At 34.2% G+C, this 70203-nt stretch overlaps 9 protein-coding genes, 1 long non-coding RNA gene and 2 other non-coding genes across 12 annotated transcripts in view; 7 read left to right on the top strand and 5 right to left on the bottom strand.

Annotated features, from left to right (window-relative positions):
* LOC112024447 (protein CHROMATIN REMODELING 25) overlaps positions 1-6296 on the bottom strand; it is a 12037-nt gene extending 5741 nt beyond the window's left edge. Inside the window, exons 1-13 of the mRNA XM_065764369.1 lie at positions 5992-6296; positions 5182-5559; positions 4826-4912; positions 4471-4711; positions 4280-4405; positions 4112-4168; positions 3942-4028; positions 3072-3167; positions 2791-2841; positions 802-876; positions 605-697; positions 208-299; positions 1-94 (exon numbers count right to left, since the gene is read on the bottom strand). The exon at positions 1-94 is cut by the window's left edge and continues 39 nt beyond it. Of these exons, the coding sequence (XP_065620441.1) occupies positions 1-94; positions 208-299; positions 605-697; positions 802-876; positions 2791-2841; positions 3072-3167; positions 3942-4028; positions 4112-4168; positions 4280-4405; positions 4471-4711; positions 4826-4912; positions 5182-5559; positions 5992-6182 (1668 nt within the window). The 5' untranslated portion in view covers positions 6183-6296. The remainder of the gene's footprint in view (positions 95-207; positions 300-604; positions 698-801; positions 877-2790; positions 2842-3071; positions 3168-3941; positions 4029-4111; positions 4169-4279; positions 4406-4470; positions 4712-4825; positions 4913-5181; positions 5560-5991) is intronic.
* Positions 6297-6351: 55 nt separating this feature from the next.
* On the top strand, positions 6352-6432 carry TRNAL-AAG (transfer RNA leucine (anticodon AAG)). The gene has a single exon. It is a non-coding gene; the product is annotated as a tRNA-Leu (tRNA).
* A 4-nt stretch (positions 6433-6436) lies between these two features.
* TRNAR-ACG (transfer RNA arginine (anticodon ACG)) lies at positions 6437-6509 on the top strand. Its single transcript has one exon. It is a non-coding gene; the product is annotated as a tRNA-Arg (tRNA).
* Positions 6510-8835: 2326 nt separating this feature from the next.
* Positions 8836-11208, top strand: LOC112024457 (cell number regulator 1). Its single transcript, XM_024057094.2, has 4 exons — positions 8836-9257; positions 9358-9429; positions 9531-9740; positions 10693-11208. The coding sequence occupies exons 1-4, from the start codon at positions 9062-9064 to the stop codon at positions 10767-10769; spliced, it is 555 nt and encodes a 184-aa protein (XP_023912862.1). The 5' UTR covers positions 8836-9061; the 3' UTR covers positions 10770-11208.
* Positions 11209-20362: 9154 nt separating this feature from the next.
* LOC112024415 (calmodulin-like protein 30) lies at positions 20363-21151 on the bottom strand. The gene has a single exon (XM_024057051.2). It carries the CDS (start codon positions 21043-21045, stop codon positions 20488-20490), a length of 558 nt encoding a protein of 185 aa, XP_023912819.2. The 5' UTR covers positions 21046-21151; the 3' UTR covers positions 20363-20487.
* An 871-nt stretch (positions 21152-22022) lies between these two features.
* Positions 22023-29104, bottom strand: LOC112024441 (protein disulfide-isomerase SCO2). Its single transcript, XM_024057078.2, has 3 exons — positions 28417-29104; positions 27073-27199; positions 22023-22311 (listed from the first exon to the last, which is right to left on the bottom strand). Exons 1-3 carry the CDS (start codon positions 28798-28800, stop codon positions 22238-22240), a joined length of 585 nt encoding a protein of 194 aa, XP_023912846.1. The 5' UTR covers positions 28801-29104; the 3' UTR covers positions 22023-22237.
* A 5269-nt stretch (positions 29105-34373) lies between these two features.
* Positions 34374-41391, bottom strand: LOC112024433 (receptor-like protein kinase At3g21340). Its single transcript, XM_024057067.2, has 9 exons — positions 41228-41391; positions 37632-38178; positions 36264-36727; positions 35857-35995; positions 35428-35499; positions 35264-35332; positions 35022-35093; positions 34836-34907; positions 34374-34661 (listed from the first exon to the last, which is right to left on the bottom strand). The coding sequence occupies exons 1-9, from the start codon at positions 41310-41312 to the stop codon at positions 34649-34651; spliced, it is 1533 nt and encodes a 510-aa protein (XP_023912835.1). The 5' UTR covers positions 41313-41391; the 3' UTR covers positions 34374-34648.
* LOC112024432 (uncharacterized) lies at positions 40347-40939 on the top strand. The gene is made up of 3 exons (XM_065764384.1): positions 40347-40457; positions 40588-40710; positions 40803-40939. Exons 1-3 carry the CDS (start codon positions 40362-40364, stop codon positions 40932-40934), a joined length of 351 nt encoding a protein of 116 aa, XP_065620456.1. The 5' UTR covers positions 40347-40361; the 3' UTR covers positions 40935-40939.
* A 66-nt stretch (positions 41392-41457) lies between the features above and the next one.
* Positions 41458-42577, top strand: LOC136061399 (uncharacterized). The gene is made up of 5 exons (XM_065764358.1): positions 41458-41568; positions 41699-41821; positions 41914-41997; positions 42097-42183; positions 42279-42577. The coding sequence occupies exons 1-5, from the start codon at positions 41473-41475 to the stop codon at positions 42363-42365; spliced, it is 477 nt and encodes a 158-aa protein (XP_065620430.1). The 5' UTR covers positions 41458-41472; the 3' UTR covers positions 42366-42577.
* A 2008-nt stretch (positions 42578-44585) lies between these two features.
* Positions 44586-46591, bottom strand: LOC112024431 (protein CYPRO4). Its single transcript, XM_024057065.2, has one exon. The coding sequence runs from the start codon at positions 46416-46418 to the stop codon at positions 44601-44603; it is 1818 nt and encodes a 605-aa protein (XP_023912833.2). The 5' UTR covers positions 46419-46591; the 3' UTR covers positions 44586-44600.
* A 6693-nt stretch (positions 46592-53284) lies between these two features.
* LOC136063666 (uncharacterized) lies at positions 53285-54419 on the top strand. The gene is made up of 2 exons (XR_010625287.1): positions 53285-53634; positions 54014-54419. It is a non-coding gene; the product is annotated as an uncharacterized LOC136063666 (long non-coding RNA).
* Positions 54420-56394: 1975 nt separating this feature from the next.
* LOC136063671 (pentatricopeptide repeat-containing protein At3g09060-like) lies at positions 56395-59667 on the top strand. The gene is given in 4 exon segments (XM_065764376.1): positions 56395-56590; positions 56593-58888; positions 59002-59124; positions 59493-59667. Coding segments are annotated over 2 exon segments (2097 nt in total). The 5' UTR covers positions 56395-56484; the 3' UTR covers positions 58584-58888; positions 59002-59124; positions 59493-59667.
* The last annotated feature ends 10536 nt before the right edge of the window (positions 59668-70203 follow it).

Here is a 70203-nt window from a genome sequence, read left to right as displayed (position 1 = left end):
CCTCTGACGTAGATGACCCAGTAGCCGGGCTAAGACATGCATTTTCCCAGACAGCTCAACCCAAGCCCCTTCACCACCAGTCCATGATCCAGATCTAACAAAATAAGGAACAAGAAAACTATGAGACTATTAACTTTTTTTGATAAGAAACTAAGACTAACTGTTGAGAACAAAGTATAAAATGTATAAATAACCAAGAATGCTTACCTTCCAGAGAACATCTCTGGTGGGAAAAGGTGAATACAATCCTCAAAACCTGAAGTTCCTGGACTTCCACTTTTTATGGTGTCATAAATCAGCTACAAGATAGCACATCTTCCATGAGAATGAAATTGGTACTGATACTTAAAACAAACATAAACTATGAAAGAATGAAAAAGGTAACAAAACTAGATAATGTCTATTTACCAAAAGCCTATGACCTAAGATGTCAAACCTAATTTTAACCTTCTTAAGACGTGGATTTGCCTCTTGTATTCCAAAATGAAAAGGTCTGTTTGTCGATATAATTTAAAATTTCCAGAAAACATAAAGAATATATTATTAGCAAATGCAATCATCTCAGCCAAATTATTATTTACCCCAGATCCCAGATAGCTCATACCTTTGGATGATTGCACAACTTCTTAAGAGCTGTTATATAAGCCAAAATCTTTGACTTTGACTGCTTCATCTCTTCAGTAATTGCCCGTTTAACCTGTGTTTAGGAGCAATGTAATAACAACCATGTCAGACACAAAATCCTGCTATTATCCACTAATTACTTAGATGCACAGTAGCTGAAGAAGAGTGAGAACCTACATTTTTGGAATGTATAAAATGGTTGTATAGGTCTGATTGGAGAGGAGTTAACTTGCAACAAACAACTTCAACTATCTGCAAATCGGAAAGAATCAGAAGCCACAGATTTTAAATTCCACAATATTTAGATTGTTACAGAAAAGGACAAAGAGGGTAATTATGTAGAAAAGGTTACTCTAACAAACCTTTAAAATGATCAAGAAAATTTGCATATATTGTCTCAGAAAATAATTTTGACTGCTTATGCTAGGTAAGGTACAACTAAAGCATTTATCCATAAAGTTTCTTATAATTGAACTATTGGAGTATGAAGTTCTGGGCTGTACACACAAAGGGACATAAGTAAACAAATAAAAATTTGATCATAGAGGCCAAACTAACTTCTAGACATACAAGAATATAATCCACTTAGGGTATGTTCGGAACTCCAGCTACCCTTCCCCTCTCCTCTCCTCTCCTCTTTTCTCCTCCAATTGCCCTTTCTCCAAACACAGGGTCAAACTCAAAAACATCAACATTAACCAAACTTTGCAGTCACTATGAAACACAATGTATGAATAAACATATAACAATTTTTGGTTAACAATTTCTAGCCCCAAACTGTGAATTAATTAATCTACCATGCCAAACTGTATAATCAATATGCTCTAGTGTGCCATTCACAAGGATTTCATTTCCATTGAATGTAAGTCTAGTATACCAACTTGAAGATTCATGCTACAGGGTTCACATTCAAGGACAGTTCCCATTACAATAGAGTATTATGCGTTTAAATCAGACTTGATTCTATGAATATGCTTCATAGTTTACCATTCTAGTGAAGAATAAAAAGTAGTTCTATATTTACCAAACTAAACTGGAACTTATCTGTTAGTGAATGCATTGATGATGCCGCTCAGTGAACAAAAAATTCAATTAGACTAAGACAAACAACCAAAAAGAAAGACAATTTCATGCACATTGTGTTTAGCTGGACTCGCCCAACAATGCTCTTGATAAGTTGATCTCAGATCTAGAAGAATGTCCTACAATATGAAGAAAAAATGACTGCCCTATAGTCATAAAAGACATCTTTTATGATTTAAAGCATTCAATAGGCAGATCAATAAGCTGATCAGATTGGATATTACTTTACATGCCTATTAAATCAGCTGACGAAAACGATAGTACTTCAACCCAAGGGACTATTTGAGTAACTCCGTTTGTATTTGTGCTTAGTATCATATATTTTGCCATATATTTTGCTTGCAATCAGTCCCAAGCCCGGAAAAAGGAGGGATGCGGAAGGTCAACGGCCAATGTAAAATTTAGTCCCTCTATTATGAATGGATCCACTACAAATACACGTTGAGGTGTTCCCTACTAGCGGCCTGCTACATTGAAAGAATGACTAATAAAGTAGCCAATGCCAAAATTTTGGGATTAAGACCTGGTTGTTGACTTCCAGGACAAAACAATCTAGGCATTATCACATCTACAAGCTTCATATTGAATATTGTAAGAGGTTAGGAAACCCCTGTTGAAATCCCACAACTCTGGATGGAGAGACTGCTATTTCAAAATTTATTTTTGGAGGCGAAATCTTGGAATGCAAAGCATTTTTTTTTATCATGTACTCATCAGGTACAGTGCACACCAATAAAATCTTGAATAAAGGAAAAAAGAGAGAAAACTACAAGCAGCTGCCTGCTACTCTTCTTGAAGTGAACTCTACTCCCCCTCACTCCACCCATATACTAAAAAAAAACCCAGAATAACAATAAAATTAAATTCTTCATAACAAAATATCAAGATTCATGGCAGAAAATGCCCTTGATAACAACTAGAAAGTTCCAGTTTATTGAAAGCTTGTATATTACACAATCAAATAAACAGATAAATTTTTATTAAGCAAAATGATGTCATCTTCAAGAAAATAAAAGCGACTACCAAAAACAGGGGGAAAAAGAATAAGAGAAATTTGGCATAAAGATGAAGCAAGTGCCTTACCTTTGGTGGCAAGTGATTTGATAACAGTGCATTAGTCCTTCGCAATATAAACTGCAAAGAAATAGTGGTTATTTAGTTAAGAAAATAACACAACAAATGTATCTTGATTGAATACCTTTATTAGCTATCCACCAGTTCCATAGAATTATATGCTTTTAGTATCAAGCACAAACTTCATCTTCGATGACAAGAGTAGTGATGAAAGATGCTGACACAACTCTCACCCATATTAAGTGATAAAGCCTACTTCTATAATTTACATGTCAAATAGAACAGATTACCTGATTAACTTTTGCACTTAGTTCTGCAGAGCGCTCAGCACCTAGCTTCTTCTCTTCTTCAGTGGCAGTAGGTTCTCTTCCACAAATAATAGGTGCCTTCATGGTACATGTGTCACAGTTTTAAAACAGAATGAACATGCACTGTAAAGATGAGAGAGAGAGAGAGAACGATAACACTTGAGAGTACAGCATTAGCATGTGAAGAGTAACATCGAAGTTAACTGCCAAGTTGTCTTGTTCTTAGCTTCATAATGGCAATGAGCAATACCAAGTTCAAGAACAGATAGTTTTAGCAACCACTTAGACATCCCCAATCCCCATATAGACGCCATTTCATAGATCTTTCGATTATTGAGCCCATCCCGAGATGAACATGTTCCCCAATAAAAAGGAGGATAATAATGGAGAGAAACAAATAAAAAACAACCTAATCAAGTTAAAAAACTGACAACTCGATTCAACAATGTAATTCCATCCTCAACAGCTTAATTAATATATGATAGTAAAGAAATTGATCACCTCATAGTAATGGTAAAAATATGCAACATCACCCAGTATTCCAGGATTAGTGATACATGTGTCACAGTTTTAAAACAGAATGAGCATGCACTGAAAAGGTTTAGCATTTGAAGAGTAAGCACCATTGTTAGCTGCCAAGTTGTTAGTGAGGAGCAAGACCAGTTTCAAGTGCAGATAGTTTTAGCAATCACTCAGGCTTCCCCAATCCCCATACCCCAATAAAAAGGAGGATAATAAAAAAAAATAAAAAATAAAAACCTCACCAAGTTGAAAAACCAATTACTCAATTCAACAATGTGATTTCATCCTCAACAGTTATAAATAATATATAAGAGTAAAGTAATCAATCACCTCATAGTACCGGCGAAAATATGCAACATCACCCAGTATTCCAGGATTCGTAAAGTTAACCATTGCAAAGAACTCTTCCAGGTCATTCTGCAGGAATATGTATTGGGAAACAATTACGATACAGAATTGAGTATTAATCATAATAAGTTACAAAACAAAGTGCCTCTTACCTGCATTGGTGTTCCAGACAACAATATACGGCGGTTGCACGAGAGAGTAGCCAATGCCTGATACAAAGAAATTTTTATTGATAATTTTTAAAATAATTAAAAAAATTGGCACGTAGAGGGAAAAAAAAAAAAACAATATAAGGAAACATATAAATTCATAACATATACCCGATTTGTTAATGTCTGATCATTTTTCAGCCTGTGAGCCTCATCACATATGAGAAGGTCACAGGATTCACTATGGTTAAATTTTGAAGAATGCATCCGGAATGTCTCGTATGAAACAATCAGCACCTGTTGAAGTTATTGTTAAATAAGTGCATCTTTTAAACAATTCAAGAGTAGTTACACAAATTTACCTGTATGGAGCTGTGTGGACTTATAAACCTGTCAATTCCAGAGATAACATCATCTCTGGTGCTTTCACAGAGAGCAATAAGCTGAACTCTATCTCCAACCCACTTATCAATTTCAGCCTCCCAATTGCTTACGAGACTGGTAGGAGTGACAATGATGGCCTTTTTAACCATTGGCTTCCCATCAAATCCTTGACGAAGAAGAGTATACAGTAATGTAATTGACTGCAACGTCTTTCCCAAACTGCAAAGATCAATTATAACCTTCTGAAGATTAGAGAAAGAAAAATGATGATAAAATGAAAGGAAAACAGGCTGAGTAAATAGATAAAAAGCAATCAGACAGAGAGATATTTACCCCATATCATCAGCCAGAATGCATCCAAATATATTTGCTGCACTACATAACCCCGACACACATTCAAACATAAACTGAACCCCTTCTCTGCATAGGAGTAAAAGAACTTTATCTCATCAATACAAGAAACACAACCAATTGAAAACTAATCCAAATTACTGAAACTTTGGGGACTTTTAACATTCAAATTGCAATAGATAAAAGGTTACAATCATAATACATGCTCAACATCATCAGTTACAAATATATATACATATAGATTTTCAAATATGTAGCCCAGAGGAAAAGGGCTCTCCATATAAAAACCCTAACACAGCATACATAAAATTTTCGGTTTTAATATCATGAGCAATTACCTTTGATGGGGCCGAAGGAAACGAACAAGCAAAGGGTCAACTACTATTGGCACCAAATTAGCAGCCCCATTCTCGGATTCTTCAGGTTGCCACAACACCAAAGGCTCAATCCCAGGTGGCAGAGTCACAGTCTCCTCGACTACATCCTTCTCAGCAGTACTTGTTACATTCACTCTATTGGTAATTGCAACCAATGCTGGCCTTGAAGAGCCCCACGGCACAAATCTTTTGCGAGCCCAGAGACGACGAGCAAGTGTATTTTGATCATCATAGCCATTAGAACATGGCGGCTTAAAGGGTTTTCGACAAACTGCTGCTGCTCCTGTCACTGAAAGGACTCGTGGAAGCAGCGGCTGTCTTTTCACCACTAGGTCACCTCTGTGATACAATTGTAACTTAATGTCAAATTTTACTTCCAACACTTTTTCTCCGAATTAGATAAAATACAATTATAAATTATTCATCAACATCCACCACTAGACCCACAAACCCTAGAATCTAAATGATAATCAAAAAGCTTCAATACACAAAAATTAAACGTATATTGTGAATTTGTGATAGTAAATTAACTAAATGCCCAAATTGATTGCAGCAAACTAAACCCTAGAGACAGTAACACAAGCATATAGCTTAGCCCAACTATACATACATTCCAAAAATCCAAATCTGTAAATTGAAATGCTAAAATTGTAATGGCTATATGAATTGCAAAACCCTAGGTTGAAATGGAAGAGGCACAAAGTTTATAGATGAATTAATTGAATCTTGGAGCTGAAATGCTTTTGATTAACGAAATCAGATTGTACGGACCTCAAGAGAGCATCGACGTTCTTCGATTTCCGATCTTGATCGGACGGTACAGAACGGGTCACACATGGTTCGTCTTCGTCTTCGTTGTTAGAGTCTAAATCGACTTCTTCTTCTTCTTCTTCAAGATCTGCGGTGTATTCCTCGCTAGAATCAGAAGCTGAGAGGAATTCGACTTCGTCTTCGTTTTCCATGGAAAATCAAATCCTCTCCTCGTTTCTCTGAGAGTTTTCACAGAAAGAGAGAGAGAGAGAGAGAGATTTGAAAATTTAAATCGAATTTGGCGGTAAAAGGTACGCGAGTTGGCGAGGAATTGAGGTCGAGAAAGAATTAATAAAATTTTGGAAAGATGTAGAAGCAAAAGTTGAGATGGCCGAGTTGGTCTAAGGCGCCAGATTAAGGTTCTGGTCCGAAAGGGCGTGGGTTCAAATCCCACTCTCAACAAAATGACTCCGTGGCCCAATGGATAAGGCGCTGGTCTACGGAACCAGAGATTCTGGGTTCGATCCCCAGCGGAGTCGTTTCCTTTTTTTCCTTCTTTTTTTTGGTGGGTCCCTTTGTAAAAACTTGGTCTTTTTTTCTTTGGTTGGGCCCCAACTTAGGTTTTTTTTTCTTCTTTGGTGGGCCCTTTTGTAAAACTGAACTTTTTTTTTTGGTGGGCTAATCCCTTTGTAAAACTCAGTTTTATTTATGTTTGGGCCCTTTTGTAAAAACTTAGGTTTTTTTTTTCTTTGGTGGGCCCGTTTGTAAAACTGAGGTTTTTTTTTTGTGGGCTAATCCCTTTGTAAAACACTACTACTTAGTTTGATTTGTGTTTGAATTTATCAACTTTTGAGTCCACAAACCAAAAGAATAATGCTATGCCGGTAACTAATTGCAGTTCGGCAGAGTTACCTGTCTCCCAAATATATGGTAAGGCTATAATTATAATGGACTTGTAGTTTGAGTTTTCAATACTCAAAATAGTTTTATGCTCAAATTTTGCTAATCCCATTAAGATTGACCATGATTTGCATTCAAGTCAAGTCAGTAATCAAAATGGACATGCTCCACTTACTAATTCTGTTTTGGTCAATTTACCTCAATTGGATAAAATTGGACTGCTTTTCCAATTTATAAAAGGAATTTCACCAAATTTGACTCCACAAAATAACTACTATCACCATTGACTACTGAGTACTGACATAAGTTTCGTGAAACTAGCAAGCAACTGCATGAGTCAGCTCCTTACGTATAGTAATGGCATGTTTGGATGTTTAAAAAAGGAGGGGGAGTAGAGTAGAGGGAGGGAGAGTAATACAATTACCTTATTTGGAAGTTTTTTAAAGGATGAGGGGGAGGGGTTTGGAGGAGTTTGGAGGGGTTTGGACTCCCTCTAACCCCCCAATTTTAATTCCCCCAAATTGGAGAGATTTGGAGGGGGAGTAGAGTACATAAACTATTGACTAAGTAAATTACCTAATTTACCCTTATTATATTAACAAAATTACACAAGGGGAAGGGCTAATTAATCCCTTCCCCCTTATTAATTTTAAAAACATCCAAATAAGGTGGAGGTGAATCATTCTCCTCTACTCTCCTTCTCACTACTCCCATTCCCTCTACTCCCCTCTACTCTCCTTCCTCTCTAAACTTCCAAACAAGCCATAAGATTATGATAATCATATACAAATTGAACTTTTGATAATGATTAGCTCACTAATAATTAGACTAACTTACCAGCTCTCTACTTGTAAGTATTAAGCAACTCAAGAATAATATAAAAAAATAAAAATTTCACCATATCAGCCTTTCTTGACCTTTGGTCTTGACCCCATAAATAAACAAAGACCACGATATCAAAATTCCAACCTGTTATGTTTTGCTGGTTGTAGGGAGCTGGAAGCTTCATCTACCTTGAAACAATAAGAAAGGTCAGTGGACTCACCAGCTCTCCACATGTTAGTATCAAGCTAAAAAATAAAATAAAAACATAAAAATGAGTGACACTATTATATATCAGCCTCTCTTGTACCTTAATTTTTGTCTTAAACTATATAAATAATTAAAAAAATACTGTTTTTGTTAACATCCCAACCTGCTAAATTTTGTTAATGATGCAGTGGAGCTGCAAATGCCTTGAAAGTTGAAACAGTAAGCAATATTGCGCTGGCTGTAGGACCATCTGGCTTAGCCCAAAGTTCAAGAAGTTAAAGTTAAAGAAAGATATTATGAGTTCTCTGAGCTCACACACGAGGGAGAGCCTTAAAATATTACTTTAGTGATCAAATTTGCATTTTCCTAATAGTTTAAGCTTTTGGGATAGCTGGTACTTTATCCGATTATTATTGGCAAAGCGCAGTGTATTTAGTATGAGGACTCCTACCATTGCAGTATCCAGTGATTTAAAGGGAAACTGTAGCAGTTAAATGAATAAATAAATTCCTTGTGTGTAAAAATCACGTATATTTTTACTTAACGCCATATGTTTGTCAGCTATCATCATGTCCGCTAAAACCAGTATCACTGATTGTGGATGAAATAATGTTTATTGTTTTCGATACTGCATCATGCAACCTAACGATTTATTTTACCATGTTTAAAAATAGACTAAAGGTGAAATATTAAATAACCAAGTCACAAGTCAATGCTAAATATTTAAGTTGGTCTTCTTGTCATTGTTATCTGCATCAGGAATGCCCAAGGAACTTGCATTTAATACAAAATCCTACACGAATCATCTCTTAATATTTAATAATAAAGAAGTGGAAATGCGACTTTGTGCAACTTCTTAGAATTTACAGGGAGAAGGAATGCTGCATTTTTATTTTCATATTTGGTATTTCAAAACTGGAGAGTAACTCCACAGATACTAGATAGATATAGAGGATTACTATTTAAGGATTTTATTTTATTTTATTTTATTTTTTTTTCACTTGGTCAAATTTGTGCATTTTTATTTTCATATTTGGTATTTCCACTAATTGAATGACAATTCTGCCAATATATATTAGGCCTCATACCTTATTATTCATGACAGAAGCACAAGGCTAAGCTTAGTTGCCACAACTGCCTTTGTTCAGTTACACAGAAAATGTATCCTGCAGTACATGATTATGAGACATATGCCAGTGAACATGGTCCAGGTCCTGTCCTGGCTTCAGGAATTCCAACTACAAGTCCCACACAACCGTATGCTCCTCCATATGTATCCCCCGGCATGAGTGCTCGTGTTGTTGCAGGGAAGTGGTCTACTGGTCTTTGCTATTGTTGTGATAATCCTGGAAATTGTAAAGACCTGAAAACTCATCTAGCTTCATCACTAATTTCTAGGCATAAGAATCAACCCATGTTTTTTTTTATTAACTGCTTTCAATTTTATGTTTTAAGGTTTTATTACTTGCTTCTGCCCTTGTGTCACATTTGGACAGATTGCTGAGGTAGTATCCAGAGGATCTTCAAGTAAGCCTAGGAATAACAACTTGCTAATTCTCAATTTCATGAATATGGAATGATGGTTATAGGTTACTTATATTTGTTATATTGCTTGCTGGTGTTTTTAGATTGTGCTGAAAGTGGCATACTGTATGGGCTTCTGGGTCTTACTGGTTTTGCATGCTTGTACTCGTGCTCTTATCGTTCAAAATTGAGGGCCCAATACGACCTGGAAGAGGCACCTTGTGTAGACTGCTTAGTGCACTTCTTCTGTGCTACTTGTGCTCTGTGTCAAGAATACAGAGAGCTCAAGAGTCGTGGGTTTGATATGGGGATAGGTAATCGCTTCTTAGTTATCAAATCCATATACCATTGTTTTTAAAATCTCTATGAATACTCTTGCTCTTTCTTCTTCATGTTAAGCAACTTAAAACCTCACTTCAAATTAAAATCTCATGATATTTGTAGTAAACTATACTTCCGATTTCCTAGTTATTTGGAATTGGTGAAGGAAAACCAGTGGTTTCACTTTGAAGATAGTACTTTTTGTCTAGTGGTTATGCCTGTATTTGCTGCAGTCTGGCCTCTTAAAATTCATTTTCCTTAGTTCTGTTTTAATATTGACATTAAGTAGCAAAGGCATGAAGAAATTGCATCCAAACATAGTTATATTGTTATTGCAGTAGTGTGTAATGAACCTGATTAGCATGGTACACTATGCACCATTATGATACCACATGCTTTGTCCCAGTCAATGTTCTTCAAAATTGTAAGTCTTTAAACCATCAACTGGTACCTTAATAATCTGACCATTACATGAGCTAGTAGTCCTCCAGCCAACAGATTAGTTGGGTGCATATTATATTTTAGCCTCGTAAATGGTATCTTCAGTTAAGGACAAATCATATCCCACTAATGAAACATATAACATCCACAACTGTGTATTTGTTTATGACAACTTGCTTCTCACCATGAAAAAAAAAATCCAATTTCTGCATAATAATACAATGACTTAGTCAATTACAAGCATGATTTCTGAGATCATGATACCCATAGCCAACCATATGTCATAATTGATGATGCAGACCAAAACAAATACCGTTTTCAAATATAATACTCTATTCAAAAGATTGTGATTGGAAAAGATATAAGGCGTCATATAGGAACTCATTGATACTTGTTAATTTTATGATTTCTTGATTTGACTTGCTACTTTCTTAAATTTAATCCACTTCTTAATTTATTTAGCTGGGATTTTATTTGATTTCATGTGGCTGGTTCTTGATGAAGGCTGGGAAGCCAACTTGGATAGACAACGGCGTGGAATTACAGTAGCTCCAATAGTGGCACCAGGCATGAGAAGGTGAAAGGAAAGGCTAAGGCCCCTGCTGCTGATTCCTGCTACTTGCTTCTTGGCTTATGCAACTCCTTTTTAGTATTACATATATGCTATATGTTGTGTGCAGTGTTTGCCTTTGTTATTCTCGTCTGAAAGGAAAGAAAAAAAAGGAATTTGTAACACAAATGTAGTAGGTGTAATCAATTAATTTTTCTTTATGGTGTGCTCATAGAATTCATAAGTTTTTTTTCAGGTTCACTCGAAGTATACCTGTCATGTATGTTATAGAGGAAGTCTTTCTTCAATAGATTAGACGATACAAATTAAACAATTGAGGTGTGGCTTGTGTCTGAACTCTTTAGTTTGTACCCTCAATGCAATGGTGCCAGGCTGCCAGCACACTATGAATTTTGCAAGTAAATTGAAGCAGGCCTCATGGTAGTGTCTCCAATAGCTCATTTCGGTTGCAATGCCTAGCAAGAAAATAAATAAAAAGTGACCATTCACTTACTTGACATTCCTCCCAGAGCCTTGCACAGTTCAATCCTCGCCAAATAGTCCTTTAAATGCTTTGTGATCGCTAACTATGGTCCATAATTGCTTGACTGGGGGGAGAGAGGGAACAAAAGAAAAAGAAAAATTATGCTTCTTGTGCTTGAAGAATTAGGGTCTACTTTTTATGTAGTATGCTCACATGATGCACATGCTTATTAAAAGTCATTAAAAAAATAGTATCATTAAAATTACATACTAAACAAAGGATCCACATAACGAATGTCTGCCTGAATGCAGTGATTAAGGTTGAGTTTTTTATTGTAATTGATTAGCTTTTTAGATTCAGTCACACACAATTAAAGAAGTATTTATATATTTGTTCTTATTATTTTCCAATGCAGTGGCATCCAATAAATTCCTCCTTATTAGAAGCGCAATGGCACTTGTTAACAAAAGCCCTAAATAAATAGTAAATGAATCACCTTAAATTGTTTGGCTAAAGTACATAAAGTGAAATCACAATTTAACCAAAATTAAATGATAAATTATAATATAAAAAAAGTTAATAACAAATAATAAAACTCGCTTACTCTGAAACATTTTATAATGTTTTAATCATAATAATATTTTAAACTTCCTGAAACTTTGGTAATAGAATCATATATAGAGTAATATAATAGTACAAGTGAATATGCATTTGATGCTCTAATCTTTTTTAAATAAATAAATTATACACAAATATTAAGAAAAATAGGTATGCATTGTATATGTGCTACCCATAAATCATTGATAGTAAAAAAAAAAAAGTATAGAACATGGATATGTTGTGGGTTTTTCAGTCAAGGTCCTCAAGGACACTAATTCAAATGAGTTTGAGAGTCCATCTCAAAACTTGACATTAGTCTAAGAGTGCGACCAACATCCACCGATGTGTTTTTTAACCTATAAAAGGAAAACCAACCCAAATCCCAAATTATAGAAAAATTATGCACAACAAGATTATCAAAACTGATATTGATGTAGTCATGTAGCGCAAATAACCATCCAACATGAGTCATGAACATCACTTCCTCGTTCCTCCCATTCCCAACTTTCCTTCGATTTTAATATTTTATCATTTTTTTTTTTTTTCAAAAATGCTTTTATTTTTATTTCTTTGGTTTTGGGTATTAGTGCTATGTGGGTATTATTTATATTTCGAAGTACAATTCTAGAATTTAAACATGATAGCACAACATTAATTACACCAGCACCCACTATATGCCAAAACTTTTGAAAAATGAAAGCAGTCATACCATCAGGGCCTGGAGCTTTTGAAGGATACATCTGAAATAAGGCAAATCGAACCTCTTTTGGATGAAAATCTCTCACAAGCCAATCATTCATCTCCTCCATAACTACTCTAGGAATATGGGCTACCACTTCTTCAATGGCATTCAAATTTAAAGATTGGAAGATAGCTGAGAAATGTTGAATTATCACCCTTTCTATATCGCTTTGTTGCTCTATCACCGTACCATCCATCTCCTTTAGCGAGACAATTAAGTTTTTTTTCCTCCTTACAGACGCCTTTGCATGAAAAAATTTTGTATTACGATCACCTTCACGCAACCAGCTGATACGGCATCTTTGTTTCCAATAAATTTCTTCTTTCTCAACTATAATATTAATTTCATGCGTAAGAGCTTCACATTCCGCCCACGATGAATCCCTGTTGTTCTACTCTAGCACTTGCAGCCTATTTCACTTTTCCTCAATCTTTTTGCCTAAGGAACACAGTGAATTTTTACTCCAGGCTAACAACTGCTTCCTACATTCTTTTATTTTGTTGCGCACTTAGAACATAGGACTTCCATTGAAGGAAACAGACCAAGCATTTGCAATTGTGTACTTGCAGCCTTCATCTTTCACCCATGCTTCCTCAAAACAAAATTGTTTTTTATACATCCCAATTTGAAATTGCGATTGCCTTCTTAATCACACCCGAATGGCCATGTGATCAGAATTTGCAAAGCTTAAATGATGAACTTCAAAGTGAGGAAAAATGATCATACCATTCTTGGTTAGCTACCCCACGGTTGAGTCTAACATATACCTGATCCTGTTCATCTCTCCGATTGCACCATGTGAAGCGAGTACCTTTAAAGCCCATGTCCCTTAATCTGCAATAGTCTATCACTTCTCAAAAATTTGCCATTTGCCACTCACTTCTTGGTTCCCCTCCTTGTTTTTCATTCATTGAAAGTATCTCATTGAAGTCTCTTATCCATATCCATGGCAATGTGACGTGCTGATGAAGTAGGCGCATCAAATTCCATGCCTCAATACGCTTCAAATTTTCAGGGTGCCCATAGATACTTGTCAATCTCCATGAAACCCCATCCTTCTCTGTCACAATAACATCTGTATGGCTTTTTGACAAGGTTTTCAATTCACATCCCATTCTAAATCCCATAACAAAGCCAAACCTCCACCCATTCCAGTTCTATCTACACACACTACATTATCTATTTTTAATTCATCTCTCACTTCTTCTATGCCTTTCTTTTTAAGTTTAGTCTCCATCAGAAATACAGTTCTAGGACGTTGAACTTTAATGAGCTTAGAAAGCTCTCCAACAACACTTGTCCCCGAGTCCATGGCAATTAAGGCTTAATATACTCATAGTTCAGCTACCTTAATCACCTTACTTCATATATTCAATAATCCAACACAAAACTCATAAATCTGTGACCTTTTAAAAGACAAATTTACTTGTAACCAAGATAAAGTGCTGTTGAGATAATATGGAAGCTCTCCACTTTGCAAAGACCCAACTACCGTCTTTCATTGCTAAGAACGATTAGCCCCTTCACTCCAAGATATGGGTTGGTCCACGAAGCTAAGAACTCACACAATTGTTGACAAGCCTTTAGAACTACAATGAAGTTGATCAAGGCCTTGGGATTTTGAGGCGACGACCTCTTTCGACGATGCGAAATCCACTAGCTAGGCAAGGGAAACCCATACAGGGAAGGCTGGAAGCCCACAAACTGGGTGAGGAAAGCCCACAACCTGGGCAGCTGAAGGTCTCACTAAGGAGACAAGAGGGCCCACGAAGGGACAATGATGTCTAGCGACGGAGCAAGCTCGCGAGGAAGCTAGAGAAAGCTCAAGTGCAAGATAGCAGACAGTGCCAATCGTGTGCCGAGAGGTAAAGGTGGTTTAGTTTCTTCTTAGTAATATTCTTTATTATTACAATATGTGTTACTTCTGATAATTTCTTTTTTCTTTTTTTTTCTTTTTTAAAAAATTTAGTGGTGTTATATTTGTGTTGATTTGAGTATGTAATGCAATTCACCACCACTCCACACTTACCAAACCGTAGAAATTCTGTAGAATCCATCAATTTGGCTAGAGCAATCAGAGAGGGGTATTTAATTTTTAATATTTCAAAATGTGTTATTTCTAATAATTTCTTTTTTTTTTTTTTAAATTTCTGTGGTGTTGTATTTGTGTTGACCATAGGTATGTGATGCAATTCACCACCATTCCACACTTACCAAACCGTAGAAATTATGTGGAATCTATCAATTTGGCTAGAGCAATTAGAGAGGGGTATTTAATTTTATTATTTCAACATGTGTTACTTCTAATAATTTCATTTTTTTTTTTAGTTTCAGTGGTGTTGTATTTGTGTTGACTGTAGGTACGTAACGCAGTTCGCCACCATTCCACACTTACCAAACTGTAGAAATTCTATGGAATCTATCATTTTAGCTAAAGCAATCATAGAAGGGTATTTAATTTTTATTATTTCAACATGCGTTACTTCTAATAATTTCTTTTTTTTTTAATTTCAGTGGTGTTGTATTTGTGTTGACTGTAGGAATGTAACACAAATCGCCACCATTCCACACTACCAAACTGTAGTAATTTTGTGGGTTGGCGCACCCAAGTCCAATACGCATGGACACGTCATGCGACCATGGACCACTGTTTTAAAAACCGGACTGGACTGGCTAGTCCAACGGTTCAATCGGGAATCGAGAACCAGTCCGATTCCGTTAAAAGCCCCAAAACCGGTCAATAATCGATCAACAACCGGAAAACCGGCCAAAAATTGGGGTTGAACTGAAAATTTAAAAAAAAAAACTGTTCGATGACCGGTTCGGTTTTTTAAAACCATGCTATGGATGCGGCTGCACACGCGTCCGTGACAATTTTTTTTTTTTTTTTTTTTTCGTTTTTTGATTTGGTTTGAAATGGGCCAATACAAGAAGAGAAAAGAAAAGAAGTGATGGAAAAAAAAAATCAAATAAGCGGAGAAAAGAGTTTTATAGAAGTAAGTACTTGACTCTGATAGAGAGAAAATACAAAGAAGTGAAAGAACTGAGAATAATATGAAGAAGAAGAAGAACAAAGAAGGAATTGTGAGAGGAGAGCACAACAATTGAGAAAAACATTTATTAAAATATATACAGTAGATACCATGGTTGTTAAAATCTCGATCTGAATTTTACGATTCTACGATTTTACGATATCACCTGCCCAAAACGATCTAAATCTTTCAAAGATCTTAGCGATCGTTTAGGATCGTGCGATTCTAACAATTCCAAATGATTTTGGTTTCTTGTAATCTTCTTTTAACTTAATAGAAGGTTCAGTTGGATCCAAATGAAAAATAATATTTCAATAGATCAAGTTTTGCTATTCTAATGTAGCGAGATAGAGTGTTAGTTGAAAAAAAAAAAAATCCCAATAGAGTGTTACGTTTTGATATTTTTGACATCTTAAATGATGCTTACAAATGGATGTAATGATGCATGGTAATTACATTAAGTGGATGCAAATATTTTATTTTTTATGAATGTATAATTTAAGTGATTATTTAACATACCAATTTGTTTTTTTCTTTTTTCTTTTTTCTCAAATAATGTTAGATCTTACGATTCACAATCCGATCTTACGATCCATGATTCCACTTACATCCCACGATCTTACGTAGGATCCTGATTTTGACAATCGTGGTAGATACATAAAAGAGAGAGTCAAGTGGGGTGGGGGTGGGGGTGGGGGTGAATTGGAAAAAGGAAACTTCTAGGAAGGTGTATGATTTATAAACGCCATTACACATTTCCTTATTTACAAAAACACCATCACCTAAAAAAAGGTTTCTTTTGAACCATAATTACATTAGCAAATTTATTAGTATTATTATTAATATTAGAAAATTCCCTTATTTACAACAATTCCATCTCTTTTTCACATGCTCTTTGATCTCTTTAGCTCACTCTATATATGTCCCTCAATCTGTTTCTATTATCCTATTTTTTAGTTTTTTATATAAGTTGTGAGTTGATTTCTTATTTAGTTATTATATATTTGTCAAATTATATGAAAAAATATGCTTAGCAATATATATAAAATATAAATAAAAATATATTTAATAATTTATTAATAAACGTATCCTGCTGCACCCTACTTTTTCAAAAATTGCCAAGTCGCCGCACCGCACCCGTGCTTCCTAGTTTTTATTTAAGCATGTGTTACTTCTAATAATTTCATTTATTATTCTTTTTTAAATTTTAGTGGTGTTGTATTTGTGTTGACGGTAGGTATGTAACTCAATTCAATGTGGAACCACCACCACCGGTAAGTTTTTGTTTGGTGCAAGTTCTTACACAAGTATTGTAATTTTTATTCATTGTTCTTTTTACTGATGTTATAACGAAATTGTAATATTACCCTTGCTAAATTTCCACAAAGATTACTAAACTTAATTTTCCCCTTAAGTCTCATAGTCTGGAAAGCATGGGTGCGCTGATTGGGTCGGTGCACTCGCATTCGATACGCACAGCTGAGGATGCAGCTGGACATGCGTCCGAGGCGAAATAAGTGTTAAAAAAAAAAAGTAAATTTTTTTTGTCAAAACACACTGTTTGACATCCTAGTTAAAAAAAAAATAAAAATAAAAAAAAAATCCTAAACTCATCTCAAACTCTCTTTGAGTCTCTCGTTACTCTTAAATTGGTATATGTTTATTATTATATGAAAAAATATGCTTAGCAATATATAGAAAATATATTTAATAATTTATTAATAAAAGTAACACATAATAAAAATATATTAATAACATATGTTTACCATTATATTAATAAGCATATATTTATTAAAAATATGCTTATTAATATAAAAGTAACATATGCTTTTTTATATAAATAAACATATTTTTACTATTATTATATAAATAATAATTTTTTTAATAATTTTTAAATTCCAGTGGTGTTGTATTTGTGTTGACGGTAGGATTGTAAAGCAATTCACCAATATTTCACACTTTCCAAAACTTAATTCTCTTTATGCATTTAAATTCAATGTAGAACCGCCGGTCACAAGAAAAGATATACCAAAGCCAACTAACGATGTGAACGTAAGTTTTTTGTTTGATGTTTTTATTTTAAAGTTAGCAATTTTTAAATATTGTTAGTAATATCAAACTTTATTTTGCAGAGTTTTGAAAATTTTTTGAATAGACTCCCAAAAATGTGGGAAGTTGATCCAGACAATCAAGCTATCTTACATTTCAGTGATGAAGGAGGAAGAATTTTTCTTGATATCGGTAAGGTATTATGCAGAATGCATATGAAAAAAAAAAATTTGCAGGGAATTTGCTGCATGGGATTCGAATTCATAAAAACTATAGTGTTAGTTTTCCTTTTCCCTGTGGTAAGCTTGGTAAAACCACTACAATCAGTCAGGGATAGAAACTGACTTACACCATGTATGTAGGATGGTGGCCATGGTCATAGCCAAAGAAATTCCAGATTATGAGAAACGACTTTCAATTGGCTTCAAGTTGTTTTTTTTTTTTTTTTTGAAATATTTCTTGAATGCCCAGAGTTCTTTGCTATTCTGCAGTTGCTTCATCCTCTGTTCTACAATGCATGTCAAAGAATGTGCTTCTTACAATTGCTGAAAGAGTTTTCGAGTGAAAACCCGTGGGTTTGATTGCATTGACCAACCTTTACAGTTCGGATTTTCGGTTTAAGGATTGGCAGGAAAATGAAATTTTTTAAAGGAAGAGAGTGTTTAAGAGAGTGCGTAACATGGACTATACAGACTAACTTATCAACAGCAACCACATGATAATACTGACCCACATGACGTGACTAAGGATGAAGCGATTATAGAAACGACTTTCAATTGGCTTCAAGTTGTTTTTTTTTTTTTTTTGAAATATTTCTTGAATGCCCAGAGTTCTTTGCTATTCTGCAGTTGCTTCATCCTCTGTTCTACAATGCATGTCAAAGAATGTGCTTCTTACAATTGCTGAAAGAGTTTTCGAGTGAAAACCCGTGGGTTTGATTGCATTGACCAACCTTTACAGTTCGGATTTTCGGTTTAAGGATTGGCAGGAAAATGAAATTTTTTAAAGGAAGAGAGTGTTTAAGAGAGTGCGTAACATGGACTATACAGACTAACTTATCAACAGCAACCACATGATAATACTGACCCACATGACGTGACTAAGGATGAAGCGATTAAAGATGAAGTGCCTAGGTTGAAGAAGTGCCTAAGCCATATTATAATACTGGGCCTACGTTGCCTCTCTTCATTAGAAACCTGCACAACCACTCAAAACTCAATTTTCACCGCTCAATTCTCAAAAATGTGGGCCACAATGGTGCAAGTATTTTTTGGTTTAATTCTCTTCACTCAATTCTTATTACTCATAACTCAAAATATTGAGAATGAGTGATGAGAATTGAAAATAACATTTTGATATTTTTCAAATTTTGAGTTATGAGTTAAATGACATTTTGGTAATAACACATGATATGTGGGACTCACTGTACAAACTTGTCACACTCAAAGTTAGACCACCCTTTATTCTTTTCTTTCTTTTCTCTTTTTTTTTTCTTCATACCATATTTTTTCTCCTCTTCTACTTCTTCCTAGGTTCGAAAGAGTTTGAGGAGGAAGAAGACCATACAATTCCATCATCACAGTTAGCATTTTATTAAAGTTACTTAGTAAAGTTAAGTTACTTTATTAAAGTTGGCTAGTTAATAATTACTATCGCATTTTTCCTCTCTTCATAGTAAAAACACAACTATCTGATATAAAGTAACCGTTTGGTTGGAGGGGTGGAAAAGTGGGAGGATAAAAAATTGTGAGAGGATGGAAAAGTGAGAGGATAGAAAATATTTTAATTTCTGTCATTTTTGTTTGGTTAAGAGTGGAAAAGTGGAGAGATGGAAAAAAATAAGTTTGAACAAATTTACTCATATATCCTTATTAAAGAATGATACCCAATTAAAACAAAAAAGTGACAAATAATTTTTTTTTTTTTTAAAGCAACCCAAATTTATTATAAAAAAAAATCATGTCCCAAAAAAAATCACGTCTAGTTTAAAATAATAAAAAAAACAACTATCACGCCCAAGCCCTAGAAAATCAAAAGAAAAAGAAAAGGCAACGTTACTGCCCAAAAAAAAATAGAATAGAAAAAGAGGCAACTGAACGAAGCCCATTTACACATGCACATGGACATGGGCATTTTTGTCAATCAAGAAAAAATATATCTCCACTCAGTTTTCTCTTTATTTTGAGAAGAAAACATTTTGGTGGGTCTAGAGAGAAAACACTTAAGCTCTACCATTTATTTTCCTTCTCTCTCACCCAACTTAACACATTCCAAAAAAAATTTTCTTCCCATTTTCTCTCCAAAGTTTTGCATCCACCTGTTTCACCTCCAAACAAACACATCATTGTTTTTATGGCCTATGTATCTTAATTTTTGTGACTACATTAATAACAAGATTCTTCTTTAGCCACAAATAACCTCCAAGTATAATTGGACTCATTTGCAAAAAGTAAAGTGCTAACTAGTAACAAAAATAGTAATTTTATTAAAGTTATATTAAAAAAAATTAAATTACTTTATTAAAGTTGGCCAGTTAACTACTTTTTAGTTATCTTTATCTTCTCTACATTGCCATTTTTACCTTTTCTTCCGCACTAAAAAGACTATTAAGACAATTAAGTGTTCTTTTTATGGTTTGTGTATCTTTCTTTTTGTGACTAAATTAACAACATTATCTTTCTGGTTTGTTTCGTATATTTCACTGGAGGAAAATTAAATAAATTAAAATAAAAACTACATTAGTAAAATACTTTTACATTGATTTTTTTGGGCAAATCTTTTACAATGGAATCTAGCCAATCTAACCAAAAGAAGCCCCTTCTACTCACACAGCTAGACCCTTCTAACGATGCTGCATGTTCTGAGTCATCATAGTCATGAATTCATCCATGTTAACCATACCATCTCCATCAGTGTCCACTGCTCTCACCATTCTCTTGCAGTCCTCTATGGTGCATCTCTCCCCAAGCTTCCTTAACATGGCCAAAACTTCATCTGGGCTTATTTTCCCATCACCATTCAAATCAAACGTTCGAAATGCACCCTGTATGTCCAAAGTTCTAACCCCACCACCTTTCTTTTGGACATCCATGAACTCTTTGAAATTAATAAAACCATCACCATCCAAATCAACCACTTTGAAAATATTTGGCACATCTCCAATCATGTGGTCTTTTCCCATAGCTCTCAACATGGCCTTGTACTCTTGCTGAGAAATCTTCCCATCTCTGTTGGAATCAAACTTATCAAACACTTGCTTCATCTCATCTAAATTCGGCTCGAAAGCAAGTCTTAAGTCTGAGCTTTGCCTGTCCCGAAAGGAGAACAAATGGGATGGCTTTCGCAAGAACTTTCTTTTGGAGAGGTTATATTGGAATTCTAGGAAGCTCATCTTTGACATTTGTGTGATGTTGTTTCCCAGTTGATGAGTGGGGGAGACACTAAAATTTATGTTAGATTTGAACTTCTAAGTTCTATCAGCCTTCAATGTGTTATGGCAAAATGTCTTCCTATTTATATGCAGATTGCAGAGTAAGCCAGTTTGGGATACTTGAAAAGATCGATTATTCTTTTCCCATTGGTAGCAGGATAAAGCAGAAATTTGAGGTAAGGCATTTCGTTTGTTTTCTTTTCAACCTAAAGGTAGAACACGTAACAATATATTCTGTAGTGATAAGTACGATGAACAGATGAGGTTTGTGGAAAAGCGATAGTGGCAAAAAAATAAAGTATTTCTTTGAGAAGGTTTTAATTCTCTTTTTTGGCTTGTCCTGTGATCTCTCCTTTTTTGAGTAAACCGAATGAATAATTATTTGGGTTAGGTTGGATTAGGGTTTAACTTGATTGGGATTTAAGTAGACCAAATAATTACTTGGGTTAAGTTGGATTCAGGTTTAACTCGATTGGGATTGGGTTATGATCGGGTTCATGTCAGAATTACTTGGAATTGAATCGGGTTATTACTTGTAGACCTTATAATGCATCAGTTTGCCAACTTGCTGGTGCTCTATTACTTTTTTTTAGAACATTTAAATTCAATGTAGTTATATGTTTAAATTTATTCAAAAAATGTAATGTGATGTACCTAAGTTTTGTCCTTAATAAATTAATTCTATCAACTTATGATTACAACAACAAAAAAAGGAGCTTTTGCTAATTGATTTTTGCTAGGCTTACCGTAAAATGGTGTTTTAATCCGTTGGGTTAGCATGTCTAATATGTACCAACCGTTTTTCAAGCTGATCCCCCGCCTCCCAAAATTTTCCATGAGTTAGAAATTCCTCCACCCACACCCACTGTTATCCTTAAGGTTCTAATCCAATTTTTTTAGTCCACTGTTTGAGGCATTTATCTTTTTGAGTACTGGAAAATCATGACTTCAAGTCACAATTTCAATGTGCGTGTATAAATGTGTAAAATAGTGTGTAATAGCATTTAGCTTTTATCTTTCAAGGGGTGAACCTAAAAGGTTATTACATGAAAACTATGAAGAAAGTTTGAGGGAGAAAGTACAACTCATCAAAACAATGGTAAAGTATTATTCCCGAGTTGGAAAAAAATAAATAAATAATAAAAACTATATATTGATTCAGTCATGGTGGTTTTCCATTATCCAAATCCTCCATTACTTCAATGTCCGTGCGAGCTGTTATCTTCTGCACATATCCTGCAATCACGAATGTTTGTGTGTGAACTCCAGAACCACTAACTATTCTAATCAAACATCCACAATTAAAGAGAATTTAACACTCCACACATACAAATCCATGGAGGAAACATATAGCAATTTACTAGGTAGAATTCACAAGAAAATTTCTGAATAATAATAACAATTTGAAAACTAAAGCTACATATTTGATAAGGAAAAGCAAGTGGACACGGAAGGTATACACAGAAAGCAACATCCATGACCTAAGGAATCTAGAAAGTCTATAGATCATGAAATTCTTTAACCCCTCTAAGAAGAATAAAGATCCCTAGATTTAAATAATAATAAAATTAAAAAAGGAAAATATCCTCAACTTGAACAGAACTTCTACGCAATCAAATATCTTTATATTTCCCTCCCTTCAAATATATCAAAGAAAGAATGCAGAAGTTGTTGACAGACTGTTTTCTTGGTCTTAGCTTTCCACTTACAGGAAATTAAATTGGCAAGCTAAGGAAAACTCAACAAAGAGTGAGAAGACAATGGCTCACTGTATTGTTCCAATAACTTAAGCTATTAAAATATGGTAAATTTAATCATTTAATCACATATTTCTAACACTCCCCCTTAAGCTATCAGGATCTCTTACTCTGATACCATGTTAAATTACCGATTGTCCCAACAATATAAGTTATTAGAATATGGTAAATTTAATCATTTAATCATATACTTCTAAAACCTAGAATTCATCGGCTATGTAAAAAGATAAATGCATCATGCACATTACTTGATTTAATTCTGAAGAAAAAGGAACTTGTGTAATGTGTTACTTGGAGCTTCCATATTCATCTGACGTGTTGACTGACCTACTTCAATAAACAATTCATGATAAAAGCAGGGCCTCAATTCTACTGAGAGCCACAGAAGGATAATTCAAAAATTCCAATGTAGATCCTGGTTTCAGATTTCAACGCATCTTCATAAATTCATCCCATAATAAATCATGACTGAAACTTGACAGCCCTCTGACCATAAAACTCATTGACCACACTGTTGAAACCACACCCATTATACCTTAGAGACTAGAGATCAAATTAGCAGACTAGCCTAACCCTTCAATATCCATCTGATATGTTGTGACCAATAATCACAAACAATTCATGATGAAAGCACAGAACCTCAAGGATCTCAACCCTATGAGAGCCACATATTGAAAACCAAAATTTTCATTGTAGAAATCCCTGGTTTCAGGCTTCAATGCATCTTCATAAAATTCCATTTAACCAAGTGAAAATTTTAATTCTTCAAAACCATGTGTTTTTTGTATCCATCCTATCATAGACAGTCTGAAACTTAAACAGCACTCCAACGATAGAACTCATTGACCACAATGTTGAAAAAAAACAACCTTCATGCCCTAGAGACCAGGGAGTAGCCTAACCCTTCAACCAAAACTATTTCCAAACAGGTATGGACTTGGGTGATTCAAAAGCTTCACAGAAATGCATGAGTCATCTATGTCCCCTTACAATTTTTTTTGAGTAATTCAATGGTTACATCAAGTGGAGGAGGTGGGATTTGAACCTTGGTTCTCTTTGTAAAAGAGACCTAGACAGTGCCACTGTGCTACAAGGTTCTTGGAAATTATGCCCCTTACATTCCTCGACACAACAATGCTACATTTAATTAACTAATAAATTAAATTGTTCTATATATCTTTCGTATCATGCTACATGTCTCCCATAAACTTTTGGTAGTTAGGTCTTTCTTGAAATATTAAACTTTAGCTGTCCAACAATGGGTGGCTTATCAAAACCAGAGTGATGCAGCCAGGGAAGATAAATGTGTTACTACTTCGTAAATTTGTCTATTCAAGATTAATCACGTGTGAAGTCAATTGAAGTAAAAGTAGTGTGGTTTAAAGGTCTAGTTATATGCGTCTTCTAGTTAAAACAATTTTTAATTTAGGTTTTTATTTAACAAGTTATGATCGATTTTGTTTTGGGGGAAAAACTATAGTTTTAGCAATCCTAGCAAATTATAGATATTTTGGTAGTTTAGTCGAGTCTAGAACTTTTTAGGAGATCCTAAAATATCTTAGATTTTCTCTTTGCTGAGTCCATGTTAATATTTTACTAGTAATTAACTTAGTAAGCTTTTAATATATTGGTCAAACTAGGAGTTCTAATACTACTAGTGTACAAGAAGGAATCTTTATATAAATTTATGCTCAATGTTGTACTTTGAAATAGATAGAGTAGACCAAAAAAATATTGAGTGTTTTTAGTATTGAGGCACATTGGCCTTATTGTTCTTTTCTCCCTTTCTCTTCTCTATTTACTTCTTCTCTTTCTCATACTATTGTTCATGGGTACTATTTATATAGCCCTTGAACATCATATATTTCTCTTTTTTCCTTCTTCCTTACAACCCCCAATCAAGACCTTCCTCTTACCTATCAAAAACCAAAAAGCCCCACATACTTTCTCTACCAAATAACCATAAATAAATAATAATATTTAAAAAAAAAAAAAAAAAACTCATTGAACCATAGCCAATTTGGAGCCTTAACCTTTTCTTCTTCAACTCTAAACCCTAAGTCTATAAATCCTCCTTATTTTTTTTATTTTTTTATTTTTATAAGTATAAATCCTTCTAAACTTTAACCCACAACAAGCACATGTAGACAAATGAAATCATCAGTACATATCAACCAGAAAAAGGAGAAACCAAACGACTCAGTTTCAAATCAATATATCCAGCACGGTTGGCATTAGAAGCAAGTCCATATCAAAGTCACTTTGAAGAAACTCTACTCACTTCCATAAATTATCGCTTGGAAGTTTAATTTTTCTATGTTATGTGTTTTCATTAATTGAGCTATTTCAAGATGCATAAAACTTTTTTTTTTTTTTTGATAACTAATAAGATAAATTGATATCAAAAAGGAAACACCCTAGTACACAGGGAGTGAACAAGGGGACAACAAATCGAAAACAAAAATTGCAAGAATCTAGGAAAACAAAATAAGAAGGGAAAGATTTGTTTTGCAAAGCAAACAACCAATCCAACAAAGTTCTAAAAAAGAAAAGCTAGAGGTCCGGAATAGATCTCTCAATATCTTCAAAACAACAACTATTTCTCTCCCTCCAAAGACACCACATTAAGCCATGAGGAATGATGGACCATATAGAACCATTTCGACGACGACCAAAGCTGCCTTGTCAACACCCTAACAGCCCCAAAACAGTATGAGGCATAGCCCAAGATACTCCAAATAAACCCAAAACCATAGACCATAGATCCATAGCAACGGGTAAATTATATTCTTGTATTATTATAAATTATATTCTTGGATTATTATAAAACTTGGATTATTATAAATTATATTCTTGTAGGATGCGCCATTGCTCAACAACTGGTAAGCTATCACTTAAACTAGCAATAATTATTTACGAATAATCTCCAAATGTCATTTTGTACATTACAACAGCTTGCAGACCTAAGACAAAACATAAAATCTTGAAATTCTCCTACTAAGTAAGATATGATTTTACATGTTTGGAACATTGATGCACTTATAACTGAAATGATTATCATAAAAAATACTTCAGTGAACAATTTACTATCATTACTTGATTGCATGATCAAATGTCTCAAGCTACAATCATCCTACTGTACCACACAGCAGTTTGAGGTCAATTGTTTCATTTTTTTTCTACTTTACTCTTTCTTTTTACATGTGATCAATGTTTAGATATCATGAACATGCTGTTGTGCTGATAGTATCAAATCCCAATGACTGGAACATGAAAGTTGAGTGAATGCCTACTGGTGAAGAACTTAGTGGCCTTACTATACCTATTTTACATGGTATGAGAAACCTGAAAAGAAGAAGGAATAAGGAATGGTACACTTAAAAGAATCTAGCAAAGTTGAATGGGCAAAAAGTACCATCTAAATATTTCCAGATGGTTATATGGAAAAGAAAGCTGTGGCCAACTTAGCTGATTTAGAATCTAGAAAAGCACAACAATATTATCTACCATAAGGAATATTCCAAAGTTGGTGGTGGAAATGCTTAAGCTTTTATCCATAGGTTATTCTGTTGGCAAGCAAGTTGAGTTAGGCTGTCAAGGTCCACCTCCCCGAGGAAATTACTACGAAACTTCTCATACAGGTAAAATTTTAATACATCAAGAAATTGATGCAGAAAAATGGGTACTTGAGAACCAATAGAAATATTATGACACGTGTGATCTTTTAAAAGTTAAAACCAAGATTAACATTATACGTCATATGAGCACTTTCATAATCTACTCATTTGTGTTTCTTGGTGCCTGCTTCAAACTGGTATAATGCTTGTATTTATGAATAACCATATACAAACCATCCCCCATCTTAATCTTAAAGCAATAATTCTCAAGCTCCATGCCTTATCAAAAATAATTATTCTCAAGCTCCATGCACATTTTTTTTTCATGGGGATGTTGTTAGTTCAGTTTCACGAATCCTGTAAATCTCTACTTTCATGAATCCTGTAAGTCTCTCCTAGTTGGTATGTAATCTGTTTCTAGAAAATATATCATAATAGGGTCTCAACTACAACTAAAAGTACAAAGTGGGTGAGAATATAAGCATGTACTTCACTCCAGAAAAAATACCCCACTATTCAAGCCTATTCATTCAAAAATAACAACTTGAGCTAAAGAAATATCAACATGTTATAAACACTAAAAAAACAACTCTTTTTGCAGTGCTAGTAAAGAAGAAGAATACCTATTCCCTGACAAGGTATGCATTTGCAGATAGTCTCTTTTCCTCTTTTATTATAATAGCTGACAAGTCCCGATCCTTGGCAACTTCGACACTTTCCAGTCCATTCGTACACAACTTCCTTACAGTCCTACAAATCCAAAAATGGATCAAAATCCAATGATTTTCTTTTTCTATTTTTTCTTTTTTATTTTTGGGGTGTGTGTGCCTAAGGGGAACTACAGAGGTCTCCTTTCAATCTAGACACCTAATTTTTTTCTTTTCTTTTTTTCTTTTTAAAAAGAAGCTTCTTTGGGACTTCCCTAATATTTCAATGAGCTCTAGCTAAAATCAAACTTCACTAATACACTCAACACGTGTATAACTTACCCAAAAAAAAGTCTTAGTCCCACACCAATGTGTTTGGTTATAGATCCTTAATGGGCTTAAAATTGAAGTTGGGCATACCTCGAAAAAAGTAAAAGCAATACTAGTGATACAACATTTTTCACAACTATTAATAAGATTGATTGTGATTAGAGTAACATCAGTTTCACATGGGTCAATGCTCCAATCCCAACAAGCATGTAAACTGTCAAGAAAAAACGTTGTAACAACGTTGCCATCATGGACTTATTGAAAATGTAAAGCTTTAAAAAGTAGTATACATGCTGAATAAGCCGGAAATAAACTTTGGAAATGTAACTTTAAACAAAAAAACAAGAAGGACAAGCGCAAGAGTCTTGTAGCTCAACTAACATCTCCTGGTGTTTCCAATCCAATGGAGACGTGCAGGGTTTCAAATATCTCAGCTCAACAATTGGGGTTCGGTTACACGAACCCCTACTGAGACTACTATATGAGTTGGTTGATTAAACAACATCCTATTAACCAAGTATATCTCTCATTCACTTTTTAAACCAATGAAATTCGAGAATGTTCGTATTCCTCCACTCAGCCAAAAAGGTAGTAAATATGACTTTTTATGTTGTGTTTGTTTCCATATTAACATTTTCTAAAAAATTAATTATATTCCAAAAAACATTTTTCTAGAAAACTATATCATTTTCCATCGTTAAGTAGCAACCTCAAAATAAGTTAGAAAACTATACCTTGACTTTCCTTATTTAGCTTCCTTAAAATAAGTTAGAAAACTATACCTTGAATTTCCTTATTTAGCTTCCCATAAAACAAGAGTTATTTTCTAAAAAATTTTAGTGGAAAACAGTTCTAAGTCATGTTAACCTAAATAAGAAAAGTTAAGAGATAATCTTTTAGCTTTTTTTTTTTTTTTTTTGATGCTACCAAGGAAAATTCTTCGCATAAGATTTTCCCTTGAAACAAACAGAGTAAGTAGGAAATAAAAACCTCAACTACAGGATTGCATCGGAGCCGTTGATCGACAACTTCGGGTGGGACCGGAGAAGAATCAGGATAAGTCATTGGCAGTGGAAGAGCGTCGCTATTGTCAGTCAAGTAGCTCTCTCTGTCACGCGACCATTTCTTCTCTTTCGCATTCACTTTGCCGCCATTTTTGCCGGCGCGCCGAGCCGAGCCGTCGTTAGCGGCGGAGTCGGAGTCGATTCCGATTCCGATGGAGATATCGGCGGAGGAGGCGGAGATGGAGGGGAATTGGAACCATTTGCGAGGGAATGTGGGGCCCGTCGGATTTATGTCGGCGGCGGAGGCTCGGCAGCGGAGGGCGGAGAGCTTAGCTGAGAAGAAGAGGGAGCTAGGGTTTGTGACGAACATTCGAAACGCTACCGTTTTTGGTGGTGGAAAAAACGCGGTGACAGTTGGTTGTTGTTTGGTTAGTTTTTTCAGTTTTTTTTTTTTTTTTTTTTTCTTGGGGGAAAGAAAGAACTGGTTCTGTGAACTTTGTGAAGTGGAGGTTTGTTTGGGTTTGGGTTTGGGTTCTGAGGGTTAAGATTGGATTTAAGTTTAAGACAAGGTCCACGTAGTCACGTGCAACTGAAGACAAGTGAAACTATGCAAACGACAACGAAATCTTTGTCGTTTTAGCTGCCTAAATTCCATACATAATATGATTCAACTATGAGGAATAACTAGTATGTAACCCCGTGCTACCGCACGGGACTGGTTAATTGTAATGATGCTATTGGCCAAATTTTTTTTTTGGTTTTGTTCTTGTTTTTTTTGGGTTTATTAGACGGACGATAGAATTAAATCAAACAATGAAAAATATATATTGCATTTTATTATTTAAGTAATGCTATTGGTCTTTTTTATTTTTTTGGTTTATCATACATAGGATGACATTAGATAAAACAATGAATAAAAAAAAAAAAGAATATTGCATTTTATTATTTAAGTGATGCTACAGTGAAGAAAAAAGAGAATATTGTATTTTATTATTTAAAAAATATAAAGGGACATTAAAAAATAAAAATTGATCATTGAATTTGGAATCTTTTCGGAGGCGGATATGAAGCGCTAATGTATGAGAGTGTGAAGTAAGGAAGAGTGGGATTGAACATTGTGTTTGAACCCGACCTTACTCTAAGAAATTCATAAGGAGGAAGAGAGGGTAGTGTGTGAATCTAGTTGGTAGAGGTTGAAAGAGGAGGAGACATGGGATGACGATATGGAATTAGGAGGAGATGATATTTTGCTTTTGTAGTCTTTCTTGTTGGACCCCTTGGTTTTGGTTGTAGGATTAGAAGAGTTCCAGACTATATTGAAATCACCCATAAAAGTGTGCAAATGAAACGTTCTTGCTTAGGCCAATGAGTATTATCATTGTGGTTTTCTTGGCTTTCGTGTTAAATGTTAATACATCATTTATTTGGGCACAAAAATTAGAAAATTTAGATAAAATACATAACACAAAATTGGAGTCCAATTTATAATCTCTATAAAAGTGTACAGGTAAGATGTTCTTACTTACGCTAATGAGCATTATCATTGTAGTTTTCTTAGCTTCCATGTTAAATGTTAATGCATCATTTATTTGGGCACAAAAATTAGAAAATTTAGAAAAGATACATGACACAAAATTGGAGTTAAATTTATAATTTAATTAGATTTTTTTTTGAGTTTTGGTTAGGACAAGTGGCGCAAAATTGAGAATCCAATTGAAATCTAATTGGATTTTCTCTTTGCTTCACCTATTATTATATATATAGATATGTCTACAATATTTTGAAAATATTTTCATAACAAATCCTAATTGACAGATTGTTACTGGTTATTATTGTTGACGCAAAAAAGTAATTTTAGTGTTAGGTTCAAATTTGAACTAATAACAACTAAACCACCTATGATTTGTTGTAAAAATGTGGTTGACGTAACAACTCTCTTCAACTATTCCAACTTCCAACTTTGATGGGATTTTTTTAATATAACCTAAACTTGGTTGAATTATTAGTTTAGCCCTTCAATTATATATATATATATATATATATTTTTTACGCTTTTCTTAATAAAAGAAGTTAATTTTGTTTAAATGAAAAATGAGATCCAATTACGAAATTCATTTAATCTTGAAAGTTTAAGGACTAAATTGATATAGTTAATAATTAATTGACCAAATTGAACCTGGTTCATTTTAGCACTCACATTTTTAGTAAGAAAACTATTATGTCCACAACATTTTCACAATAAATTCTAAGGGTACATTTGGTAGACTGTAACGGTAATTACATAGGAATAGGAATAAGTATTACAAGGAATATAAGATGCTGTAATGTAATACTTAATATTATTCATTTGTTTGGTGACAAAATCCCAAAGACAATGGAATAAAACATTTAAAATTAAATTGTCTAAAATACCCTTATTATAAAATTACAAATACACTTGATAAGAATTAGTTTAACGAACCCAATCTTGAACAAAGGACCTCCAACAAACCCAATCTCTCTTCTTCTTCTTTTTTGTAAATAAAATTGCTTTCATTTCATTGTATAGAAGTAGCTACATAAGTAATCAATTGGTCTTTCAAAAATTATTGTGGCTCTTCAATCAAGTGTCCCACAGTTGTAAAATTTGACCAACAAACTACAATCTTACTTGAACAATGGTAAAATACTCAATTTTTTCAAAGTCCTCACTCTTGATTCAATATCGGGTTTTGCTCTTAACCCAACATTAGCTAATTTGGCATAAACAAGCTATATGAAAATATTTGAGAAACTTTAGTTTATCAATCGTACTTGAGCGATTTTCATTTAATGTATAAATAGCACTTTACAATTTACAATAAGTCTATAATTTAAATAAATTTACAAGTGATAAATAGGCATATTTAAATACAAGTTTGAATCTTATACATATTGTCTATTATCTATCTTCTGGTGTTTATCTTCTTAGTAGACTTTGAGTTATTTCCAACTCTATCCTTTTTATTTGCTTGTGGCTGTCTTTCAAACTTTGTCTTATCGCCTCCTTTATTTTTTAATTTGCTTGTGACTGCTTGTGTAATTCATACACGACAGGTTGGTTAATACTTATAAAAATCCTATTTTATTGTTTTTGAAATCGCAAATATAAAACAAAAGTTTCAAAACAAAAATATATATAATTTCAGAACAGCCTATTGAATTGCAAATAAATTTTCTTGTTTGTTTTTTCCTTCTAAGCTTGTTTTTCAAAGTGCATAAAGGACGCCAATAAGTTTTGGAAAACACAAAAAAATAGTAGAGAGAAAGAAAAAGGGGGGAAGTACCTGTGGAATCACAAAGATATAGTAGGGGAGAAAAAAAAATCTTAAGAAGAGAGAGCAGCAATTGAGAGGAAAGAAAGGTCATACCTGTAGAAAGTAGGAAAAGTTTTGAGAGAAGGGACATAAAATATTTCAAAAGGGAGGGAGATAGAAAAATTTTGAGAGGGAGATGAAAATTTTGGAAAAGCGGGTAAGAGGGGATATTTTGGGAATTTTTTTAATTGAGTGTGTTATTAAGTGAAGGAATAGGAATTCAGACCTTTTAATAAAGAATGACTATTCCTCATTTTAAGGAATAGTTATTCATAAGGAATAATTATTTCTTGTAATAAAAACTTTACCAAACAACTTTACAACTAAACTATAAGATTAGTTATTACATTACAATGTCTATTATAGTCTATCAAACGTGCCATAAGTAGCTGGTTGTTATTGATAGTTGTTACTAATGGGCTAAAAAGTAACTTTAGTGATTAGTTCAAATTATAATCAATAGCAATTTACCACTTATTATTTTTTATGAAAGCGTTGTGAAAATGTTAGTGGTTTAGTATATACAAACTTGGAAAGTTTATTGAACGTGTTTAGAAATGCACAACATTGCCATATAAGGCATAGCAAATTGGCTTAGGTATATCATATAGAAATTCAACTCGAAACAAACTAAAGAACTACACTTAGGCCTTTTGTTTTGGGTTTCAACTTTCGAATTGTGATGATGATCATACACATCATGATTGCAACAATAGAAAAATGTGCTACACAATAGTTTAGAATTAATTTAATTCTGTTAATGAGTACCTAAGAACATAAGTTAAGCATTAATAAATGTTCAATAATGAGCTGTAATATACATTTTTTGAATAAGAAAATTTCTGTTAAAAATATATTAGACATATTAGTCCATTGTAATAGCCCTAAGCCCACCTACTTTGTGTACAAGAAAGTCTCCTATTTGTACTAAAATTTTATGATTTAGTCTACTATATATACTCATATTATGGTTCATTATAACACAAGCTTGTACTACACTCTTACAAAATAAAAATGTAGGCTCTTTTGTAAGTGCTAGAATTGTAAATCTTGTCTTCCCACTCACTTCTTCCCTATCCGCTATGTCTTCTATCTATATTATCTCAAAAAAAAATTTTATATATATATATATAAAATAAAAATGTAACCCTTAAAGGTCTCCTTTGTGAACATAGGTCAACAAGGCTAAACCATGTAACCCTCATGTTCTCGTGTTTTTATTCTATACTTGCTCTTCTATATCGACTCTAGCATATACAACATGGTATATACACATCAATACTAATATTTAATAATATATTTGTTAATAATCTATTGGCTTACACACATAAATTTGTTGTTGTTGTGTGTACTTCTTTGGATATTTGTACACAATTTGGCTTTAAAAAATGTATAAAAATATTATTTAATAAAACTTTAAATGCATCTTAACCATTATTTTTAAGGCAATCAACTAGTCGTAAACAAAAGCCATCAAAAAATAAGTTATATATGCACCATTCCTTTAAGGGTCCGGTCAACAGGTGTCTTTAGGGCATTTATTCAAGGTGGCGCCAAGGGTTAATCAAGGTGGTCACATGACCACCCTAACTTTTTTTTTTTTTTAATATACCTTAAAATTCTTTGATTTTTAAATTAATATGGATCTTTTGACCATCCTAGAAAAAAATAAAACTTGACCATCCTACAAAAACTTGAATACCCTTAATAACAATTGAGTCCATTAAAAATAAAATTCAACCTTTCCAAAATTTTTGTCCGTTGAATGTTAAACTAAAAAATTGCGAGAAATGCTATGTTTACAATATTTTTGCAACATTTTCGTAAAAAATCCTAAGTTGAAGGTTGTTATTGTTGAATAGAAAATCAATTCTAGTGATAAGTTCAAATTAGAACCAATAAAAACTTAGGCTTTGTTGTGAAAGTGTTACAAAAATATTGTGGATTTAGCATTTCTCAAAAATTGCCCAAACAAACAAATTAGCCTAAAAACCCAAGTCAAACGTTTAATTGTGATTTTTAAAATTATGTTTTCAAATGGCATATTTTAAAATTGCTATTTTTTTACATTAAAAAATGCACAATTTTCAAATAGCTAGTCTATTAGTGCTTGCTTTAGTCTTTAACCAAATTTATTGGATTTATGTGATACATTTTTTTAAAAAAGATAATGCATTTTGTTTATATTATTACTTATTTAAGCAATATGTTGATAATTGAATGGGAAATCAGTAGCTTAATAATTGCTTGATTGTGTACATTAAAAAAAATGTAGCAGATAACATTAATAGTGAAACTATTATATCACACAACGATTTCATAATATAAAAACTTGTGAAATGAAATTTTAAAACTTTATGTATTTGCATATGTTTTTATTTTGTGATGTTAATATATTCAAATTTTATTTTGATTAAAATTTTTTAATGACCATCCTAAAAAAAAATTCTTGGAGCCACCACTGCATTTGTTTATATACTATTTTGGGGAATATAAAAAGCTATAAAAAAAACTAGTTATTTTTTCATAAAAATTTGTTTCTCACTTTCTTTAATAACTCATTCATTAGAGATTAAAGTTATTTCAAGTATGTAATATAACATGTTAGTTGTATATATTTGGCTACTCATACCAAAGTTGTATATTTGGTTTGTTGACAAATAGTAAAAAAGTGAGAAGAGAGGCACAAATATGCAGAACTAAAATCAAGGCTAATTAATCTCTCTTTCCCTTCCTCCAAGGCAATCATTTACAATGACACAACTTGTATAGTTTCATCGAAGGCATAAAACTTCCCAATTTCATCCTAAACTGGTGCAGAGAATATGTTGCTCCTCTCTCATCTATCCTTCTTTATGATCATGTTAAATTCTTTGAATTATATCAAGAAGACACCCTAAAACAAAAGCATAATTATCAGCTTGCCTTTAGTTGCAAGACTTGGTCAAATTTAAGTATATTAGCAGAAAAGTCAAACTAAAACATTTTCCAATGCAGATTATAGAAATGCAAATGTGATGTATTTGTATTAAAGCAAACTAAGAGGAAAAAGAGGATGTATTGTGCTTACAGAATGTCCATGTCTTTTCTATTTTGTAGTGTGGTGGGAATTCTTGTATCAAGATTGTTATTTTGAAGGTATCTATTAACAAAGCATTTCATTAAACTTGTTATCTCTACTAAAAAAAAAATATTACAAAACAAACAAACGAAAAGATTATAGTATTTGATAGGTTTTTTGGATAGCGATACTTACAATTGATGTAGTTTTTGAAGTAGTCCCAATGATTGAGGAATCTCTCCTTCAAACTTGTTATTCTCCAAATTCCTTCATTAGAATAATAAGAATGAAATTTTGTTGTTAATTTATAAATAAATAAAAAAAAGTAGAAAAAAGAAAAACAAATTGATCAAGATGTTGCACACAAATAATGAATCTAAGGAAGCAGAGAAATTATACGAAATAAAGAACAAAACGTAAAACATTTGTTAGCATACAGAGTTTGTAGTGCCTTCAGTGAGCTCATTTCTGGGATTTTGCCTGAGAGATTGTTTCCCCCAAGCCAACTGCAAACAAATCACTCCCCAATATCATCAAGATGTAGTGGTATTGAGCTAGTGGAGTAGTCAAGTAGCATAATTAACAGGACTAGATTGCTTACAGATGGGTGAGTGCAGTTAAATTGTCAATGCTTGAAGACAGTGATCCAGACAGTCCAGCACTAGTTAAATTCCTTCATATAAGAAACATGTCGAACAAAAATCAAAGTCAGTCTTAATTCACAACAAAATCTTACCTATAGCACACTTGAATATGGCTAACTACTTAACTTGATTAAGGATTGGTCCTCCTATTCACAATTAAAATACAAAATCTATTTGAACAGCAATAGAGCTTCAATGCATGTAGTTAACCCCCCCAAAGATATGTGAAACTGTAATACTTTATACTTCTTAGATTGGCTAGTAAAAGGAGTTCAATGAATCCAAATTCTGCCACTAGCATACCTTATCTTGTGATTTTATTATGTTTCATAGAAATCTCTGTATTAATAAAAATTGGTTCATGTAACAATTTTAAGTAAACTTACACAGCGATAACACGAGCAAATTTCCCAAAAATAGAACATGTAACTCCCGTCCATGAATTCTCTTTAGGCAAGCAAGGATCACCGCTCCAATCAGAAGGTGGATTATCAAAGCTTCTAGCTAACTTTTCCATTGCCACCACTAAATACCAAAACAAATAAATGGTTAAGTAAGACAACATAAAGGGTTCCAAAAAGCATATATTGCAGGTATAAAGTGGAAGCAATAAGTCTAAGGACAAATTTTCACAACTATTGAAGTGGCATGATATGATTATTGCTAATAAAAGTGGTGTAGATCGTGAATCCGTGTAAAGAGATGTTCCAATCACAACCTGTCATGTTAGCAGTTGTGAAAATTTGTATCTTGGCTTTACTTAAGTAGAAATGAGATAAGCTTAAGGGGCTACCATCTCTTGTGAGTGTCCTTCCACCAAGAGGCACGATCTGAAAGACCTCACCAGCATTGATCAAAGGGCCAACAGGCATCCCATCTGTAGGAGTCAAGACAATCTCAGTCTGCCCAGATAGAGGCCATTGTGTCGAGTAAACAGTCACACCATTTGTTGTAGCATTAAGATTAGTGAAGAATTTCCTGTCATTCAGAGAAACATCAAAAACTCTCCAGCTATATGGACTGGGGGTCCGATTGTCCTGGAAATAGAGTGAGATATAGTAGCTGGTATTAGGAAGCGCCACAGGTGGCCACATGATTTGGAGTTTCTTTACTCCACTTGTGGAAATTGCTGTGCTAAATGCCTGTGCTGGTGGGAGGTTCCAAAAATCTGAAGAAGTTACATTGGAGTGGCTTGTGACAACAGGGTTCTTGTCCAAGAATGGTTGCCATAAACGGTTGAATTGGTCATCTGGATAACTAGGTTCATATGTTTAGATATTCACCATCAGAATTCTCTCAAACTTCTATTCCACATTTTGTTTTCTTCATTTTACATTTGTTCGATTGCTAAACAAAAAATATTGCATATGGAAACCAAAGAAACAATTCTAAATCAAAGACTACTACCATTACATTTAGTTGTTTTTGACATGATTTTAACTATAAATAGTTAATAATGTCCATTACATGGTCCATCATTCTTAGCAAGTTCACTTACTTTTACAAGGTTTTTTTTTATACTGTTTTTGAAGATGAAAATATACAACTATTCAAATAAATCTAACAAATAATATGTATGTTTCATGGCCAAGATATTTTGAAATCAATCAAGTTTAAACCATTGATATTTTCTTGATTTTCATACAATGAATTAACAAGATCATTTAATAACAACATCTTTGTAAAATCCTAGAATTATAAGACATGTAATAATACTAATTGATACATAGTGATGATACAACTACTACATAAGTTTCATAATTGATTGTCAACTTTTAAACACAACAAAAAAAAACAACTTAAAATTATTTATTATGTTATTAACATGACACTAATCACATTAATAGTCACGTCATTTCAAAAGCTTTTTTTAGTTATAAAACTATGGTAACTCTAACATTTTCCAATGGATACATGGCATGGATGATTTGGGTTTAATTCATTTACTATATAGAGAGATACATTTAAAATCTAATTCCAAACCTTAGATTGATAAAAGCCATATTAGATACTTTTCAAGATTAATGTTAATTCTTTACGCATTCCATTTCATTAAATAAATCACTTAGCTAGGATTTTGGTTTGTGCAACAAGTTAAAACTGATAAAACATATACATAAAGAAAACAATCAACAAACTAATTTCCCTAGCTACTACATACCCAATCATGTCCCCCTCACTTCCAAAGCTACTCCTCGCAACTGTACTAAGCGCATACTTGCCAAAATCTGTGGTGTTATATAAGGAATCCTCTAAGAACTCCAACTCAAGAGCTGAGATAAACGGACTTGAAATAGTCTTCTCATTCCTAGCCAAGCACACGCTTAGCATCTTTCCCATGGCAACCACCACAAGCTCATAAAAAGAACTGAGTCCATTGGCATGGTCCTCTGTAGTATTCACAATGCTCCATTTAGTCCCATCTACAATTTGGTCGAATACGGGTGGCTCTTTCCCTCCATCGAAACGTCCATAATAATACGTTGTTCTTAGCAAATACTTCCCTCCTTTGATCACAGGTATCTCATAGCAATATTTTCGTGCAGTCGGGTCGGGAAAATACCGCAATGTGGTTAGTATAGGCAACAAGTTTGAGGCTTTGAGGTGTGTTCTATTCCCAGATGATGTGAACCCCACATCTGAGATGTATTTGACACCATTTGTGATTACTTCGTTAGATGGGTCTGCACCACAATTTAGAAGAAAACCTATAACAAGAAAAACAATGAGAAAAATATAAATATGTGTCATATTGAATTTTCATAATGAATGACGTTGTAGCATGCATGAAAAAAAATACTTATATACATTGAAAGGATACTAGAATGTATCAATCTTTTCCATTCCTAACCTTAATTAATCTATTGAGTATCCATAGTCGACCCCAAAAAAACATAATTATTTGGCTGATCAAATAGAAAGTCTTCTCTCTCTCTCTCTCTCTCTCTCTCTCTCTCTCTCTCTCTCTCTCTCTCTCTCTCTCTCTCTCTATTCATGTTTAGACACTTGTGGAATATAGAGTGATTAACTTTTTTTGATAAATCAACTGAATTTCATTGAAAACAAAGAGTAGAACCACTTACAAACACAACTGACAAAGCAATAACAATAGTACAGACACACCTAATTTCATGACTTGTTGATTTGTGCGACTATGAATGGTCAACAAAAAGTGGTGGGTCCATGTAATCTGTATTATTGTTAAATGATAAATTTTGGGACACATACTGGAGCCATCAATTGTTAGCCCTCATAGAATTGCAGTATGTTCTCTTAATGTCCCAATTTATCCCAAAGTACTTAAAAGGATGGATCCATTCATTTTGTTGCTGGTTGCCATTCTGCCTTTAACATCTCTGCTTATGTCTTGATAGCACCACCATGGATTCTGTTATTTCTTTGAATCCATACATTGTATACAGTAGCCCATACTATCCATAATGCAGCTCTAAAACTTCTGCCCTTGAGGTTTGCAAAAGGTAGGAATAGGATTCACTAAGCATAGCCTCATTACAGTTTTCCAATTTCTTTGTGTAAAAGAGCATTCGAAGAAAATATGGCGCTTGCTTTCGATGTATCTCCGAAAAAAAATGCAAGCACTATATCCTGTTAATCCCCACTGCACTCGTCTCATTCTCGTTGACAGCCTCTCTTTGACAGCAAGCCAGCCAATGAAACCGTGTTTAGGAATTGCATCTGAAAACCAAATTAACTTCCACCATGGTTGACCCTCATCCTTCATCCTGATTTCATCCCAAGTGGCTACACAAGTATATACCCAGAATGGATGCTAACCAAATGGCTCCATCCTTCTCTTTTAAGTGCACCGGGCCTAGCTTTCTTTTGGACCATATCTTCTAAATTTTGATGTTAATACTAATATTAAGTGTATTTCCACCCAAATTACTTGGAAACTTTGTGTTGTTTTTTTTCCTGGAGTGTTCGTGCATGTGAAATTGCCACAGTTTTGCTTTAAAAACAAAAATTGTTGAAAAAAGCACCCCATGAGCTGAAATTTGAAAAGGTACTTTTTTGCACTGTTTCAAAAATGCAAAGCCAGATGCCAATCTATGCACTGTTTCAAAAACACAATTTTCTTAATAACGCAAAGCCAGGTGCCAACTTTTCTGCGTTATCAGCAAAGTTGCAGGCCTAAATGGGGCTCTTAATGGGTTGATGGTGGTCATTCTGCTCTGGGATGAAGTGAAGCAATGTTGGGTTGCATTATTTAGAGCAAATAGTGGTGGAGGTTGTTATTGTGTATAGAGACAATACTATAATTTATACGTGATCTAGGGAGAACTGCAGTTGTTGGGAGAAGTAAGGGTCGTTTTTGAGATTTTTCCTTGTTAAGAATCAAGTTTAAAGTAAAATCCTGTAATCTCTTGTGTGGTGTTGCTGGTCTTTCTTGGAGATATGAACTAGGCTATGAGGAATTCGATGGATGGGGGCACACAAGTTCATGTCTTTTGCCCATTAGATTAGATGGAGATGAAAGTGGAAGCAGTCTCTTTCTCTTAAGATTTTGGGATCTTGGGCTCAGAAGTCAGAACTTCTGATTGAGAAAGTAGCATTAGGCAAAATCAAATGGCAGGAGAATCCTGTTTTGACTGTTATGTGAACTTAGCCAAAATGGTTACACTTTCTGCATCATTTTTAAGTGAACAGACCTTTTAAGTTGTACTCTTTTTAAGTGATACTAAATCTTCAATAAAGTTTTTTAGTTCCCTATCAAAAAGTAATACTAAATGAGAACAGTGTCAAAAATTTCACTTGCAACTCAGATCCTTCTGTGTTCATGTAAATTTAATAGCTCTTTTTTTTTTTTTTTCCTTTTTTAAGAGTATCTGGCCATACGATATAGAGTGCTTATTTAAGTAAAAAAAGTGAAATGCACCTTATGAACTATTTATTATGCAGGGAGCTCCTTGATTCTATGCAAGCTGGAACACTGGAACCAGAAGTTGCATTTCTCAATGCATCACTTGTACGATTATTATTTTTTATATACATACTATATCCTATTTCTTGTTTTTCCATTCAATTTCATTTCTCTATCTTTTCTAAGCTACACTTGGTTTGATTTCTCTAATTTCACCTAAATAAATTATGAACAGATTCCAGATGTTTTCCCTGTTCTAGCAGCTGCGCATAAGACACTTGTGTCTAAGTCACGGGAGTCATTGACAACACGCACTCTTCATTCAGAGCTTGTTTTCAATTACTCGGGATCTAAGCATGTAATCGTTTTTTGCTAGTTAACTATGGTGGCTCATTTGCATATTTTTCTGTTATGTCAGATGGATAACTTCTAGGCTTCTATTTTGAATAGATAACAGAATCTTTAAAAAGGTGTGGCATCTCTGAAAGCACAACTTACATCCTTGCTGCTCGTTTCAATGCTACACTTGATGAGGTGAGATCACTATTTATGAGTGAAGTAGCAGATCATATTTGGTATTGAGTAAAAAGTAATTGCCCATTCTGGANCCCCAAAAAAACATAATTATTTGGCTGTTCAAATAGAGAGTGTTCTCTCTCTCTCTCTCTCTCTCTCTCTCTCTCTCTCTCTCTCTCTCTCTCTCTCTCTCTCTCTCTTATAAGAATTGTGTTATACATTTTTAATAACATCAAATGAATGAACATAATATAATTGTATAATGTAAATCAATGAAATTGTTTTGGATTAACAAAAAGAAAAAAAATGTTGTGCATGTTTATATATGTTATGGTTGTGGTTAAATGTGATATACATACCTCGAACGTCAGGAATTGAAAGAGAGTTTGCACATAGAGATAAATGGATGCTAACAAGCCAAAGAAGGAAGATGGAGAGGCACATATCGATGGGGTTATGGCACCCAGAAAGGATGCAAATTGGGAAAGTTTTGTTGGTTTTTTCTCTCAAAACAAACAGAGAATGAGAAATTTTTTTTTTTTTTCCTTTTTTAAGAGTATCTGGCCATACGATATAGAGTGCTTATTTAAGTAAAAAAAGTGAAATGCACCTTATGAACTATTTATTATGCAGGGAGCTCCTTGATTCTATGCAAGCTGGAACACTGGAACCAGAAGTTGCATTTCTCAATGCATCACTTGTACGATTATTATTTTTTATATACATACTATATCCTATTTCTTGTTTTTCCATTCAATTTCATTTCTCTATCTTTTCTAAGCTACACTTGGTTTGATTTCTCTAATTTCACCTAAATAAATTATGAACAGATTCCAGATGTTTTCCCTGTTCTAGCAGCTGCGCATAAGACACTTGTGTCTAAGTCACGGGAGTCATTGACAACACGCACTCTTCATTCAGAGCTTGTTTTCAATTACTCGGGATCTAAGCATGTAATCGTTTTTTGCTAGTTAACTATGGTGGCTCATTTGCATATTTTTCTGTTATGTCAGATGGATAACTTCTAGGCTTCTATTTTGAATAGATAACAGAATCTTTAAAAAGGTGTGGCATCTCTGAAAGCACAACTTACATCCTTGCTGCTCGTTTCAATGCTACACTTGATGAGGTGAGATCACTATTTATGAGTGAAGTAGCAGATCATATTTGGTATTGAGTAAAAAGTAATTGCCCATTCTGGAATAAGTAAATTTTAGTATTCTGCCAGGTGAAAGCCGTTGAGAAACTTATCCATGGGAAAGAGATTGACTTGGAGGAGTTAAAGGGCAGAGCAAACCAGGCCCAGATACAAAAGGTTTGCAATGATTTTGCTTACATCTTTACCAGTTTTCTTTCCTTTTCCTTGTGCTGCTTCCATTGACTAATGAGCAATGACTTCTCATTTTTCAGCAATATAAGATTACTGGCCCGGAACTAGGGATATCCTCACTTGCAGATGCTATTGTATGCCGGATTGCTGCTCGTGACGCCCTGTGAGAAGAGTTATAATCTATTAAAATTTTAGTTCCTCTTTTTTAAACTACCTTAAGCAAACTGAGTTAGGTGGCTTGGTAATTAATATCCATCTGTAGTCCAATTAGACCTGATATCTGCAGTAACATGTGGGATTTGATTAGCAAAGCGGAGGGTCAATGTAATTTTATAAATCACTGATGTGCTATATGAAATCAGAGAAAATTTATCGTTAATTTCTGATGGTTGTTTGGACTTTGGACTTGCTGTAGTCCTGCAATTCAATTGGCATCCATGGATTGAAGGACAAAGGTGCCCATCAATAGCCCACAAAGTTATTGTAATGTGTTAATCCTTGTCTAATGCAAAACCACATCATCACCCAACTGCGTATAGCACACTTCTCCATTGGCCAAAAGCTAATTTGAGCTAACACAATATGGCTATTTGTGATGATATGAATCTCAATTCTCAAATTAAGTTATTCTTTGAAAAATAAATGAGTCAGGTTAATGGATACTTATAGAGTATTTGATAATGAACTATTTTATGTTTAAGAAAGTTTTGATATTACTTTCATAAAAAGTATAAAAAGCTACCCAAATTTTATTTTTTTCTTATTTCATAAAAAGAATCTAAAATTATTTCATAAATCAATGTTTTTATGACATTCATTAACTTTTTTTCAAAATAAAAGTAATGCCTAGTGAGTAATTCTAGTATCAAATAAAATATTATAACTTTTGTCACAATTATCTTACGTGATAAATTGTGACTGGTTGTCTATCACTTTTATATAAACTCATTATTTTTTCCTTTACCACTCACAATCTATAATGTAAACAGTTATGGCAAAAATTGTGGCATTTTATATGAGCTTAATTTTTTATTATTTTTTTTTTTATGTCAAATATGATCTGTGGGCCTTGGGAAGCTTCAGCTCTGGCCCTTGTGGTTTATGGAAGAAAAGAAATGGAGCGGCAGGCGCGCACTGCACACAAAATTGATATGGAGAAGTGACCGTTTCCTTGCCGCGTATATATATGGGATGTAATGCCCCCACGTCCAAATACCAAAGTACTTTTGAGAAAAAAAAAAATAAAAGTTTAATACTATAAACCAAAAAAAAAAAAAAAAAAACTATGTTAATCATTTCCTTCAGTCCTAAGTAAACACGACGTCGAATCAACGCTAACCGGTAATGGGTTATAGCCGGTGGCATTGCCTATTGACATGTCTACCCCTTCTTTTAGTCTTTTTTTCCAAAATCTTGCCAAAAGCCAAAAGGCTCTCAAGTCTCAATGCCTTGAGTAGATGCCTTCTTCTTCTTCTTTTTCTTTTTCTTTTTTACTTTTTATTATAATAAAAAAAGAAGTTATTAATTAATAATTACTGAGGGAAATTCCTGGGTCTTTAGCTAAAATAAGGAATGGAAGATTTAGGGGATCTTTCCCTCAATTGTAAAGAGGCAATTGTGCAATATTATAGGCAACAAAATCAGCTTCCTTAAGTGTGAATAATGATCTTCCTCAAAAAAAAAAAAAAAAGGTGTGAATAATGATAGTACAATCAATACATTCAGCAAATCTCTTTTATAGGTTACAAATTTATACCCCAAAATTAATGTAAATAATATAATTCAAACACATATCAATAACAAATTTAACTTTTCCTAAAATAAAATATACAAATTTCCATGTAAGATCATATTGCACAGCTCATTCAAATAAAACTGGACAAGCAAGATACTTGAATTCTTAATAAAGTTTGGAATAACCCAAAGAGGAACCAATCTTTTTAAACTTTAAAATGAATAATGCACAGCTTTTAAAAGGGCTAAATTATCCATAGATCCATTAGTCATCACAGAAAAAATTTCTTGACAAAGAACAAAAGACAATTTGTAGATATCCAACTGTTACACTGATGCATCTATTGGACCTCATGCAGGCAACATCCGACCCAAATCTCAAAAAAACCTTACATAAATAATATCTTCCTCTGGCAAATGAATCAAATTTGTTTTGGAACAGTTACACACTATAGTGTTTTCACAAAACACAATTCTCATGTTACTAATTAAAGGTCACTATATTTTGAAAATGACTGTAATATGAATGAAACAGATGCAATACAGAAAAGATGTTGGCTATAACTATAAGAGAGATGAATAAACAGCATACAAAAGGTAGTATATTAAATATGAAACTGAGTTAATAAAAAGAGACATCACCATTGCAAGAATCTCAATGGTGACCATTAAATGAGTTGCAAATATAATCTAACCAAGAAAGCTGAATCAACCAAATTTGCCAATTGTAATAAAATAACCATATAAGCAGATAACAAACTAGCCTTGCCAACAAATACAACAGTTAAGTAGTTGCTATATATATTAAAGAGATTAAGTATGCATACCCATGAGAAATGGCCGCCGTGGAATTTATTATTACTCCCAGCCAAATGTGAATCCAAAGGGGTCAACTTCAACAACCTTGGAGCAGGAATCTTGTTCCCCATTCTGCCACTAAATCCAGTCTTTGTCTTTCCATCTTTGTCAGTAAATAGAGTGCAAATAAGGACCAAATACGTGTCAGTCGTGCCCAAAATCCACTTCCCATCAAATGTAACATCGACATGAGTAATCGGTGAACCAAGCCCTGGAAAAGCAGTCTTGGCCTGCCTCATTGATGTCTTCGAATACAACCTTATCTTCCCATCAAGAGACCCAACAACAATCGACCCGTCCCCAGTTGTAGCAAAGCACTGAAAATTCGTCCCTTTCGAGAACTGATGCCCCTGTGTCCAATTCAACACTGGCGAATTCGCCATTGCAATGTTCTGAACTATTCCACTCCGATCACGCATATCCCATTGACACAACCTATTATCATCTAACCCCAAAAACGTCGACTCTGACGGGTCCAATTGCGAACCTTTAGTATCATTCGTGATATCCCGCATTGTAATATCAGTCCCATCCTTCTCGAACTTCCATTCCGTGACAATCTTCCCCGTCTCGATATCGAGCTGTTGAAGCCCATTGGCATGAGGCTTCCCTTCCTTAAATGGACTCATTAGCATCATATTCGTCTCGGCTCTCATCAACAACGCCTTTTTTGGAGTCATTTGGGCCACACTCGAACTTTTCCTCGAACCTGAACCATCAAATTTCACAGAAACACCTTTTCCATGAATCCCATGATTGAGATTCCTATAAACCTGAACACCAGTATCGTTCACCAAGAAGCTATTATCCAATGCACCCAATGTCAAGCTCTGTACACCGCCATTGGCGGCCTCTTCGAACTCTTCCAACAAGTCCTGACTCGCCCGGACCGGCGGCTCGGGACTCTTCCACCCATCGTCTTCAGCGTCCTCCCACATCGAATCGTCGGCCGCCTCGGGCTTCACCCACCCAATAAACTCTTTCCCATAAACCTTAAGCTTGTTCTCCTCCGTAGCTTCGAGTCCGTACACGTTCTCAAATATACAGTTCTGAAACTCAGTGACGAAGTTCCGATACGCTTCGTCGGTCGGGAACTTCAAAGCCCAAACGCCACTGGAAACGAAATCCACGCGCCGCTGATCGCCGAACATCTTCAATTGCATCTCCGACGAAACCCTAGCTCGCACCTTAGCCCCCACTCTCAGTATCCACCACGACTGCCCTCCACCGTCCGACTCATCGTCATCGCAGTCGCCGTCGATTTTCGAGGTTTTCACAAAGGAATAAGACGAGTGCTTATCGGAGACGATCCACTTCGCCTTCGGAGTGTTGCCGCCGATATGGAGGTAGAGCTTGACGGAATTCGCGGAATTAGGGTTTTGCGAAGAGGAAGAGGAAGAGGAAGGAGAAGCGTATTTGAGTTTGAGAGCTTTGAGTTTAGCGTCGAGTTCGTCTAGGGATTTGGGATCGGATTTGGCTTTAGATTGGGGCTTTTGTTGGTTTGAGCCTTGAGCGTCGTCGTATTGATCGTCATCTTCTTCCTCTTCTTCTTCTTCTTCATTGTCGGTGTATTGGTCTGAGTCGGCGTCGGAGATATCGAGGCCCTCGCGGCTCTGAGAGGTACCCATTGTTGTTGAATTTGGATTCGGAAGTGGAAAAGAAGTGAGGGAGTGAGAATTGAAAAACGAAATGTTAGAGATTGTTTGAAATGCTTTTGGGATCTGCGATTGCTAATAAAGTTAGTTACTCTGTTTGGATTTTGGAGATTTTATAGGTGATTATTTCTCACCGGCTATCACCATTTTCGCATAGCTCATAGCCTCATAGGTGGGCCTTTTTGCGCGTGTTTTGTTTTTGTTTTAATTTTTTTTTAAGGTTTTCATAAATGTTAATCTTTTTTTCTTTTTTCTTTTTTGAGAAAAATGTTAATCTAATATTTTGATATGAATATTAATTTGGTCTTTTAACTCCATGAACGTTAAAATTGTATATCAAACCCTTTTTTTTTTTTTTTTTTTTTTATGTTGAATCTGAATCAATTTTTAAGGCTAAAATATTGTCATTGTCCTAAATTTTTTATAATTTAATTTTTATTCTTAAACTCTAAATTTTTTTGTCTCAAAATTTTTTAAATAGATTTTTTCAATAGTTTAAACACGAAAATATGGAAAAAAAAATCTTTTATTGTGGAGTCAAAGAATTTGGCAATCTCGGCCCATTTTATAAACCGTCACTAAGGCCTAATTCGTAAACTCATTCTTTACAAATTTATTGTATTGGACTAGTTGGGTCTAAGTTAACTCATCCAGTAGTAGAAGTGCCCAAATCCAGCCCTTACATTTATAATTATAAATTAATAAGTGTAACATTTTCAATTAAAAACATATCAACATAATATAAAAAAAAAATTATGTTTTAGTTTATTATATTAGAATATTATTTAGTATTCACATAATTTTTCCTATAAAAAATTGTCCTTTTATTTTCAAACTATATATATATATATTGTGTGTGAAAGAGACCATTAAAATTTTCCACTAAAGTCAAATCATAGCTTACTCAAATTATATTACACCTGTAATGGAAAAAATTTCTCCAATTTTTTTTTTCAGAGAATCAAAAACAAAACTTGTGTATCTTTAAAACATATATTAATTATTCATTTTAAAGTTTAAAAAGATNGGTAAAAAAAAATATAAAAAAAAAAAAAAAAAAACATGTATCATAAGGTAAAAAAATAACCATAATATGCGGTAACAAAACTATCCAATTCAGCCGGAGATAAGTAGTTAACAGGCACCAAATAGATACACCCAAACCACCAGACCATCTAACTTTGAGGACCCAAATGCAACCAGATCTAAGACACTAAACTAAAAGTAAAATCTTACATGCACACAACAAAAAGAAACGTTATACAAATTTTAATTGAAGTCCTTTTGTGTTACATTGGATTTCCAAACAGCTAACTCTGTTTTCTATCAGATATTTCACAGTTTTAGAAAAAGAGATCATCACAATTATTCATGATGAGTCCAACAAAAATCAGCCCCAAATACACAACTAGACATCATTTTAATGCCAAATAGCTCCAATAAGTAAGCCTAAACCAAAAAGCTCTTTCTTCTTCTCTTTTTTTTCCCCCCTCTGATAACATAATTTTTTTTGTTTTCTTTTCTATTTCCACAAGGTACATGTTCTTTTTGCAGAATCTGATCAACTAAACAAATGTAGAGATTAAGTAACAACCATACCTTAAGCACAAACCTCAGAAAGCTATTAAATATGAACACACTCACTAGTGTGTGAAAGTTCCAGGAAAATACAAAATTGCACTCTCCAGTAGCTTGTCCAAAAATATTTAATTAACAATGCAAGCTTTCCATCTGAAATTTCAAGCACTTAGTGACTTACATAATAAGTAGCTATTTTTTTAAGCAACTAGTTCCTCTGTATGTCAAGTTAATATTCACCAGAACTGCTTGCAAGCAATCAGGTAAAAGACCATTTATTTGTTATATGTCAAAGAGGGTGATGCAATCAACCCTTGTGAACAGATCCCTTTTTGGTAAGTCTCTGATGCAGTCTGCTTGTGCAACTAGGAGGTCCAATAAGACCCTCACTTGAGCTGACATTCTGCTTTTGCAGCCCCTTTTTGGCCTATGTGAAGCCAATAAGGGCCAGTGGGGATTGCCCAAGGCCTGCGCACCCTTTTTAAATTTTGAGTTCTCCTCCAAGATAAAAGAAAAAATTGGAGATTTAAAAACGTAATCAAAGAGGTACATTCTTTGTGTTTCTCCAGGTTTTCAACATAACATAACAATAATTTCTAAGAAGTGAAAATTACAACTATCCTCACTAAAAGATGCTGAAATACACATGATCTTTATTAAAATAGTTTTTCAATAAAGCTTGACAATAGGGATGACTCCTCAATGGCAAAAGTATTGAATGAATGCAATACGGCGTGAGAAGAGGGTAGAAACATAGTGATTAGGAGTTTTTATTTTTAAATGGTGTTGGAAAACCGCTAAAATTTCACACATTTATTACATTGAAACAAACACACCAAGACATTAATTTGAAGAAACCAGGATTGCTTTAAAGCAGAATGTCAACATAGGCACCACTTACAGGATTTACACACACAATGCACAGCTATTTAAAAGGGCTAAATTATCCATAGATCCATTAGTCATCACAGAAAAAATTTCTTGACAAAGAACAAAAGACAATTTGTAGATATCCAACTGTTACACTGATGCATCTATTGGACCTCATGCAGGCAACATCCGACCCAAATCTCAAAAAAACCTTACATAAATAATATCTTCCTCTGGCAAATGAATCAAATTTGTTTTGGAACAGTTACACACTATAGTGTTTTCACAAAACACAATTCTCATGTTACTAATTAAAGGTCACTATATTTTGAAAATGACTGTAATATGAATGGAAACAGATGCAATACAGAAAAGATGTTGGCTATAACTATAAGAGAGATGAATAAACAGCATACAAAAGGTAGTATATTAAATATGAAACTGAGTTAATAAAAAGAGACATCACCATTGCAAGAATCTCAATGGTGACCATTAAATGAGTTGCAAATATAATCTAACCAAGAAAGCTGAATCAACCAAATTTGCCAATTGTAATAAAATAACCATATAAGCAGATAACAAACTAGCCTTGCCAACAAATACAACAGTTAAGTAGTTGCTATATATATTAAAGAGATTAAGTATGCATACCCATGAGAAATGGCCGCCGTGGAATTTATTATTACTCCCAGCCAAATGTGAATCCAAAGGGGTCAACTTCAACAACCTTGGAGCAGGAATCTTGTTCCCCATTCTGCCACTAAATCCAGTCTTTGTCTTTCCATCTTTGTCAGTAAATAGAGTGCAAATAAGGACCAAATACGTGTCAGTCGTGCCCAAAATCCACTTCCCATCAAATGTAACATCGACATGAGTAATCGGTGAACCAAGCCCTGGAAAAGCAGTCTTGGCCTGCCTCATTGATGTCTTCGAATACAACCTTATCTTCCCATCAAGAGACCCAACAACAATCGACCCGTCCCCAGTTGTAGCAAAGCACTGAAAATTCGTCCCTTTCGAGAACTGATGCCCCTGTGTCCAATTCAACACTGGCGAATTCGCCATTGCAATGTTCTGAACTATTCCACTCCGACCGCCCGACACACTATCACAAAATTTTTGGTCTCTTATATTTTGTGATCTTATCATCTTAAATTTCTTTAACTTGTGTTTGTTTCACGTATGATATTTGCTTTCAGGTCACGGAAAATGGTAAACAGGAGCGTCACTTGGTCGCAACAGTGGGAAAGTTCAGTGTGATATGGGACTTCCAGCAGGTGAAAAACAGTGCTCATGCATGCTACAGGAATCAGCAAGGCCTTAAAAGCTGTTATTGTTACAAGATTGTGTTGAAGGATGAGTCTATTGTTGAGAGTCGGTTCATGCATGACAAGTTTGCCGTTAGTGATTCCCCAGAAGCTCCACTGGTGGTTGCTACCCCTATGAAAGTTAGCTCTATCAGCCTCTCCGGCAAGCGACAACATTGATAAATTATCTTTATTTACATAATTGAGTTATTTTCCAAGTTGTGTGCGTCCAAGGTTGCTTTCTTCTGCATATAGATTTGTTTTTTTTTTTTTTAAGCTCTCTTGTAGTTGTTCTTGGCTACTGCTTGTACTTAAATGAATTCTTTTCACTCTGTTATAAATTCTAATAGTGTTTCTTGACTGATAGAAACCCTAGTTATTGTAAATGGTGTGATTCACATTTTACTTGTGAGAAAAGATTGGGGTGATTTACATTTATACCTGTTAAAACTTTTGTGTGATCTCAACAGTAAGAGATTTGACGTTGTGAGCATTGAGTTGTGGGTAGGAATGAACCCAGATTCGCAGCGTAGTTGCAAGCATTGAGTCGTAGGTAGGAAATGAACCCAAATTGGCGGCTTGCTTATGGTACTCAAAATGAGATTTTGTAGGAGAAATACTGGGCAAATATCAAAGCAAATCACCGTGAGCTACAGATACGTACCCAATTCAACTCAGGAGGTAAGTTTAAAACCTTAGATCAAAAATAGTAAGTTGATAAATTTGAATGTTAGATCACAAATTAGTATGTTGCCCTCTTTTGCGCATTCAAATTCGAAATCTCCCGTACACTACTGCAGGGTTTGACTTTTCCTTTATACTAAAAAAAATAATGCAATTTGAGCTACTAGCAGCTGAACTTAAAGCCTTCTATCCAATTCTTTCCAACTTGTGATCTTCCTTCGCATGTTGATCAAACTCAAATAGTCTCCACATGGTTATTAACATATGCAATTTCAAGATTGATTGTTGTTTGCTTAAACTCTAAACCAACTTAAGTAAATAGCTTTATAATTAAACCTGTTATACAAAATTTTTATTTTTATTATTATTTTTTAAAATTTTGTAAGTATTTGAACCTATGATACAACTTTTTTTTATAGATAATTACAACATGTTGTTAATTCCGCAGTTCGAACCCTTTCCCCTCTAGGACCCCAAGCACTTTGTGCATGGGGAGGTGTCAATTCAGCTACAAGGCTTTTGACAACCTATGATACAACTTTAAGAATTCAACAATTGATCAATTGAAATAACATAAGGCCAAGGGCTTTTTAACTTAAAATTAGCACTACCCATTCCCCCAGAACAAGATCCTCTTCATTTCAAGATCTATCTATTTCTTTCATTTCATGATTTAGATTTTGTTTCCCAAATTACAAATTTGTACGTTGCCTTCTTCCGCACATTCGAAATCTCCAATACACTATTGCAAGGTTTGACTTTTTCCTCTATACTGAAGAAAAAGAATGCAATTTTGAGCTACTAGCAGCTCGTTAAAGTCTTCTATCCAATTCTATCCAACTTGTGATCTTCCTTCGCATGTTAGTCAAACTCAAACAATCTCATGATGATTAATGGACGCAATATCAAGGTTGATTGTTGTTTGCTTAAGCTCTAAACGAACTTAAGTAATGGCTATATACTTGGAACCTATAATACAACGTTTAAGAATATAAAAATCGAAATAACATATGGCCAAGAGCTTGGTAGCTCAATTGGCACTACCCATCCCCCGGATCAAGATCCTCTTCATTTCAAAAACTGTCTATTTCTTTCATTTCATGATTTAGATTTTATTTCCTGGATCTAGCTACTTTTAGATTGTCACATTATTTAAAATTTTAAATGACATAGCAGACTGTATACATTTAAATTTCTAAAATCTAATCTAGACCATGAAATAGATAAAATTGACAAGATTCTAAATGAAAAGGACTTTTCCCCCGGGGTTCAAAACCTTCCTCCCCCACTTATTTGTGATAAAATAAAATTACAAAAAGCCCGGCAAACTAGTGAGCAATCCAACATTTGAAAATTACTTTTCAATGTGAGGAAGCACCTGCAAACTAGTAAGCTATACAACATCTGAAATTACTTGTTTCAATAGCAAGTGGCGAAGTAGGGTTGGAATGGTAGAAAATTGATGTAGTGGAGAATTTACTCACTTTCAAAGAATACTGCATGGAAATTTGCATCTGGCCATTATGTAAAAAGAAGCTTTTGCTCTAATTTAATTACCAAGAGACATGTTCTCTACATTATTTTATTTGTCTCTTTCTGACCTACTCTTACAAAATAACTCCAACTAAACTAATTTGGATATAGAAAGCTTTAAAATCAAACAAAATTTTCTAAAACATATTAGTAGACATGGCAAAATAGGTCAGAATTTTCTGACCCGAAGCAAAAACGGGTTGACCCGTGACCCGACCTGTGTTTTTGCGAATCAACCGACCCGACCAGCGACTCTAACCCGAACTCGAACCATTTTTTTAAAACTTTTTTTTTTGGTAAAAAAAAAGAAGTAAAACTAAGACAATATTGGTTTAATTGTTTATTGTGAATTTTAAGGAAACAATTGATACATTTACATAACTATATGCAAATTAATTAAAAGATTAATGGTTGAACATTCTGTAATGAGTAAATATTTTTAGATATCAAATAGTAAAATACATGCCAAGATAATCTGGTTACAGTAGAGTTAAAAACATAGATTTAAAATTGTAGTCATGTAAGAAATATTCACAAGTATGAAAATAGTGAAGCTAAAGTATCAAATTAGCATAAATTATGAATACTTAGACCTATTTTTTAATAATTTATGTCTAAAATAAACGGCTTTTCAAAATAAATTATGATATTTTCTAGAGTGTGTGATGCTTAACAATAATATGATATTAATAAAAGAGACCATGTATAAATAAGCAAGCAATCAAATTTTAAAGTATATCTCAAATTGAAATAGAGTGTCAACCACAACTAATAATAGATTATAAAATTAATTTTCAAGATTATAAATTTCTTATATATTTTTATTCTTTATCAAATGAGTTATCCAATAAGTCATTTAGGGCTAGTCATTGACTCTTAAAAATCAACTAAGAAATTAAGTTTACCACCTGATGTGTTGGTCATCAATGCTTAAAATTCAACGAAGGTATACCTACCTTATTCTTTTGAATTAAGGGTGTTTCTTATCTGAATTGAATGCTTATTTTTGTTGTGATTTTGTAGGCTATTTCAGTGCCCAAAAAATCCTGCCTACATTAGATGAGAAATTGCATACTATATATTGGACCTTGAAGATATGTAGCCAAAAGCTTAAAGCTTTTGCTTGCTGGTTTGTTCGTCTGTACTCACAGAAAATCTACCATATTTTTTTTATGTCTTATCAAGAAGTGTCAAGAAAAGAGAACATTTAAAAACAGGTATGGTCATATAGAAGGATGCGAAACCTTTAGATATTCTTTGTATTTGTTCATAATGCATCTGACATGGTAACTCAGTTACGCAGATTTTGGTGATTATAGTGATATCACCAAAATCAGATGTTGATGATGCCAAAGCGAAGTAGCATGATATATCAGGCTCAAGTTGTAAGTTTATGCTTGGGTTTATTGAATCATGCCATATTCAGTTAATACCATTATGGCTAACAATTTTATTCCTAACTTATTAGAACGTAGCCAAAAATATCCAGTTCTTTTCTTCCCTAGTTTCTCACCCCCCACACAACCCCCCCCCCCCTTCCCCCTCCCCATTCTTTGTTTTTGTAATTCTGTTTCTTTTGACATCCCCTGCTCACAGATGAATTGCGAAAGCAAAGCCACTTAAATTGCTCCAAGAGCTGCAACCTTTTACCAATCAGATGAAGAAGACGGGAAAGAAGCAGTAATGCCAATGGTTGTTTGGCCTATTTTTTGCTGAATGATTATAAGGCCAATTAATGCAAGGTAAATGTTCCTCATTATTCATCCATCATTCTCTTTAGTACGCTCTTTTATCTTCTCTGTTTTCTCCTTGGCTTTTGCTTTTTCTGCCAGGTATCCTCAGCCTCAGGTTCTTGAAGAAAAGCCCTTCGTTCTGGTCTTTCTTGATCTGACCTTCGGACGCTGCTAATATGTAGACATGGCAAAACGGGCGGGATGGGGCGGGTCGGGTCGGATCGGGTTGACCCATATTTTTCACATGAATTTTTTTTTTTTTTTTTTAATATAGAAAACAACATGTATTTGTCATTTGGAAAGTTATGCAATAAATTACTTAATGTAAAATGCATTATTTTGAATTTACCATTTATATCAAGAATGAACTCAGTTAAACTTATTAATACTTATTCAACAATTTTAAAATTATACAAATCCTAACATTACTATCTAAAACAAAATAACACAAAAATAAGTAAAACAAATACAAAGTTTTATTTGTACACAATATCAACATTCCAAATATAAAAAATTACNATTTTATGTATTATTCATTTTTTTTTATTGTCTTTGTTTATTTGTAACGAAGAAAAAGACGATATGATTAAGTTATTATATATATATATATCCCAAGTTGACTCGATTCTTAAAAAATTAGGTTAGGGTCGTAGATTTAACAACTTGTTCAAGACAACACGTCTTTGATTTGAAAATTGATTGACACACACCCCAACATGTCTGTTAGGTCAAGTCAACAACTTTTATGGTGATGATAAAATTAGTAAATAACTTTGGTTACTTAAGTATTTATGCATTATTTAATTTTAATTTAAAGATTTTATGTATTATTCATTTATTTTTAATGTCTTTGTTTATTTGTAATAAAGAAAAAGACAATATGATTAAGTTATATATATATATATATATATCCCAAGTTGACTGATTATTAAAAAATTAGGTTAGGGTCATAGGTTTAACAACTTGTTCAAGACAACACGTCTTTGACTTGAAAATTGATTGACTCACACCCCAACATGTTTGTTAGGTCAAGTCAACAACTTTTATGGTGATGATAAAACAAGTAAATATCTTTGGTTACTTAAGTATTTATGCATTATTTAATTTTAATTTAAAGATTTTATGTATTATTCATTTATTTTTATTGTCTTTGTTTATTTGTAACAGAGAAAAAGACAATATGATTAAGTTTTTATATATAAATATATATATATCCCAAGTTGACTCAATTATTAAAAAATTAGGTTAGGGTCATAGTTTAACAATTTGTTCAAGACAACACGTCTTTGACTTGAAAATTGATTGACCCACACCCCAACATGTCTGTTAGGTTAAGTCAACAACTTTTATGGAGACGATAAAATTAGTAAATAACTTTGGTTACTTAAGTATTTATGTATTATTTAATTTTAATTTAAAGATTTTATGTATTATTTAACATTTATTTTTTATTGTCTTTGTTTATTTGTAACGAAGAAAAAGATGATATAATTAGGTTATATATATATATATATATCCCAAGTTGACCCAATCATAAAAGATTAGGTTAGGGTCTTCGGTTTAACAACTTGTTCAATACAACACGTCTTTGACTTGAAACTTGATTGACCCAAACCCTAACATGTCTTAGGTCAAGTCAACAAGTTTGGTAATAGTTGACGCATAACAAATTTCAAAGCATATAGAGTGATATTGGGGATCCAAATTTTAACATATAAATGTGTTGCCAATAACACAAAATAATATGAGTTACAGTTATCTCATTAGTAAAGTTTTTTTTATGTCGAATAAAACATGATCTGATAATAAAAAACAATTATCATAAAGGAGACTCATGAGTTGACATTTTATAGTATGCATAAAAAAAAAAAAAAAAAAAAAGGAGGAAATGCTAGAACTACAAACCATTTTACAATTTTTTTACAAACTAGTAAAAATGAGAATTAGTAAGAATTGACCATATCAACAGTTTGTAAAAATGTTATAAAATAATTTGTGCCCATGACATTACTTAAAAAAAATGAATTGCTATGCATATAATATTTTTACAAAAAATCTAAGTGGCATATTGTTATCAGTGGGTGAAAAAATAATTTTAGCGATAAGGTCAAATTAGAATTAATAACAATTTACTACAATTAAAAAAAAAGAAAAAAAACACACACACACACACCCAAAAAAAATAATTTTTTCATAACCCGACCCAGCCCAATGCCCCAAACCAACCGGATGCAAGTTTCACACCATTTTTCAACGGCAGGTTTTCAAATGTGGCGTGGTACAAGGATCACAGGGGCTTTGCTTCCTTCAGAATGACCATCATCTACCAATAGCATGGTCGAGTTCCCAAAATCCCTCTCTCCCAAGCGAGTTCTCAAGCTCCTCAAACTCGAGAAAACCGCTCACTCCGCACTCGCCCTCTTCGACTCAGCCACTCGCCACCGGGTTATACTCACTCGGCCCCCGTCTTCCACCACATCCTTCGTCGGCTCGTGGACCGTAGCCTCGTCTCTCAGGTGGGTCGGGTCGTCGAGCTGATCCGAACCCAGAAATGCCAGTGCTCTGAAGATGTCGCATTGACTGTGATCAAGGCCTACGCGAAGAACTCCATGCCCGATCAAGCTCTCGATGTGTTTCAACGAATGGACGAGATTTTTGGTTGTACACCTGGGATAAGGTCGTACAACTCGTTGCTCAATGCTTTCATTGAATCCAATCAGTGGGACAGAGCTGAGTCGTTCTTGAAGTACTTTGAGAAGGTGGGTATGTCTCCGAATTTGCAAACTTACAATATCTTGATTAAGATTTCGTGTAAGAAGAGGCAGTTTGAGAAGGCCAAAGGGTTGTTGGATTGGATGTGGGAAAAGGGTTTTGAGCCTGATGTGTTTAGCTACGGTACTTTGCTGAATGGGCATGCGAAAGGTGGGAGTTTGTGTAGTGCGTTGGAAGTGTTTGATGAAATGCCTGTGAGAGGGGTGGAACCTGATGTGATGTGTTATAACATTTTGATTGATGGGTTTTTCAAGAGAGGTGATTTTGTTAAGGCTATGGAGATTTGGGAGAGGTTATTGAGGGCCTCTTCAGTGTATCCTAATGTTGTTACTTACAATGTTATGATCAATGGATTGTGTAAATGTGGGAAGTTTGATGAGAGTTTAGAGATATGGAATAGGATGAAGAGAAATGAGCGGCGATGGGATTTGTTTACTTGTAGTACTTTGATTCATGGCTTGTGCGAGGCTGGTAATGTTGATGCAGCTGAGAGAGTTTATAATGAGATGATTGAGAGTGGGATGTCTCTGGATGTAGTTACGTATAATGCAATGCTTAATGGATTTTGTCGAACTGGGAAGGTTAAGGAGGGATTTGAGCTGTGGGAGATGATGGGAAAGGGTGGTTGTTGTAATGTTGTGAGTTACAACATATTTATTAAGGGGTTGTTTGATAATGGGAAGGTTGATGAAGCAATGTCTATTTGGGAACTCTTAATGGAGAAGAGTATTAGTGCAGATTCCACCACTTATGGAGTGTTAATTCATGGGTTATGTAAGAATGGATACCTGAATAAGGCTTTATCAAATCTGAAAGAGGCAGAAAATAGTGGAGCTCGTCTTGATATTTTTGCATATTCCTCAATGATTAATGGGTTATGCAAAGATGGGAGATTAGATGAAGTGGCCAAAGTAGTGGATCAGATGGTTAAGCATGGCTGTAAATTGAATCCTCATGTTTGCAATACATTGCTTAACGGGTTTATCAGAGCTTCCAAACTTGAGAATGCAATTCAGTTTTTTGGGGAAATGGGCACCAGGGGTTGCTCTCCAACAGTTGTTTCCTATAATATTCTTATAAATGGTTTATGCAAATCTGAAAGGTTTAGTGAGGCATATTCTTTTGTGAGAGAAATGTTAGAAAAGGGGTGGAAGCCAGACATGATCACGTATAGCTTGTTGATGGATGGGCTTTTTCAAGGCAAGAAGACTGACATGGCCCTCAACTTGTGGCAACACTTTCTGGACAAAGGTTTTAAGCCTGATGTAACTATGCACAACATTATAATTCATGGGCTTTGCTCTGTTGGCAAGGTAGAAGATGCTTTGCAGCTCTATTCAGAGATGAAGCAGTGGAACTGTTTTCCAAATCTTGTAACCCACAATACCCTCATGGAGGGGCTCTACAAAGCCCAGGACTGTGAAAAGGCATCAGAGATCTGGGCTCGCATCTTAGAAGATGGGTTACAGCCAGATATTATCTCTTATAATATTACTCTTAAGGGGCTTTGCTCTTGTAGCAGGATATCAGATGCTGTTGGGTACTTGAAACATGCTTTGGATCATGGAATTCTTCCGACTGCCATAACATGGGACATTCTTGTAAGAGCGGTGATTAATAATGGGGCTTCAACTGTGAACTCTTTGGGTTTACAAGTGTAAGCATGTTTTAGCTCTTAGCAGCACATTCACATGCTACTTCTGGAGTAAATCTGCATGACAAGAAAAGCTAATTGATGATCATAATATTTTTTTTTCGCTTCTGCCTGGAATCTATGTTTCAACCTCACATTGTGTCAACAAAAGTTACTGCAACCAGTCTTGAAGCTGGTCATTACAGATGCTGATATCTCTACTGATAATCCTGGGTTCAAGTGCTGGTGTCTGGCATCCATTCTAAAGAATTACAGATACACACATTGAGAGATTGTGGAGTTCTCTGGAGTAATGGATTATACACAGAATGAGTGAGTTTTCTTGAATGTTCCCTGCGTAATTTTTACTAGAGATGTTATATTCTTAACTTCTCATTGGAAGTTTTTTGCAAGTTGGATTTAATATCTTCACATACACTGAACAGGACTCTATTTCACCAAGTTGCTAGTGGTGAGCTCTTCAAAACCTAGTTCACAAAGTTGGCTCACCAGTTTCCAGTTGCTATTGCTATCGGTTTAATTTTGGGTCAATATAGATCTTGTTATGGGTAAGTACTAAAACCATGGTTATTAACTGAAACAACTTGAAAGCAACCAATGAGCCTTGGCTCAATGGCACTTCCTCTCACAAATATGGGTGAATGGTGAGGTTATGAGTTCAGAACTCACTGAGTGCGTATGTGACTTGCCAAACTTGAAAACTTGTTTAGAATCTAGATTAAAGAGGTAGATGTAGTACTAGCTATAGGCTAGGGCTAGTCATTGACTCTTAAAAATCAACTAAGAAATTAAGTTTACCACCTGATGTGTTGGTCATCAATGCTTAAAATTCAACGAAGGTATACCTACCTTATTCTTTTGAATTAAGGGTGTTTCTTATCTGAATTGAATGCTTATTTTTGTTGTGATTTTGTAGGCTATTTCAGTGCCCAAAAAATCCTGCCTACATTAGATGAGAAATTGCATACTATATATTGGACCTTGAAGATATGTAGCCAAAAGCTTAAAGCTTTTGCTTGCTGGTTTGTTCGTCTGTACTCACAGAAAATCTACCATATTTTTTTTATGTCTTATCAAGAAGTGTCAAGAAAATAAAAAAAAATGAATAATACATAAAATCTTTAAATTAAAATTAAATAATGCATAAATACTTACGTAACCAAAGTTATTTACTAATTTTATCATCACCATAAAAGAACATAAAAACAAAAACTAGATACAAACCATATCACGTTATCAACCTCATTAGATTCACAAATATAAATAAAATTAGATTACTTACAAAGAAAACTATACGTATAAAGTTTTAAAGATAAAACATAAACGCAAGAAAATAAGTAAATAATTAATATGAATTGAATCTCAATCTACTCAATGTTAGTTGTTTTTTCAGAAGTAAAAATATTTATATTTGATAATTACATTTCAAGCTGGCAAGTAATTTTGTTAGCATTTTTATTTATAGTACAAAATTTTAATATAACTTTATCATACAATGAAAATGGGCAATAAAGAATTAAAATTTTATAACTATGACTACTGAAAGTGGGTGTGACTTCTGGACAAAGGCTTTGATAGTAACTAAAGCTCTGGCGAGTTGGTTCGACGAGGTAATCGACTCTATGAGTGTGCAAATGTAGATTTATGAAACGAAGTGTGTGTCTGTGAAAATAATTAAGAAGAGCACTCGAGCTAACTAAATTGAGCTAACTATTATGAGAAGAAAGAAAGAGCAAACAAGCACAAAACATGAATTTCATGTGTTAAAACCTGGACTCACACGAATTCGGGTTCAAGTTCAAGTCGAGCCATTTTTTCCCTTCCTTTTTGGTCGTGTGTCAGTTGAAATAGGAGACTTCACTTTGCGACCGGTTTTTGTAGGGTTTTCGAAAGCGACAGTGGTCAATTAAAAAGCTGTGCAAAAGAAAGTGAGCACTGTGTACTTAAAAGGCATGCATGCCACTCTTTAATTGAGAAATAAAGATAATTCTAGATTGAATAACAGTTATATATATCTCCTTCCCCCCTCTGGGTTCTTCTTGCAGTTCATATAATTGAAATTGCATCTTAAATTCCAAACAAAAATAACTAAGGATTAGTGAAAGAAATTAATGCAACCTCGTGCTGCGGCGAGCAAATTGCAAAAGCTGGGAGTGAACTATGAATATAAATCTTTTGTATCATATATATTTTTTTATATTACATTTCATCGATTGCAATTAGGGATGGCAATTTAGATCTGGCCCGGCCCGACCCTAATGGGGCGAATTTTACCCGGCCCGATAAAGAATAGGGTCGGGCATGGGTTTTTTTAAAAAAAAAACCTGAAGCGGATCCGGGGTTTATCAAAAAAACCCAAAACCCAACCCGGATAAGACCCGGTTACAATGAAATTACTAAAAAAACATCCCCTATATATATATATATAACTATAAACGCGGTAAAACACAAACCCTAACTCCCTCATTTTTCAACTCACACCTCCGGCCTCCACACCCTCACTCCCTCATTTCAGCTCACAATGTCATACCTCCTCAGTCGTCACCCTCGTCCCTCATTGCCTCACCCAACACATGGCCTCACACCTCACGCAGTCACGCTCCGTCTCGCACTCCTCTCGTCGCCCCCCTTAGGGCTGTAATCGGTTCGGTTCGATCGGTTTTTTTCTATCCGGCCAACCAAAACCGAAATTTTCGGTTTTTAAAAGTCCCAACCGAAATCGACCGAAATAGGTGAAAAACCGTCGGTTTCGGTTTTTGGGCCTGCGGTTTGGGCCGGTTGGGCCTTTGGTTTTTTTTTTCAAAAATTTTCTGCATGGGCTTTTTTTTTTTTTTTTTTTAAATGCAATATTGAAGCCTCTTATTTTTAGAAACATGTTTTGGGCCTTTGCTAGAAACCAGTTGGGAACCAGATCCTAGCCTTCTCTATTTTGGCAATGGCCATCTTTAGGCCTTTTTTAGCTTTCTGTTTTGTCCCTTTTAGCCCAAATTCGGGCCTTGCCTATTTGGGCCATTTTTGGGCCTTTTTACACCTCCATAATACATTTTACCAAAAAAAAAAAAAAAAATCAAAACCTGCTTTGCATTTTACATTTTCATAACTTGCTTTTGCTCAACATAAATCCAGAACCAGAAATATACATTATAGCAGATTCTGCAAAAAAAAAAAAAAAAAAAAAAAAAAAAAAAAAAAAAAAAAAAAAAAAAAAAAGGAAGTTCCTCTTCACCAAAGCAATTCTTTTTGTGTAAAAGTACAATAATCTAGTTAGTTAAGCATCTAGATGAGTGATACTCAAATTTTGAGAGTAATTTGTCGGGGCTTGTTTTACATTTCCAAGCAGGGAGTGGAAGTTGATTATAGGGACAAAATAGGCTTCTACCCTTTTTAGGAAAATTATACAGGGAAATGCTTCCTTTTTTCAAGCTAAATAGGAAAATGCACATCTTTTAAAACTCGATTTTTAATAAATCGAGTTAGGCCTTATAGTGGCATTTTAAGGAGTTTATAGTAACGTTTTAAGGATCTATAATGACGTTTTTAAACTCGACTTCAATGAAATCGAGTTATAAGCAATGAAATCAATCTATAGTGGCATTCTTTTACCTATTACTCGATTTCTTTGAAGTCGAGTTAAAAAAGTCACTATAGGTCTTTAAAACGTCACTATAGGTCCTTAAAACGCTATTATAAGGCTTTAGAATTTTTTTTTTCTAACTCGATTTATCAAAAATCGAGTTTTAAAATAATGACATTTCTCTATTTAGTTTGAGAAATGGGGCATTTTCCTATATAATTTGCCCAAAAATGACAGAAGCCCATTTTGTCCTGATTGATTATAGGATTACCTTGGGATTTTTGTGATGGACTTTGGGATTTGCACTTATAACTAAAAAGGTGTTCATTTATTCTCAAGCTTTTCTCCTCAATTACTTGGAAAGAAGAAAAAAAAGATTGCAAGGACATCACTCGCCCTCTAATTTTTTAAAAGAAGAAATAAAAGAGAAACCTCAAAATAATTAGTTAAATTCATTTGAGCTCGTATTCCCCGTAAAAGAAAAAGAAATAGGATACTAGGGACAAGGAAGAGTCCAAAAAGAAAGCAGGTTAACATAATCTTTTCATGAAAAAAGACACTGCAAACCTTAATATAATATAAAAGCTAAATGCAAAAAATTCCACCGGCATCAAGACATTATTGCTTCATTTTCAATGATAGAAATAGCTAATAAAGTCTCTAACGCGTTGGATGTTTGCATATAACCAAACTAACAAGAAAAAACAAAAGATTATGAAAACGATATTTGCAACATGTACGACTTACCGACTATACTGTATATGAACGAAGACGAAAAAAGTGAAAGATTTTCACAAAGAAATGAGAACGATGCCTCAGCAAATTGCAATATTATTTACGTGTGAATTATGTGAGTGTTACTGTTATCTACATTTCTTAATTGCTGCCAGCCCCAGGTCAACACGCGTCTAAGACGTGCAGGCTTGCCCTAACACCAAAGCAACGACCAACTTTTTTAATTCACAGTTGCATTAAGAAACTTAACTTTTTTCTTTTGTATATCTTGCCCCACAAATCACTTCTTCGTCACGTAATGTTGTGCTTTTTTGGGGGTAAAAACAAAACATTATGAACAAAAAAATTGTTAGAATATGTAATAACATTGCTTTTAATTCTTAATGTTATTGGCTTAAAATGACAGTTTTTCAATGTTGTTAATCATTTACTCCTTTTGAGTTTTGACCCACGCGAAATAAATCATTAACGCCTTTTGGCGTACGTGTAAATCCTTGCTTTTAATTAATTTCATTTCCCCCATAAAGATTTCCTTCGATCATGAGTTTCCTCTAGTCAATTACCTTTATCATTAGGTGACTTTTAGATGACTATTCATGTATATTCTAATCATATGAGCCATTAAATTCTTTTGTATATGAATAGTAATTTAAAATGTTAGTTAATAATTTAGAAGGATTTCTTGTTTGGTCATTATTTAATGTAAGAAAAATGATAGACAAATGTAGAAACATAGCATTAAAATTAGNTTTTTTTTTTTTTTTTTTTTAAATGCAATATTGAAGCCTCTTATTTTTAGAAACATGTTTTGGGCCTTTGCTAGAAACCAGTTGGGAACCAGATCCGCCTTCTCTATTTTGGCAATGGCCATCTTTAGGCCTTTTTTAGCTTTCTGTTTTGGCCCTTTTAGCCCAAATTCGGGCCTTGCCTATTTGGGCCATTTTGGGCCTTTTTACACCTCCATAATACATTTTACCAAAAAAAAAAATCAAAACCTGCTTGCATTTTACATTTTCATAACTTGCTTTTGCTCAACATAAATCCAGAACCAGAAATATACATTATAGCAGATTCTGCAAAAAAAAAAAAAAAAAAAAAACCCTATTTCAGACTCATAAATCCAAAAATATAACACACATAGCAGAGTCATAAATCACAACCTATCATAAATTCATAACAAATCAAAACCTGCTTTGCATTTTACATTTTCATAACTTGCTTTTGCTCAACATAAATCCAGAACCAGAAATACACATTATAGCAGATTCTTCAAAAAAAAAAAAAAAAAACCTGTTTCAGACTCATAAATCCAAAAATATAACACACATAGCAGATTCATAAATCACAACCCATCATAAACTCATAACCTGCTTTAAAGCTTCTATTATACTCATTAAAATGCACATCACATATTCTTAAATCCAAAAATAACCTACCAACATGATATAACTTGTCCACAATGCATTTACACAAGCTCAACCTGTCAACACAGATTCATAAATCCAGAAATAATTCAAAGCCTCAAACTAATCTCTAACTTCTTACAAGCACCAATCAAATACAAACAAGATTAAAAAAAAAATTTGTACAAGTCAAAATAAAATAACAAATCGCATATACCCTTGTGATTTTCCACTAAACAAAAACTAAGAATCCTCTTGTGTATTTTCCAATTATTATCTATAAAATGGGCAATGAGATACATGTAGTTCAGATTTTGAATGGATGTCCATGTATCTGTGGTAAGGCAGACCCACTGCTCTCTTAGGGCTTCTTTCAACTTTTGTTTCTTATCTAAAAACACCCTAAAGCAAGTTTTGGCAATTGTTGTGCGGCAAGGGATTGGATTGAACCTAGGTTGGGTAACAGACATAAACTTCCTAAAACCAAAACCCTCCACAAACCTAAAAGACAACTCATCTAGAATAATCATTTTTGCTAATGCTTTCTTACATTCCTCAAAATTAAACACCCAAGGCACAAGTTTACCACTACTTTCTCCTTCTTCTTTAGGTTTGAATGCTAGGGTTGATTGGTTTTTTTTTTGTCTTCCCTATAAGGATATTTCAAGCATTGTGATTGTATGTAAGTTCTCATGTTTGTAGTGCCATTACACTTAGTGTCACAAGCATAGGTTTTGCTACAGTAATTACAAGCTGCCCTAGGTTTTTCCCCCCTTCAATAACAATAAAATGACCCAAAACCACTGTTATTGATACCGTTCCGTTCCGACTGGAATGGCTGGAATTTTTCGTACCAGTGTGCAAACCGGTACCAGAATACCCCACATTCCACCTTGGGTCAGATTTCGGGCTATTTCGGGTCATTCTGGACAATTTCGGCCAATTCCGGCCGAGATGTAAATTCCGGCCGATACAGGATTTAGCCTGTTAGAAAGAAAAAAAAAAAAAAATAGAGTAAAGGTCCAAACGACGCCGGCCTGCCATCTGCCTGAATGAACCCAGCGTCCCAGCCCACTTCTTCATCTTCTTCTTCTTCTTTATCTTCTTCTTCTTCTCCATTTTGTATCCACTGGTTAGTGCGACTAGTCTTTCACTCTTTTGTTCTTTTATTTTCTGTTGTCTTGAGTGTCCTGTGTCTTCTACTAGAGTCTTTTATTGATTTCAAATTTCATTTTTCTGAGCCCATCACATGTGTGACTTTGGAAATGACAAAAAAAATTAAAAAATTCAAAAGCAAATGTCAGAGGTATTATTTTTATTTCCCTGTGTACAATGGCTTCTAACTTTATATTAATATTAATTTTCTACTTAAATATTTATGTAATAAAGTGCAATTTTTTGTCTACCATGATTTTTTTAATAAACCATGCCACTTGAAACTTTTTTCGTTTATGCTCACCCCCCCCCCCCCAAACCACCATGCGACAGGCGGTCTTAACTCTTAAGGCTTATTTGGATCTAATAACGTAAGATAATTCATGGGTTCCAATTAGCTCACTAGTAAAATCTTTTATCGTCAAATAAGAGATGATTTGATGATAAAAAGCAATCATGATAGAGCGAACTTTACTAATTAATATTTTATATTACACATACAAATAAAAAACACAAAGTAATTCAAATACTCATTTATATCATAAAAATAGTAAACTTAACATTTTTCAAACATGGGTAAAAATGTAAAATATAGTTAATGCTCTCTAATGTTTGGGCTAATGTCAATTAGGTTCAAAACTTTTTATAATTGATTAACTTGGTCTTTAAATCCAACTTGGACCATAAACCATTACTCATTTTCCTCATAGTAATTATGGACCAAATTTGTAAGTTTTAAAAAGTTTTGGCCTTGAGTTTACTGTATTTTACCCTTCTAAACAATTTTTTCACAACCTAACTCAGCCCAAACATTTAAAAATGGAAAATATTAAACCCTTGATAAATTGCAATTAGGAATGGCAACAGGTCGGGTTCGGGCCGGGTTTTTTATACTGGGACCCGACCCGCGGCCAAGACTTGCGGCCCAGACCCGACCCATTTTCTTAACGGGTTTTTTCCCGAGCCCGAACCTGCACCCACCGGGCTTCGCGGGCCTCTTCCAACTAGACCAAATTTGGGCCTAATTCTCGGACCAGATCATGGCCCAATCACAATCAATTTTTTTAAGGCCCAGATGCCAATAATAGGCCCAACCAGCTTAAAATATGAAGAAAAAAAAAAAAAAAAGGAAATATCTTACACCTGCTTGTGTAAGATCTTGAGTATAAGTATATGCATTATGCTTAGTGTCAAGATTTTTCCTCAAAAAAAAGAGGAAATCAGGAAACAAATCAGGTTTTTTTTTTTTTCTTTCTCTCTCTCTCTCTCTCTCTCTCTCTCTCTCTCTTCTTTGTTAATACAGATTTTCACCATAAAAAAAAAAAAATACAAATCACAGATTCACAATCCCAAACATAAACAGAAACACAAATTAGCTTGTTTTTTTGGCTCTTCTCTGTTAATACATATTTTTTTACTAAAAAAAACACAAATCATAAACAGAAAACAAAATCAGTACTCAATAAATCCCTATTTCGATTCTTTTGTCGTCGATGTCGCTGAGCGACATACACGCTGTGGCGGCGTGTGCAGCTGAGGCTAGTTGCATAGATTGCTGGGCTTTGAAGGATCTGGTGCGATCGGCTGTGCCTGGAGAGTGAGAGTGAAGCCGTGAGGGTGGCTGAGAATGGGTCCGTGAGGGGGCTAGGGGTGTGCAAAAAACCGAAGAACTGAAAAAACCGATTCAAACCGACCGAACCGACGCAAAAATTTCGGTTCGGTTTCGGTTTTATTAAATAAAAAACCGAAAAGTTCGGTTCGGTTTTTGGTTTCAAATTTTAAAAAACCGAAACAACTGAACCAAACCGAACCGAAATATATTTATTATTTATAATTATATTAAATATATAATATTTTGTTTATAAAATATTGGACTAAATCTGAATTCTGAATTGACTCTAGCAGCTTTGTGTGTGGCAGACAACTATGCATGTGGCAGTGAGCCTTCAGCCTTCCATCATTTCATATTAAAACTAATAAAACAATTCGGTCTTCAGTGATTCACAGTTCAGAGATTCAAGATTTCAAAATTCAAACAAATCCAGCCTTAATTAAATTAATTAAACATAACATTTTAAATCTAATTAGAATAATTTTTATCTTTGGGAGTTAATTAAACTAATTAAACTAAAACTAATTAAGGGTATAAAATGAAAATTGGAAAACCCTACATACACGGCCCACACTTTCAGTTTCACACTTCCACTCTCATACTCTCAAGTTTCATCTCTCTCTACCGCTCAGACTTCAGAGTTCAGTCTCCACTCCAGTCCTTTGCTCTCACGCTGAATCACCCTCTGCCACCGCCTCAACACCTCACCCTCCCCACCCTCCACACGCCACCGTACCCTACATACCCGGCCCACACTTTTCTGTTTCACTCTCACACTTTCCACTTTCTCTCACGTTCAGACTTCAGCCTCCACTCCACAGTCCGTACCTCTCACGCCGAATCACTATCTGCCGTCACCTCCACACGCCACCCTCCCCACGCCGACGGCTTGATCATCTCTTCTCATCTCACAGTGAGTCTTAGTTTTGATAATCTCGATACCCTCTGACCCTCTCTGTGTTTTGTGTTTTAAGTTTTGCAAATATTGAATCTCTATTTTGTAGGAATAACATAACATCAAGATGTTTATTTTTTTCAAGTTTTAATGTTTTATATGCAAATAAAGTTAGGGCTTTTAAAAAATTGAAAACCCATGTGCTTGGCTGCTTGTACTAGTTGGTTTTTTTTTATTAAAGTTAGCTCAGCTGATTGCCTTTGTCTCATGTGGTTGTTGAAAATCTCGATAACCCTCTCTGTTTTGTATTTTGGGTTTTGTTTAATACTGAATAAATAAAGTTAGGCTTTTTAAAATACTGAATCTCTGTTTTGTAGAAACAACGTAAGATTAAGATGTTTTTATTTTTTCAAGTTTTATATGCGAATAAAGTTAGGGATTTGAAAAAATCGATAACCCATGTGTTAGTTGGTTTTTTTATTTAAAGGTAGCTGATTGCCTTTGAGTTCTGATATATAAGTTAGCTGCTTTTTTATTTATTTATTGTTGATATATTTCTGTATATTGTTGTTGACATGCTGTGAATCTGTGACTGTGATGTTGAGTTGTTATTTTCTTATTGATGTAACCTCATGTGCTTAAATGTGATGTTGGTGTATTTGTTAATAGTTGCCTTGATGTTGATGTGTTTATTATTATCTTAATGATGTGTTTATTATTGGCTTGTTGCTGTATACTAGAGTCATTCTCATTCGGTCACTCCCTCTCTTTTTTTTCTTTTTTTTTTTTCTTGTTGACTTGTTGTGTTATTGTACAATGTATACTAGAGTAGAGTGAAGAGTCCTTTTCATTCTTTTTATTTTTTACTTTTTATAGTTGCTGACTTATTGTGTTTTATTTTATATCGTAGATGAATGAGACAAGAGAAATCCCAGAGGGTCAACACAATGAAGCGGGTCAAGGGCAACTAATGTGCATGAAGACAAAGGCAAACTCCCACTCCTACCAAGTGAAGGTAATATTGGTAAAAAAGATCTATTGTTTGGGCCTTTGGGTCATTTATTGTTATTGAAGGGGGGAAAACCTAGGGCAGCTTGTAATTACTGTGGCAAAACCTATGCTTGTGACACTAAGTGTAATGGCACTACAAACATGAGAACTCACATACAATCACAATGCTTGAAATATCCTTATAGGGAAGACAAAAAAAACCAATCAACCCTAGCATTCAAACCTAAAGAAGAAGGAGAAAGTAGTGGTAAACTTGTGCCTTGGGTGTTTAATTTTGAGGAATGTAAGAAAGCATTAGCAAAAATGATTATTCTAAATGAGTTGTCTTTTAGGTTTGTGGAGGGTTTTGGTTTTAGGAAGTTTATGTCTGTTACCCAACCTAGGTTCAATCCAATCCCTTGCCGCACAACAATTGCCAAAACTTGCTTTAGGGTGTTTTTAGATAAGAAACAAAAGTTGAAAGAAGCCCTAAGAGAGCAGTGGTCTGCCTTACCACAGATACATGGACATCCATTCAAAATCTGAACTACATGTATCTCATTGCCCATTTTATAGATAATAATTGGAAAATACACAAGAGGATTCTTAGTTTTTGTTTAGTGGAAAATCACAAGGGTGAAACACTTGGGAAGGCAGTTGAGATGTGTTTACTTGATTGAGGGATAGATAAGATTTTAACCATTATAGTTGATAATGCTGCCTCTAATAGTGGGCTGATTTCTTTTATTTAAAAAAAGACTAAGCATAGGAGGGCAACAGTTTTAGGGCATAAATACTTGCATGTGAGTGTAGTGCTCATATCTTGAACTTGATTGTTCGTGAAGGGTTAGTTGAAATGGATGAGACAATAGTGAAGGTGAGGAAATCTATGTGATATGTGAGATCATCTCCACAAAGACAAAGCACATTTAAGTTATGTGCAGAAAATGAGAAAGTTGACTGTAAAAATCAATTGTGCTTAGATGTGCCCACTAGGTGGAACTACACCTATATTATGTTGGAGAAGGCTGAGAAGTATCAAAAAGCTTTTGAGAGATTGGAGGAAGATGATCCAAATTTTCTTATGACAATTAGAGAGGAGGAAAAGGAAGTAGGAAATGATAGACATAAGGTTGCTTGGGAATGGATGATGTGGATTGGGAAAGATTAGGATCTTTTCGAAATTTCTTAAAATTTTTTATGATGCAACCTTGCGGTTTTCGGGTGCTAATTATGTCACAAGCAATTCTTTTTTTTTTTAGC

The sequence above is a fragment of the Quercus suber genome, unplaced genomic scaffold, assembly GCF_002906115.3.
Source record: "Quercus suber isolate HL8 unplaced genomic scaffold, Cork oak 2.0 scaffold_554, whole genome shotgun sequence".
Lineage (NCBI taxonomy): Eukaryota > Viridiplantae > Streptophyta > Magnoliopsida > Fagales > Fagaceae > Quercus > Quercus suber.
Note: the sequence above shows the minus strand (reverse complement) of the source record. Positions and strands in the feature narration are given on the sequence as shown.

Coding starts and splice junctions, on each gene's coding strand:
- LOC112024457 (XM_024057094.2), top strand. CDS start 9,062: ATGTATCCTGCAGTACATGATTATGAGACATATGCCAGTGAACATGGT. Junction 9,430..9,530: donor AGTATCCAGAGGATCTTCAA/GTAAGCCTAGGA, acceptor TGGTGTTTTTAG/ATTGTGCTGAAAGTGGCATA. Junction 9,741..10,692: donor TGGGTTTGATATGGGGATAG/GTAATCGCTTCT, acceptor TTCTTGATGAAG/GCTGGGAAGCCAACTTGGAT.
- LOC112024415 (XM_024057051.2), bottom strand. CDS start 21,045: ATGTCAAAGATGAGCTTCCTAGAATTCCAATATAACCTCTCCAAAAGA.
- LOC112024441 (XM_024057078.2), bottom strand. CDS start 28,800: ATGTTCGTCACAAACCCTAGCTCCCTCTTCTTCTCAGCTAAGCTCTCC. Junction 27,200..28,416: donor GATGCAATCCTGTAGTTGAG/GTTTTTATTTCC, acceptor TTGGATTTGTAG/GACTGTAAGGAAGTTGTGTA. Junction 22,312..27,072: donor CATACCTTGTCAGGGAATAG/GTATTCTTCTTC, acceptor TCGTGATTGCAG/GATATGTGCAGAAGATAACA.
- LOC112024432 (XM_065764384.1), top strand. CDS start 40,362: ATGCACCTTATGAACTATTTATTATGCAGGGAGCTCCTTGATTCTATG. Junction 40,458..40,587: donor CATTTCTCAATGCATCACTT/GTACGATTATTA, acceptor AATTATGAACAG/ATTCCAGATGTTTTCCCTGT. Junction 40,711..40,802: donor ATTACTCGGGATCTAAGCAT/GTAATCGTTTTT, acceptor TATTTTGAATAG/ATAACAGAATCTTTAAAAAG.
- LOC112024433 (XM_024057067.2), bottom strand. CDS start 41,312: ATGTGCCTCTCCATCTTCCTTCTTTGGCTTGTTAGCATCCATTTATCT. Junction 38,179..41,227: donor TTCAATTCCTGACGTTCGAG/GTATGTATATCA, acceptor TTCTTGTTATAG/GTTTTCTTCTAAATTGTGGT. Junction 35,996..36,263: donor AAGGACACTCACAAGAGATG/GTAGCCCCTTAA, acceptor TTTGGTATTTAG/TGGTGGCAATGGAAAAGTTA.
- LOC136061399 (XM_065764358.1), top strand. CDS start 41,473: ATGCACCTTATGAACTATTTATTATGCAGGGAGCTCCTTGATTCTATG. Junction 41,569..41,698: donor CATTTCTCAATGCATCACTT/GTACGATTATTA, acceptor AATTATGAACAG/ATTCCAGATGTTTTCCCTGT. Junction 41,822..41,913: donor ATTACTCGGGATCTAAGCAT/GTAATCGTTTTT, acceptor TATTTTGAATAG/ATAACAGAATCTTTAAAAAG.
- LOC112024431 (XM_024057065.2), bottom strand. CDS start 46,418: ATGGGTACCTCTCAGAGCCGCGAGGGCCTCGATATCTCCGACGCCGAC.